Below are 72,089 nucleotides of genomic sequence, written 5' to 3' on the forward strand. Positions count from 1 at the left end.
CCCGAACATCCGGCAGTTTGTCCTTTGGTCTGTATAACCCGTGTTAGTGTGGGGATCGGGATTTTACACCATATTCCAGGTACAATCCCAACAAAACACAAATAATTGTCACTCTGCCCCGACCCTCCGGCAGTTTGTCCTTTGGTCTGTATAACCCGTGTTAGTGTGGGGATCGGGATTTTACACCATATTCCAGGTACAATCCCAACAAAACACAAATAATTGTCTCTCTGCCCCCACCCTCCGGCAGTTTGTCCTTTGGTCTGTATAACCCGTGTTAGTGTGGGGATCGGGATTTTACACCATATTCCAGGTACAATCACAACAAAACACAAATAATTGTCACTCTGCCCCGACCCTCCGGCAGTTTGTCCTTTGGTCTGTATAACCCGTGTTAGTGTGGGGATCGGGATTTTACACCATATTCCAGGTACAATCCCAACAAAACACAAATAATTGTCACTCTGCCCCGAACATCCGGCAGTTTGTCCTTTGGTCTGTATAACCCGTGTTAGTGTGGGGATCGGGATTTTACACCATATTCCAGGTACAATCCCAACAAAACACAAATAATTGTCACTCTGCCCCGAACATCCGGCAGTTTGTCCTTTGGTCTGTATAACCCGTGTTAGTGTGGGGATCGGGATTTTACACCATATTCCAGGTACAATCCCAACAAAACACAAATAATTGTCACTCTGCCCCGACCCTCCGGCAGTTTGTCCTTTGGTCTGTATAACCCGTGTTAGTGTGGGGATCGGGATTTTACACCATATTCCAGGTACAATCCCAACAAAACACAAATAATTGTCACTCTGCCCCGACCCTCCGGCAGTTTGTCCTTTGGTCTGTATAACCCGTGTTAGTGTGAGGATCGGGATTTTACACCATATTCCAGGTACAATCCCAACAAAACACAAATAATTGTCACTCTGCCCCGACCCTCCGGCAGTTTGTCCTTTGGTCTGTATAACCCGTGTTAGTGTGGGGATCGGGATTTTACACCATATTCCAGGTACAATCACAACAAAACACAAATAATTGTCACCCTGGCCGGACCCTCCGGCAGTTTGTCCTTTGGTCTGTATAACCCGTGTTAGTGTGGGGATCGGGATTTTACACCATATTCCAGGTACAATCCCAACAAAATACAAATAATTGTCACTCTGCCCCGACCCTCCGGCAGTTTGTCCTTTGGTCTGTATAACCCGTGTTAGTGTGGGGATCGGGATTTTACACCATATTCCAGGTACAATCCCAACAAAACACAAATAATTGTCACTCTGCCCCGACACTCCGGCAGTTTGTCCTTTGGTCTGTATAACCCGTGTTAGTGTGGGGATCGGGATTTTACACCATATTCCAGGTACAATCCCAACAAAACACAAATAATTGTCTCTCTGCCCCCACCCTCCGGCAGTTTGTCCTTTGGTCTGTATAACCCGTGTTAGTGTGGGGATCGGGATTTTACACCATATTCCAGGTACAATCCCAACAAAACACAAATAATTGTCACTCTGCCCCGACCCTCCGGCAGTTTGTCCTTTGGTCTGTATAACCCGTGTTAGTGTGAGGATCGGGATTTTACACCATATTCCAGGTACAATCCCAACAAAACACAAATAATTGTCACTCTGCCCCGACCCTCCGGCAGTTTGTCCTTTGGTCTGTATAACCCGTGTTAGTGTGGGGATCGGGATTTTACACCATATTCCAGGTACAATCACAACAAAACACAAATAATTGTCACCCTGGCCGGACCCTCCGGCAGTTTGTCCTTTGGTCTGTATAACCCGTGTTAGTGTGGGGATCGGGATTTTACACCATATTCCAGGTACAATCCCAACAAAATACAAATAATTGTCACTCTGCCCCGACCCTCCGGCAGTTTGTCCTTTGGTCTGTATAACCCGTGTTAGTGTGGGGATCGGGATTTTACACCATATTCCAGGTACAATCCCAACAAAACACAAATAATTGTCACTCTGCCCCGACACTCCGGCAGTTTGTCCTTTGGTCTGTATAACCCGTGTTAGTGTGGGGATCGGGATTTTACACCATATTCCAGGTACAATCCCAACAAAACACAAATAATTGTCACTCTGCCCGAACACTCCGGCAGTTTGTCCTTTGGTCTGTATAACCCGTGTTAGTGTGGGGATCGGGATTTTACACCATATTCCAGGTACAATCCCAACAAAACACAAATAATTGTCACTCTGCCCCGACCCTCCGGCAGTTTGTCCTTTGGTCGGTATAACCCGTGTTAGTGTGGGGATCGGGATTTTACACCATATTCCAGGTACAATCCCAACAAAACACAAATAATTGTCACTCTGCCCCGACCCTCCCGCAGTTTGTCCTTTGGTCTGTATAACCCGTGTTAGTGTGGGGATCGGGATTTTACACCATATTCCAGGTACAATCCCAACAAAACACAAATAATTGTCTCTCTGCCCCCACCCTCCGGCAGTTTGTCCTTTGGTCTGTATAACCCGTGTTAGTGTGGGGATCGGGATTTTACACCATATTCCAGGTACAATCCCAACAAAACACAAATAATTGTCTCTCTGCCCCCACCCTCCGGCAGTTTGTCCTTTGGTCTGTATAACCCGTGTTAGTGTGGGGATCGGGATTTTACACCATATTCCAGGTACAATCCCAACAAAACACAAATAATTGTCTCTCTGCCCCGACCCTCCGGCAGTTTGTCCTTTGGTCTGTATAACCCGTGTTAGTGTGGGGATCGGGATTTTACACCATATTCCAGGTACAATCCCAACAAAACACAAATAATTGTCTCTCTGCCCCCACCCTCCGGCAGTTTGTCCTTTGGTCTGTATAACCCGTGTTAGTGTGGGGATCGGGATTTTACACCATATTCCAGGTACAATCCCAACAAAACACAAATAATTGTCTCTCTGCCCCGACCCTCCGGCAGATTGTCCTTTGGTCTGTATAACCCGTGTTAGTGTGGAGATCGGGATTTTACACCATATTCCAGGTACAATCCCAACAAAACACAAATAATTGTCTCTCTGCCCCGACCCTCCGGCAGTTTGTCCTTTGGTCTGTATAACCCGTGTTAGTGTGGGGATCGGGATTTTACACCATATTCCAGGTACAATCACAACAAAACACAAATAATTGTCACTCTGCCCCGACCCTCCGGCAGTTTGTCCTTTGGTCTGTATAACCCGTGTTAGTGTGGGGATCGGGATTTTACACCATATTCCAGGTACAATCCCAACAAAACACAAATAATTGTCACCCTGCCCCGACCCTCCGGCAGTTTGTCCTTTGGTCTGTATAACCCGTGTTAGTGTGGGGATCGGGATTTTACACCATATTCCAGGTACAATCCCAACAAAACACAAATAATTGTCACCCTGCCCCGATCCTCCGGCAGTTTGTCCTTTGGTCTGTATAACCCGTGTTAGTGTGGGGATCGGGATTTTACACCATATTCCAGGTACAATCACAACAAAACACAAATAATTGTCACTCTGCCCCGACCCTCCGGCAGTTTGTCCTTTGTTCTGTATAACCCGTGTTAGTGTGGGGATCGGGATTTTACACCATATTCCAGGTACAATCCCAACAAAACACAAATAATTGTCACTCTGCCCCGACCCTCCGACAGTTTGTCCTTTGGTCTGTATAACCCGTGTTAGTGTGGGGATCGGGATTTTACACCATATTCCAGGTACAATCACAACAAAACACAAATAATTGTCACCCTGCCCCGACCCTCCGGCAGTTTGTCCTTTGGTCTGTATAACCCGTGTTAGTGTGGGGATCGGGATTTTACACCATATTCCCGGTACAATCACAACAAAACACAAATAATTGTCACTCTGCCCCGACCCTCCGGCAGTTTGTCCTTTGGTCTGTATAACCCGTGTTAGTGTGGGGATCGGGATTTTACACCATATTCCAGGTACAATCCCAACAAAACACAAATAATTGTCACTCTGCCCGGAACCTCCGGCAGTTTGTCCTTTGGTCTGTGTAACCCGTGTTAGTGTGGGGATCGCGATTTTACACCATATTCCAGGTACAATCCCAACAAAACTCAAATAATTGTCACTCTGCCCCGACCCTCCGGCAGTTTGTCCTTTGGTCTGTATAACCCGTGTTAGTGTGGGGATCGGGATTTTACACCATATTCCAGGTACAATCCCAACAAAACACAAATAATTGTCACTCTGCCCCGACCCTACGGCAGTTTGTCCTTTGGTCTGTATAACCCGTGTTAGTGTGGGGATCGGGATTTTACACCATATTCCAGGTACAATCCCAACAAAACACAAATAATTGTCACTCTGCCCCGACCCTCCGGCAGTTTGTCCTTTGGTCTGTATAACCCGTGTTAGTGTGGGGATCGGGATTTTACACCATATTCCAGGTACAATCCCAACAAAACACAAATAATTGTCTCTCTGCCCCCACCCTCCGGCAGTTTGTCCTTTGGTCTGTATAACCCGTGTTAGTGTGGGGATCGGGATTTTACACCATATTCCAGGTACAATCCCAACAAAACACAAATAATTGTCACTCTGCCCCGAACATCCGGCAGTTTGTCCTTTGGTCTGTATAACCCGTGTTAGTGTGGGGATCGGGATTTTACACCATATTCCAGGTACAATCCCAACAAAACACAAATAATTGTCACTCTGCCCCGACCCTCCGGCAGTTTGTCCTTTGGTCTGTATAACCCGTGTTAGTGTGGGGATCGGGATTTTACACCATATTCCAGGTACAATCCCAACAAAACACAAATAATTGTCACTCTGCCCCGACCCTCCGGCAGTTTGTCCTTTGGTCTGTATAACCCGTGTTAGTGTGGGGATCGGGATTTTACACCATATTCCAGGTACAATCCCAACAAAACACAAATAATTGTCTCTCTGCCCCCACCCTCCGGCAGTTTGTCCTTTGGTCTGTATAACCCGTGTTAGTGTGGGGATCGGGATTTTACACCATATTCCAGGTACAATCCCAACAAAACACAAATAATTGTCACTCTGCCCCGAACATCCGGCACTTTGTCCTTTGGTCTGTATAACCCGTGTTAGTGTGGGGATCGGGATTTTACACCATATTCCAGGTACAATCCCAACAAAACACAAATAATTGTCACTCTGCCCCGACCCTCCGGCAGTTTGTCCTTTGGTCTGTATAACCCGTGTTAGTGTGGGGATCGGGATTTTACACCATATTCCAGGTACAATCCCAACAAAACACAAATAATTGTCACTCTGCCCCGACCCTCCGGCAGTTTGTCCTTTGGTCTGTATAACCCGTGTTAGTGTGGGGATCGGGATTTTACACCATATTCCAGGTACAATCCCAACAAAACACAAATAATTGTCACCCTGGCCGGACCCTCCGGCAGTTTGTCCTTTGGTCTGTATAACCCGTGTTAGTGTGGGGATCGGGATTTTACACCATATTCCAGGTACAATCCCAACAAAATACAAATAATTGTCACTCTGCCCCGACCCTCCGGCAGTTTGTCCTTTGGTCTGTATAACCCGTGTTACTGTGGGGATCGGGATTTTACACCATATTCCAGGTACAATCCCAACAAAACACAAATAATTGTCACTCTGCCCCGACACTCCGGCAGTTTGTCCTTTGGTCTGTATAACCCGTGTTAGTGTGGGGATCGGGATTTTACACCATATTCCAGGTACAATCCCAACAAAACACAAATAATTGTCTCTCTGCCCCCACCCTCCGGCAGTTTGTCCTTTGGTCTGTATAACCCGTGTTAGTGTGGGGATCGGGATTTTACACCATATTCCAGGTACAATCACAACAAAACACAAATAATTGTCACTCTGCCCGACCCTCCGGCAGTTTGTCCTTTGGTCTGTATAACCCGTGTTAGTGTGGGGATCGGGATTTTACACCATATTCCAGGTACAATCCCAACAAAACACAAATAATTGTCACTCTGCCGGGACCCTCCGGCAGTTTGTCCTTTGGTCTGTATAACCCGTGTTAGTGTGGGGATCGGGATTTTACACCATATTCCAGGTACAATCCCAACAAAATACAAATAATTGTCACTCTGCCCCGACCCTCCGGCAGTTTGTCCTTTGGTCTGTATAACCCATGTTAGTGTGGGGATCGGGATTTTACACCATATTCCAGGTACAATCACAACAAAACACAAATAATTGTCACTCTGCCGGGACCCTCCGGCAGTTTGTCCTTTGGTCTGTATAACCCGTGTTAGTGTGGGGATCGGGATTTTACACCATATTCCAGGTACAATCCCAACAAAACACAAATAATTGTCTCTCTGCCCCCACCCTCCGGCAGTTTGTCCTTTGGTCTGTATAACCCGTGTTAGTGTGGGGATCGGGATTTTACACCATATTCCAGGTACAATCCCAACAAAACACAAATAATTGTCTCTCTGCCCCGACCCTCCGGCAGTTTGTCCTTTGGTCTGTATAACCCGTGTTAGTGTGGGGATCGGGATTTTACACCATATTCCAGGTACAATCCCAACAAAACACAAATAATTGTCTCTCTGCCCCCACCCTCCGGCAGTTTGTCCTTTGGTCTGTATAACCCGTGTTAGTGTGGGGATCGGGATTTTACACCATATTCCAGGTACAATCCCAACAAAACACAAATAATTGTCTCTCTGCCCCGACCCTCCGGCAGTTTGTCCTTTGGTCTGTATAACCCGTGTTAGTGTGGGGATCGGGATTTTACACCATATTCCAGGTACAATCCCAACAAAACACAAATAATTGTCTCTCTGCCCCCACCCTCCGGCAGTTTGTCCTTTGGTCTGCATAACCCGTGTTAGTGTGGGGATCGGGATTTTACACCATATTCCAGGTACAATCACAACAAAACACAAATAATTGTCACTCTGCCCCGACCCTCCGGCAGTTTGTCCTTTGGTCTGTATAACCCGTGTTAATGTGGGGATCGGGATTTTACACCATATTCCAGGTACAATCCCAACAAAACACAAATAATTGTCACCCTGCCCCGACCCTCCGGCAGTTTGTCCTTTGGTCTGTATAACCCGTGTTAGTGTGGGGATCGGGATTTTACACCATATTCCAGGTACAATCCCAACAAAACACAAATAATTGTCACCCTGCCCCGACCCTCCGGCAGTTTGTCCTTTGGTCTGTATAACCCGTGTTAGTGTGGGGATCGGGATTTTACACCATATTCCAGGTACAATCACAACAAAACACAAATAATTGTCACCCTGCCCCGACCCTCCGGCAGTTTGTCCTTTGTTCTGTATAACCCGTGTTAGTGTGGGGATCGGGATTTTACACCATATTCCAGGTACAATCCCAACAAAACACAAATAATTGTCACTCTGCCCCGACCCTCCGACAGTTTGTCCTTTGGTCTGTATAACCCGTGTTAGTGTGGGGATCGGGATTTTACACCATATTCCAGGTACAATCACAACAAAACACAAATAATTGTCACCCTGCCCCGACCCTCCGGCAGTTTGTCCTTTGGTCTGTATAACCCGTGTTAGTGTGGGGATCGGGATTTTACACCATATTCCCGGTACAATCACAACAAAACACAAATAATTGTCACTCTGCCCCGACCCTCCGGCAGTTTGTCCTTTGGTCTGTATAACCCGTGTTAGTGTGGGAATCGGGATTTTACCCCATATTCCAGGTACAATCCCAACAAAACACAAATAATTGTCACTCTGCCCGGAACCTCCGGCAGTTTGTCCTTTGGTCTGTATAACCCGTGTTAGTGTGGGGATCGGGATTTTACACCATATTCCAGGTACAATCCCAACAAAACACAAATAATTGTCACTCTGCCCCGACCCTCCGGCAGTTTGTCCTTTGGTCTGTATAACCCGTGTTACTGTGGGGATCGGGATTTTACACCATATTCCAGGTACAATCCCAACAAAACACAAATAATTGTCAGTCTGCCCCGACCCTCCGACAGTTTGTCCTTTGGTCTGTATAACCCGTGTTAGTGTGGGGATCGGGATTTTACACCATATTCCAGGTACAATCCCAACAAAACACAAATAATTGTCACTCTGCCCCGACCCTCCGGCAGTTTGTCCTTTGGTCTGTATAACCCGTGTTAGTGTGGGGATCGGGATTTTACACCATATTCCAGGTACAATCCCAACAAAACACAAATAATTGTCACTCTGCCCCGACCCTCCGGCAGTTTGTCCTTTGGTCTGTATAACCCGTGTTAGTGTGGGGATCGGGATTTTACACCATATTCCAGGTACAATCCCAACAAAACACAAATAATTGTCACTCTGCCCCGCTTGCAGGGCAACAGTCTGCCGGTGTTTGCCCCCCAATGTGGTGAATCCCTCCGCTCGAAACCACCGTGGGCTCAGACATTTCCACAGATGAGCCCCTCCTGTTCCCCCCGGGACAAACATCCTGTCCGCCCCCTCTCTCACCATCTTCACCCTCTCAATGAAATCCCCCCTCCCCGGGGAGCCGGCATCAAACCGACGGGCCGAGCGGTCTCCTCCTACCTCTCGGCGACACATCGGACTCCGGCCGCGGGAGACGCTTCACAAACGCCCCAACTTCCCTCGGAGGGAAATGGAAATAAATCAGAAAGCGGACATTTACTTTGAGCTTTTCTCCGAGCGGGAGACGGACTCGGCGGGGGTAACGCCCACTCGGCCTGTCCGCCTCCGCGACTGGTTGTAACCGGTGATTGACATCGCTTCGCACCAATGGGAGTAGCGCAGCTCCTGAATCCTCTGTCGACAGCGGTGCGGGAGGGGCTGGTCACGTGATTATTAGCCCAGCCGTTCAACCGATAAAGCTCGAGCGCAGCAGCGCGTGGGTGACGTAAGACACCGCGCACGTGAGGGCAGATCCCGGTGTCGGGAGCCCGTGTGTGACGTCAGGCGCGTGGGGGGGGGGAGGAGCTGTGTGACGTCACCTGTGGGAGAGCGCTGGCATTCAATGGACCTTTCAGTGGGACAACAACATTAATCACGGGTTTCATCACTGAATCCAGTATTGTGGGATGTAAAGTCCCCTGGTATGTGTCCGGCTGTGCCGTGTTGTTGGTGGAGTGGGCAGCGTGGTGTTTGTCTCGATTCGGGTCACAACACCAGAATTGCCAGCGGGGTCCACACACAGTGTATTAGACAACAGAAAACCTCTCGTCCCTGCAGTCTTTGTCCCCTGGTAAACTCAACACCCTGACAGTGTGGACCATAGATACCCCTTCCTCTCAGAGTCAGGGGATCACTCAGACAGCTGATCGCTGAGAGGAATTATATTTATTGGTCATTAAAGTTCGCCCAGATTCGTTTGGACGGATTTGAGGTGGAGTTCGGGGTGTCACAGTGAAAGGGCCGGACGGCCGAACTCTCTCCGTTGTCCAAACATCCTTCCAGGTGAGGCGACACTTCACCTGTGAATCTTCCGGGGTCGCCTGTTGTGTCCGCTGCTCCCGATGCGGCCGCCTCTACACTCGTGACACCGGCTTCTCCGCAGTTATGCGGGGTAGGGTTGTTTTTTTTTTTTGCGGGGGGCATCAATATTATAGTTCCCTTTTGTCTGGAGGGGTGGGTTTGGGGGTTGATGATCAGGATGACGTTCTGTTTTATGCGGAAGGTGGAGTGGGAGTTTGATTTTTCTCCCTGAGCGACTTTCATGCTCTTTCTTTGTTTCGTGCTTCTCCGGAGAAGAACAAAAAAACTCAGAGTTGTTCATGGATACCTGCTTTATAATAAATTAAACTTTGAACTATCCGCTCCGAGCGGGAGTTCCCGGTGTCCAAACATTTTCATTCCGATTCCCATTCTCGTTCCGACGTGTCAACCCATCGCCTCCTCTTGTGCCAAGATGAGGCTACCTTCAGGGTCCAGGATCAGCACCTCATATTCCGTCTATGTACCCCCACCCCCACAACCTGATGGCATGAATATCGATTTCTCCTTCCGGTGAACAAATTTCCCTCACACCCCTCCCTCCCACTCCCTCTCTTCCTCTCTGACTTTTCACGTCCTCTCACCTGCGTATCACTTCTCTCTGGGTCCACTGCTCCATATCTTTCTCCTATTCTCCACTCCCCTCTCCTATTAGACTCTATTTTCTTCTGCTCTTGAGCTTTCCCACCAACCTGGCTTCACTTTTCACCTTCCAGCGAGACATTTCCTCACCCACCCCGATTTTATTCAGATATTTCTCCCATCGCATCTCAGTCCTGAAGGAGGGTTCAACTGAAACTCTTTTCGATAGATGCTGCCCGGCCTGCTGAGTTCCGCCAGTATTTTGTTTGTGTTGCTCTGAATTTCCAGCATCTGCAGACTTTGTGGTGTTTGTGATTTACCTCTCCGTTGTCCCTCCCGCCTCCAGCCACTGGTGGCGCTGCATGGACCTCCAGAGACTGGTGGCGCTGTGCGGGCCTCCGGCCACAGGTGGCGCTGTGTGGGCCTCCGGCCACGGGTGGCGCTGCGGAGAAACGTCTGCTATACGCATGCGCATTGCTCTCTGCAGCTGTTGGCCGTTCTCCGATTCGAGCGGATGTGAGTCGGGGCTGATCCCGAAATTGTGTAAATGTGGGTCGGTTGCATCATTGGGAAAGGGCCGGGCCCGAGCTCTGCCGGACGGCTGGAGCAGGGGTGCAGTGGCAATTTTTTAGGTGCCGGAGCTGTACGGGGGGTGGGGGGGTGGGGGGGCGGGTGGTTGATAAGTTCGCGGCCTAAGTTAGCAGGCTTAAAGTTATACAACTCTCGGTACCTGCACGTGGTTCAACTCTTTGAGTGATTATGCATAAAGTTTTGTCAGAAACGAGCCACGCTCCCGAATAATGGCTTCAAGACAAATTCAAGGAAACAAAGTTTATTAACAGTTCTGCAGAGCTGGGCTCCCTCAGAGAAGGGAACCCCGAACCTTACAGGGCAACAGGTTTTATCCTTCTTCATTACTCCTCCCCTCCCTGACTCGGGAGGTACATAGTCTTATCCCATTCCATATTTGGAGTTGTTTTTTACACATTTCTGTAAAACAATAGTCCATATCTCAGGACTTCAATGATTCCACAAGCAATTAATCTCGTCAGGGCTTCTGCATTCCTGCTTATCAGACATAATTAAATCACATTTGTTTACTGCACCGACCCCCACCCCCAACCTCTTTCAGAAACGCACATCTTAATTTATGGCTTCAGCTCTCACAGTTTGAAATTAATAACTTTTGCGGTATTTCTGTTTCAGATAATTCAAAATTGCTCGGGTTTGTAAAATTGACTCGTTCCACCTTAGGCCACGAAGTTATCAATCACCTCTGGTGTGTGACACCCAATTTGTCTACCTGTTCATTTCATGTACTGGGCAACTTCCTTGCCCCATTCGTGTAATGAGCAGGTACACAAATTGGGTGTGACATATATAGGGCTTCTTATAATGTCAAGCAGTAAACCAAGATGAAAGAAATATGTGAATTCCAGAGCTCCACAGAAATATAGTGATAGCTAAGACATTAACAAGATTACAGCCTCTCACTACATTTCAGTGTATAACTGGTACAATTAAACATATAATACTTAATTTAATAATATGACAAAGTATTGCACGGTTGCACTTAACTGATTATCATAAAATATAATTATCAAGCAAGTAAAATAACTTTGTTTGCTTAGAAGCCAAAGGGTTGTTAGTGAGAAAAATTTACTTTAGGATTAGCGAGTAATCCACGGACCAGCACAGATGTAGCCTTACTAATACGACTGAGTCGGAGCAGACGGCAGGGCCCGCAGCGCTTAGCAGTGTTCCTCAGAGGTATAAAAATAACAGAAATAAACCAATTCATTTTTTTTACACTTTTAGCCACCTAAATTGGAACCAAGTAATCAAGTACGAAAAAAGAACGTCTGACGAACTATTGCTAAAGCCAGGAATATTGCTGATTATTAGTCTCAAAAGTGGTAGGTTGGCAACTCTGCCTCGTACCGTTCCTCTCGCAGAAATGGTTGGACGGGAAGTGTACCTGTGAGTGTCGATACTCACAATATTCTCACACGTCGGGTGTTACGTGGTTCGATCTTTACAGATTCTGTTTAGTCTTTAAATATATAAAAAGTTAAAGAAGCTTGAATATATGAATTATTATCACATTTATACAAATAGAAAATATCGTAGTTTGCAAGTGAGAAATGATAACAGGGGAGGATAGCAACCATTTGGGAGTTTTGGAAATGCATTTCATCTCGTTCATTGCCTCACTAAATTATTCCTTTTCCTATCAACACAAAGAGAAAAAGAGCCTCTTTCCCATCAGCTACAATTGGTGGAGCGAGGCCAAGGGTTTGATCCGCTATTAATGGTAGTTGAAATGATGTAAAACTAGCTTATAGCCCAGAAATGCTTTTTTTCCATTTAGCTTGTAAAACAAAACTAAATTTATCCAGGTGTAGAAGAGGATTTTGGATGATTAGCTTGTGTATTTGATCAGAATCAGGAAGAAGATGAGCGAGCAGTGAATTTTTCTTTCATTGTTTTCGACTTTTAAACTTGGGTTTCTATGTTCATTCCTTGCTTAATATAGCTCCTTCCTGGAATCCAATGGTACCCATTGGAAAGAGCGGAAAAATGCTCGCACTTCTGTGCAGGTATTTCCCAGCTTCCTAGGACAACGGGTCGAGCGAGAAGGACTTTCACAAATACCTAAATAAAAAACAGTCACAGCTCCAGGATTTCACCAAAAACGATCAAATATCCTAATGTTATTAGTGGTATATTTCCCCACCAGCCAACACCCCCTCTTCCCAACCCCCGCTTCCGTAAAATTCCCTCTATTTAATATGCGGCCGCTGTTAAATTCCGCGCTTGTTTATTTTGACTTTTTTACAGAGGTGTCGGAGCGGCTCTCCGGTGAGCTCTGGTAGCACTGCAGCCCTGAATGTATGAGACAGTACAGTGTTAAATGCAAAACCCTGAACAGTGTCGATGATCAGAGGGATCTTAGACTCCAAGTTCATCGCTCCCTGAAAGAGACTGCACAGATTGATCGGGTGGTTAAGAAGGCAAATGGCGTGGTTGTCTTTATTAGTTGAATTAGTTCAAAAGTCATGAAGTTGTGTTGCAGCTTTGTAAAACTTGTTAGCCCTCATCTGGAGTGTTTCATACAGTTCTGGTCGCCCCCATTCTCGGAAGGATGTCGGGGCTTTGGAGAGGGCGCAGAAGAGGTTTACCAGAACCCTGCCTGGATTAGAGGGCATGAGCTATAACGAGAGGCTGGACAAACTTATGTTGTTTTCTCCAGAGCGGCGCAGGCTGGGGTGAGACTGGACGGACGTTTACAAGATTACGAGAGGAATAGGTAGAGTGGACAGACGTTATGTTTTACCTGGGGTTTGAAATGTCTGACACATTTAAGGTGAGAGGAGATGTGAGGGGCAAGTTTGTTTATTTCCACAGAGTGCTGGGAAGCTGGAGACTATCCCTGGGGTGTTAGACCCCACCGGTCATGTGATCCCATTTGTCCCTCCCATTTAACCGCAGATGTAACGATCTCTTTGTGCACGTTCACAATCTCCAGATTGGTGGTCATGCATCCTCCATGTTGTGTTGGGAAATCTGATGTTGGCCACGGAGTCCCGTTAACTTCCCCCAACTCGCCTCGCTTCCTGAGGCTCCTCACATTTGTCCTGGAGCTTTATGGCTGTTGTGTCTTCTCCCGGACTGGGGTGGGTGAGAAAGGAGAACGTCCCAGGTTGTGGGGATCTTTGATTTCACTGCCTGCTTTACCGAGGGACTGGGAAGTCTAGGGGGGAGAATGGTTTCTGTGATGTGCTGATCTGGATCCAAAGGTCTCTGCAGTTCCTCGCAGTCACAGGCAGAGTAGTTACCATGCAAAGCGTGAAGTGTCCGGATGGGAAGTGTTGTGTTGATAAAAATTTTGGTGAGGGTCAAAGTATATCTGGCAAAGTTCTTGTTATTTTTGCTAATTCTGTCATTTTAGAGTCTTTTGTACAATAGTATGTACTATTCATTCAATACCTATGTTTTGCTGGAGGACCATCAGTGATCGTCCTTGATCCCTTCTCCCACCTGGTTCCATCTGCTCATCTTGTTCAACCTCTGTCCAGTCTCCTCACAACCCCCAACCCCGCTTCAGTGATATACATCAACCATCTGGGTCATCCTCAGTCCGCCTTGTATCCCACCTCCTCAATGTTATTTATCAGCAAACTTTCTTCCAACCCTTGTCTTCATTGTGAAGTGTTCTTTTGTACCTTTGGCCTCGCTGAGTCATTTCCAGAATCGGTTATTGTTAGTTGGAATGTCGGAGGGTCATCAGGTCCCAGTTCTGTTGTGCATTGGTGTGGAGGTGCTAGTTTATGAACAGTGACGGGCTGACACACTGCAGCATTTTACTGGCAGCAAAGAGTACTGGGAGAGTTGGTGCTTGGGCTCTAATCCTGTGATCGGCGTTCCAGGCAAATGGAACTATTGGTGTTTTGGCTTTGACTTTGGTTTGAGCTTCTACAGATGGGGCTGTAAGATACAGATCCTGCAATGAAGCAGAAATTTTGAGCAGCTGGACATTGGTTGTGGTGAAATCTTAGATTGCACTACCCAGTGTGAGATGTGGGGACGATGTGTGAGACTCTTAGGGTCGGTGAGTGGCAGATTCAGCTGTGTGAGTCTGTGAGGTTGGGTCCTGGGAGATCACGGTTTTTGATCCAGGTAAAGTGGACCCGGGATTGAGCTGTTTGGGCTTGTGAGGTGTTGATCGAGTATTTCTGGTCTGGGGTCAGATGTTTGTTTCTGGAGTTCCTTTGGAAGCAATGACTGCCAATCTGAGGAGAGGATGAGTTCCCATTTCATCCTCACAGGGAGAGGCTGTGAGTAAATGGGCTGTTTCGTGTTTACAACAGTAGAAATAGACCCTGAGTCTGGTGTTCAAACTGTGTTTGGAAATCCCACCCCCCCACTGTCACAGAGTGGAAATCAGGCAGCTGTGCTGGAGATCTGCACTAAAAACTGAAAATGTTTGAACTCAATCTGATGAAATGTTATTAATTGAATTGTATTGTAAGCTGTTCCTTACCTGCTGAGTGTTTCTGGTAATTCCAGTTTCTTTTTATTTCTTGGTTTATATTTCATGAAATGGACCTGTTTTAACCTGGAAATGAAAATGGCTGTGATAATTTGTAGGCCTCCGTTAGAGTCTCTGCAAGTCTCCCCTCTCCACACCACCGATGTTGTCCAAGGGAATGCCATTAGGACCCATACAGCTTGGCACCGGTGTCGTCGCTCATGGACACACACGCAGCCTCAGCCAAGGCTCGAACCAGCAACCTTCAGATCACTAACCAACGCCTTAACCACTTGGCCACGCGCCAACACATGTGATAGTAGAACAGTAAAGAAAGCGCAACGTTTCCCTTTAAATTATCCTGGTACCAATTTGTCTGTTATTCCTGGAAATGTGTTCAGTACAGTTGTTGCTAACAAGGTTTACATGAATAATCTCAGGAATGATCGGCATTATGTATGAGGAGCATTTGATGGTTCTGGACCTGTGCTCGATGGAGTTCAGAGGGACTGTGGGGGTGGTGGAGGGATGTATTGTTAAGTAAACTTACCGAATGCTGAAAAGCCTGTATACAGTGGACATGGAGAGGATGTTTCCATTAGACAGAGTCTGTGATCTGACAGCACAGTCTCAGAATAAAGATGCTGCCTGTTAAAATTCAGTTGAGAAATTTTTTTTTGCCAAAATATGTCTGATCTATGGAATTTGTTGCCGCGGAGTCTGATTGAGGCTGCCATTTGGGTATATTTATGACAGAGATTAATATATTCATGATTGCTAAGTAGCTTCAGGGTTACAGGAGGAAGGCAGGAATATGGTGTTGGAATAAAAATCAGCTCTGGTTGAGTGGTGTGGCAGACCAGATGGATTGAATCATCTAATTCTGTTCCTTCGTCTTATGTCTTACCATGACTGAATGATGGCTCCTTCTTATCCCATATCGTTTTGTGACATATGAGGAACAATAAAAGATTGTTCACTGAGATCATTATATTTGCCTTCAACGTTTAAATTTCAGTGAGTTTTGTTCCTAGTAACATTAAGCAGAAATGTTTGGTCCTCCTTTGTAATGTTACTGTGCTTCATTATCTTTCATGTTAAAGTTAGACCTGCAGTGAGAGATTTATTGGAAGAAAAACCACGACTGAAGACGAGGGAACAGCAACAAGTGAACCAGCCCGAGGACTGAGAGCACCAACTGGAGAGAACCCATCTGACTCAGGGTTTCCATTGATTCAGTCAGGAGAAAGTTTGGTGAGTCTCGTTTACTCAAACACTGGTCCTTTAGACATTACGTACCTGCAGTGAGACAGAATGTGCCCAGAAGAACCAGTTATGCCTCTGTCAGAACCAGTTGTGAAGAAGCCCCCTCCCCCCAATGTTCCCTTTAAACTTTTTGCCCTTCACCCTTAACCCGTGTCCTCTGGTTTTTTTCTCCACTAGCCTCAGTGGATAAAACCTGCTTGCATTCACTCTATCTAAACCCATCATAATTTTATATACCTCTATGAAGTCTCTGCTCATTCTTCTACGCTCCAAGGAATAAAGTCCTAAACTATTCAACCTTTCTCTAACTCAGTTTCTCAAGTCCCGGCAACATCCTCGTAAACCTTCTCTGCACTCTTTCAACCTTATTAATATCCTTCCTGTAATTCGGTGACCAGAGCTGCACATGATACTCCAAATTCAGCCTCACCAATGCCTTATACAACCTCACCATAACATTCCAATTCTTATACTCAGTACTTTGATTCATAAAGGCCAATGTACCAAAAGCTCTCTTTACTACCCTATCTACCCGTGACGCCACTTTTAGGGAATTTTGTATCAGTATTCCTAGATCCCTCTTCTACTGCACTCCTCAGTGCCCCACCATTTACCTTATCTGTTCTACATTGGTTTTTCCTTCTGAAGTGCAATACCTCACACTTGTCTGTAGTAAACTCCATTTGCCATTTTTCAGCCCATTTTTCTAGCTGGTCCAGATCCCTTTGCAAGCTTTGAAAACCTTCCTCACTGTCCACTATACCTCCGATCTTTGTATCATCAGCAAATTTGCTGATCCAATTTACCAAATTATTATCCAGATCATTGAGATAGATGACAAATAACAATGGACCCAGCACTGATCCCTGTGGCACACCACTAGTCACAGGCCTCCACTCAGAGAAACAATCCTCCACTACCAATCTCTGGCTTCTCCCATTGAGCCAATGTCTAATCCAATTTACTACCTTACCATCTATACCTAGCGACTGAATCTTCCTAACTAACCTCCCATGCGGGACTTTGTCAAAGGCCTTACTGAAGTCCATGTAGACAACATCCACTGCCTTGCTTTCATCCACTTTCCTTGGAACCTCCTCAAAACACTCTAATATATTTGTTAAACATGACCTACCATACACAAAGCCATGTTGACTCTCCCTAATAAGACCCTGTCTATTTAAATAATTGTCGATCCTGTCTCTTAGTACTCCTCCAATATTTTACCCACTACCGACATCAAACGTACCAGCCTATAATTTCGAGAATTACTTTTAGAGCCTGCTTTAAACAACAAAACAACATGAGCTATCCTCCAAATCTCTGGCACCTCACCCGTAGATAACGACATTTAAATATATCTGCCAGGGCCCCTGCAATTTCAACACTAGTCTCCTTCAAGGTCTGAGGGAATACCCTGTCAGGTCCTGGATATTTATCTACTCGCCTCAAGATAGCAAGCACCTCCTCCTCTTCTATCTGTATAGGTTCCATGACCTCAATACTTGTTTGCCTTATTTCCATTGACTCCATGCCAGTTTCCTTAGTAAATACAGACGCAAAAAAAACATTTAAGATCTCCCCCATTTCTTTCGGTTCCATACATAGCCGACCACTCTGATCTTCAAGAGGACCAATTTTATCCCTTACTATCCTTTTGCTCTTAACATACCTGATGTAGCTCTTTGGATTATCCTTCACCCTGACTACCAAAGCAACCTCATGTCTTCTTTTAGCCCTCCTGATTTCTTTCTTAAGTATTTTCTTACTCTTTTTATACTCCTCTAGTACCTTATTTGCTCCCTGTTTCTTATACATGTCATACATCTCTCTTTTTCTTTATCAGAGTTCCCTCGAGAACCAAGGTTCCTTATTCTTATTCATTTAGCCTTTAATCCTGAGACTTTGTTCCCAGGGTGTCCTCATGGGGCGTCCAGAAATGATTTCAGCTGGTGACAACCCTGTTTTCCCCTGTGGGGTAACCCTCATGTGGAATCGGGCTAATGGTCGGACCTTCAACCAAGTGAGTGCAGTCTCCGCTGTTAGTCTGGCCAGTTTACTCTTCAGAGTTGCATTGGCTCTTTCCACTATACCGGCGGCCCATGGGTGGTGTACACAGTGGAATTGTTGCTTGATAGCTAGTTCGTTACGTACCCCTTCGTTTGCTTTCACCACAAAGTGTGGGCCATTGTCAGAGCTCAGCATCTCTGGCAGGCCGTACCTGGGAATTATTTCCCGTAATAATACCTTCACAACAGTCAGCAGTATTAATGGTCGTTGGAAAAGCTTCAACCCATCTACTAAACACGTCTATAATAACTAAGCAGTATCTATAGCAATGTACTCGAGGCAATTCAATGAAATCAGCTTGTAGACACGAAAAGGTTTCACCTGTCAAGGGAGTCGTACCCGGTGTGCAGGGTACAGGTTACCAACCATTCCCTCCTTTTCCAAGTGTGTACAGTTATGTACATAATTGACCAATGTTGGTAAAAACTGTGTAGGAACACAAACCTGTCCCACTGGGTGATCCAAACACCTAGGTCGGGGTCTTTCTGGCATCCCATCTGGGACCACAGTTTGCGCTCATCCTCAGAGACGTCCCCCTGAAAAGTACGTACCTCCCGCATGTCTGGCAAACCCGTTCTGCTTGAGTCATGGAGGATTGCTTGACGGGAACCCGAGCGGACTACAACTACCGAGGATTGTGCCGCACTTTTCGCTGTCTCATCTGCTAAAGCATTGCCCGTAGTGACCAGGTTAGACATGCGGACGTGGGCTGCACACTTAATAATAGCCGAAACTCGAGGTAGCTGTAGAGCGGTGAGTAAGTTGTTTACAAAGGTGGCATTACTAATGGGGTGCCCAGAGGAAGTCAGGAATCCCCGTGTTCCCAGAGAGCCCTGTAGTCATGTACCATTCCAAACGCATAACGGGAGTCTGTGTGAACGTTCCCATTTCTGTCTGTTGCTGGGATACAGGCATGAGTCAGAGCAAACAGCTCAGCCTTCTGGGCGGAGACAGCTGCTTCAAAAGAGGCCTGCTCAATTACTTCACTGTCCGTCCCTATCGCATAGTCAGAATATCGTTTTCCTGCTCGATCCACAAAAGAGCTTCCATCCTCGTAAAAAGTTGCCTCAGGCTTGAGGGGGTATTGCAGAATGGATGGGAGAGTCTGTCCTTCTTTCACTGTGATCCAGACAGGGGGCAGTTGGTGCGGCCGACTTCATGGCCTGAAATTGCCCAGAGATGTGGTGCAACATCTTGGGTTTTGTCAATATTAAAAGAGAGTTTTACTAGATGTCCCGTCTTCACTTCCGACTCCTTCCAGTATCGGAGTTGGCCCACAGGAAATCTCGCCAGTCTCCTTTCGTGCTGGAGGCTTGTTTTGTCAGGGTGTAGGCAGGGAACCCAGGGCAAACCCTGATACTGGTATGGGCAGCCACCAGTCCTGTCTGTCGCCAAAGGAAATCCAGAACTTCAGACAGTAATGAACTGCCCTCTCTTCCTTTAACCTGTCCAATCACCGTGAATGGGAACTTCTGTCCCTCGAGGGCTGCATAAATATGGGTTTCCTCAGTTGAGCACCCCGTAGGGTCAAAGTACAGAGTCACATGAGAGTCGGCCGCTGGCAGAAGGGGTTCAAACTCAGTGGAGTCCGGATTAAGTGCCCACCACTGGGGGGGGGGGGGAGGGTGCAGAAATTGGGGAAGCTGTCGGTTGTTCGCTAGTTGCAGGGTGATACCATTGTCTCTGCAGAGGATCTCGACTTCCAACAGACAGAGCAAGTCTCTCCCTGCTAGATTACACCCCCGACTGGTGGTGACTGTGAATGAAACCTCACACTGGTTCCCCTGGAATTCCACCTGCAGTGGCTGGTTATGTGAATACGTACATCCTATGCCCTCAAAGCCAGACACAGTGATTGTAGCGTCTGATAGCTGGAATCCCTTTTCTGATACTGTTTCCTGATCGAGAGTGGTTGTGGTTGCCCCCATATCAATCATAAACGGAATTGGAATTCCAGCAACTTGCAATATTACATTGGGCTCTTCCTGAGGGGCGGAAATCACAGTAGGAAGCATCCTTGCTTGTCCATTTCTAAACGGGTTGTTTTCCCCACCTGTCCCATGGCAGCTTTCTGTTCTTCTGTTCCCATTTCTGATCCCCAGATATAGCCCGCTCGCATCCTTCTTTCCACTGAACATATTCTCCTTTAAGATTAGTTCCCTTCAGGGTCGATCGGGATTCGAAAGTCGGGTCGCAATGATATGTCAAAGCTCAACGTATTCCATTTCGGTCATTGTCAGGCCAATCCATATTATTTTTAATCCTGTTGGCTATCTATATTGGTAAGCGATAGAACAGTAGGGCATTAAACTGGGGGGACAGATTCCCATTATTAAAGGCTTGGTCTCCTGCGAAAGTGCCATAGCAGGCCACAAATCATTCCCAATAGTCTGGTCCCGATTCCCCAGGGTTAGGTTTACATTCAGGTACTTTAGTGATGTTTACAGGTTGTTGGAGAACCCTTTCCAAGGCTTGAATAATCTGGTCTGTCTGTTCATTCTCATTATGTTTTCCCGCCTGTAACTCCCGATAGGTTTGGTATCTCAAATCTGCCTTCCATTTCCTCCCCTCAGCAGCTGAGAGAATCATGCAGCAGAGACTGAATAAATCTTGTGGAGTTGCGTTAAACATTTTTGTATTGCGGACACACTGCTGGGTTTCCTTTTCTATCTGGGGCCTGATTCATGATCATTATCGTTTCTTGAGGCTTCCGGGGTGCAGACACAGGGATCACTGAGGGCTGTCCCTCCTCCTGCTCGTGGATTGGGCAGCATTCAGGTGGGAATTGTCTTTGTGGAGCCATTAACTGGGGTTTTATTGGATTCTTCCCTCCCTGTCTCGGAATAAACATCTGTATTCCCTTTCAGGATCACATGGTAAAGTGACCCCCCCCCCTTCCCTGTCCCGCTGTTTTACCCGAGCGGCCACCGTTGGGGTTTGGGATCACTGGGTGAACTTGGCCCCTGGTAAGGTAGGAGAGGTACGGTGGGTGCCCACTCCTCATCATGGTCACTGTCCTCAAACAGGGTCGGTATGACAGACATGTGTTTGGGATCCCTTGTTTCCCTATCAGTCTGTAACGAAACCCAATTTCCCTCGGGGTCAATAAAGTATGTCTGTCTGACGTTCCTGCCCTTCTCTCCTATTTGGGCCGGCCTTGGTTTGCTTACGTTGTTCTTCCTGCTCTCATTTTCGGCATCCATCCACCCATTCACACTTCACTTTTAGCATCTCCCAACCTTTGCATTACATACCTCTATCCTGTTGTCACATGCATTATTCCTCCAACTTGCTAATAATATACTGTTGCACTTCATATCTGCTTTTCCTTCCATTCCCTTTTCAACAATTTCCACTTCTTTCCACAGTTCTTTATCCATATCAAATTTACTGCTTGTTCTCATGATGTAATATCCCAGGCTCCTGCACCCTCCCCCGTCCGTGGCCACATTTTGTTCCCCAATTTCTTATTCAGTGCTGCACTCAACATTTGAAAATCTTTTTCCTTGTCTGGAAAACTCTCAATCGACTGCAATTGACCCATGTTCTCTTTGTCATTTACCCGGCACAAAACCTCCTGCTCAGTTATCGATCAGGTAACTTTACCCGGCTGGCACCTCCTGCTCAATTAATGAAATTACCTGGCATGTAAGCCTCCTGCCCACTTAGTAAAATTTACCTGGCACCGCCTCCTGCCCACTTAGCAAAATTGTGCCTTATACGAGCCTCTCGACAGATTCTTTCCTGATCCCGTCAAGCTGAGCAATCAGCCTTGGGCGAGGGACCGTACCTCCAAATGAACTAACGGAGAGTGACAAAAGGTAAAATACCTACTGGGCACCCGGTCACTCTCCGCAGTCCCCAGAGTGGTCCAGCCACTTGCTCAGCCCGTCTGCTTGGCACTCCCTGTATTGGGATCGTGTTCCTGGTGACAAATGTTAAAAGTTGAATCCAGTTAAAACTCGGGAGTCCAGTTTCTTATCATCACCACAGTTTATTGCGCATTCTCCTGCAGGAGTTTGAGACCCAGTTGTCAAAGGGAAGGCATGTAAGCACTGCCACCATCTGACAAGTGGACTGACTTAGTCAGGTTACAGCCGTATACCTGTACATAGTAAGCCCATACATTACAATTGCAATATGTTGTTTGAACTGGTACACCCAAGTCTGTTGGTGCAAAACTTAATTACTTAGAATTGAGAGTTCACTAAATCAAGGTTTTAATTACAGATGGATGTACAGTCCAGTCCTTGTCAGTTATTCCCTTTGCAAGCCCCTGATTTAATTACAAACAGAAGTTCATTCCTGTCCTTATCAGTGAGTCCTCCTCCACTTCCTCAAACAAGAGTACAGTGTATAATGTTATCAGCTAATGAGAGTACAATGTATAATGTCATCAGCTCTCAGTGTGTCTCTCTGCAAGCCACAGAGAACTGGTTATGAGCCTGTCTTCGCTAAATGCTGAAAACGGAGTTCACTTCAGTTCAAAATTCCTATTCAGTCCCAATTATTCTTTTAGCCAGAGGTTACATAGGTTCAAAATGATTTTTGTTTATATATCCTCAATTCCTCAGGTGGGATCAGGGGAAATATTTATGTCCAATATAGAAACTGCTGTTACCTGTGTGTATTGTGGCGATGCAAAAGTTGCTGGAGAATTTGCAAGTGGGAAGAAGTGGAGTGATATTTGGAAATCTGACTTTTTAAAGCGTAGTTTAGCAAGCAAACCACATATGGACAATGTACAAAAGCTCTGGTGAGAAAATCCTTCATTACCCGTTACAGGCCTGCTACATAGGTTGTGTGAGAGTGCAGATGAACTCGATCACGTATAATGTGTAAAATGTCCTTGTTTATGTTAAGAGCTTCTTTAGTTGTATAAGATGATGAGGGGCATTGATCGTGTGCATAGCCAGAGGTTATTTTCCCAGGGCTGAAATGGCTAACACAAGAGAGCAGAGTTTGAAAGGTACTTGAAAATTGATACTGAGGGGATGTCAGGGGTAATTTTTTTACACAGAGGATGGTGGGTGCATGGAATGCATTGCTGGCTTTTTGTGTGAGAGTGTTTCAGTTACTGTGGGAACAGGAAACCATGCAGCTCAGTGGGAACAGGGAATAATACCAATGGAGAGAGTCAAACTGAGCCAAGTCACAGATTGGAGATGGCAGAAATGCCCCATTCTTATAGAGACAGGAAGAGCATCAGAGAGTTTGAGGGTCATTCCAGATGCCAGCACTGTGCCCAGTTAGAAGGTGATTTCTCTCTCCAACTTGGGTTGAACTTCACTGTAACAGTGTGTTGCCAGATCACACCTTGACAACTCAAGTGATCTCATATGAAATGTTGTCCGACACCCATTGATTGATTCTGTAAATCTTTTTACAAGTTAAAAATGACAAGGAATTTGTCTACGGGAATCTCGAACACAGCACACCAGTTTTGCTGTCTCCGTCCAGATATTGAAGAAGTGGAGCAAGGGATTCACTCGACCATCCTTCCTGCTCAGACTGTGGGGAGGGATTCACTCGATCATCCTTCCTGCTCAGACTGTGAGGAGGGATTCACTCGATCATCCTTCCTGCTCAGTCTGTGGGGAGGGATTCACTCGATCATCCTTCCCCCTCGATCATCCTTCCTGCTCAGTCTGTGGGGAGGGATTCACTCGATCATCCTTCCTGCTCAGACTGTGGGGAGGGATTCACTCGATCATCCTTCCTGCTCAGACTGTGGGGAGGGATTCACTCGATCATCCTTCCTGCTCAGACTGTGGGGAGGGATTCACTCGATCATCCTTCCTGCTCAGACTGTGGGGAGGGATTCACTCGATCATCCTTCCTGCTCAGACTGTGGGGAGGGATTCACTCGATCATCCTTCCTGCTCAGACTGTGGGGAGGGATTCACTCGATCATCCTTCCTGCTCAGACTGTGGGGAGGGATTCACTCGATCATCCTTCCTGCTCAGACTGTGGGGAGGGATTCACTCGATCATCCTTCCTGCTCAGACTGTGGGGAGGGATTCACTCGATCATCCTTCCTGCTCAGACTGTGGGGAGGGATTCACTCGATCATCCTTCCTGCTCAGACTGTGGGGAGGGATTCACTCGATCATCCTTCCTGCTCAGACTGTGGGGAGGGACTCACTCGATCATCCTTCCTGCTCAGACTGTGGGGAGGGACTCACTCGATCATCCTTCCTGCTCAGACTGTGGGGAGGGACTCACTCGATCATCCTTCCTGCTCAGACTGTGGGGAGGGACTCACTCGATCATCCTTCCTGCTCAGACTGTGGGGAGGGATTCACTCGATCATCCTTCCTGCTCAGACTGTGGGGAGGGATTCACTCGATCATTCTTCCTGCTCAGACTGTGGGGAGGGATTCCCTCGATCATCCTTCCTGCTCAGACTGTGGGGAAGGATTCAGTCGATCATCCTTCCTGCTCAGACTGCGGGGAAGGATTCAGTCGATCATCCTTCCTGCTCAGACTGTGGGGAGGGATTCACTCGATCATTTCAACTGAAAGTACATCAGCAAGTTTACACTGGGACAAGTCCATTCACCTGTTCTGTGTGTGAGAAGGGATTTGGTCGGTCTTCCCACCTGTGGCCACACCAGTCAGTTCACACTGGGCAGAAGTAGGTCATGTGCTGTATTTGTAAGGAAAGATTCATTCGGTCATCTGACATAATGGCTCACCAACGAGTTCACACCAGGGAGTGGCCGTTCACCTGCTCGGACTGTGGGAAAGGATCCACTTGCTCATCTAACCTGAAGTTACTCCAGCGAGTTCACACTGGAGGGAGGCCGATCACCTGCTTGGACTGCGGGAAGGGTTTCACTCGGTCAGCTAACCTGAAGGTACACCAGCGTGTTCACACGGGGGAGAGGCCGTTCACCTGTTCAGACTGTGGGAAGGGGTTCACTCAGTCATCTAAACGACTGGTACAGAAGTCAGTTCACACTGGAGAGAGGCCTTTCACCTGCTCAGACTGTGGGAAGGGATTCACTTGCTCATCTAACCTGAAGGTACATCAGCGAGTTCACACTGGAGAGAGGCCATTCACCTGCTCAGACTGTGGGAAGGGATTCACTCAGTTATCTAACCTGAAGACACACCAGCGAGTTCACACTGGAGGGAGGCCGATCACCTGCTTGGACTGCAGGAAGGGTTTCACTCGGTCAGCTAACCTGAAGGTACACCAGCGTGTTCACACGGGGGAGAGGCCGTTCACCTGTTCAGACTGTGGGAAGGGGTTCACTCAGTCATCTAAACGACTGGTACAGAAGTCAGTTCACACTGGAGAGAGGCCATTCACCTGCTCAGACTGTGGGAAGGGATTCACTTGCTCATCTAACCTGAAGGTACATCAGCGAGTTCACACTGGAGAGAGGCCATTCACCTGCTCAGACTGTGGGAAGGGATTCACTCAGTTATCTAACCTGAAGACACATCAGTGAGTTCACACTGGAGAGAGGCCATTCACCTGCTCAGACTGTGGGAAGGGATTCATTCGGTCGTCTGACCTAATGGCTCACCATCGAGTTCACACAAGGGAGCAGCCATTCACCTGCTCGAACTGCGGGGAGGGATTCATTTCTTCATCTAACCTTAAGGTACATCAACGAGTTCACACTGGAGAGCGGCCGTTCACCTGCTCAGACTGTGGAAAGGGATTCACTCGGTCATCTAAACTGAAGGTACATCAGCGAGTTCACACTGGAGAGAGGCCGTTCACCTGCTCGGACTGCGGGAAGGGATTCACTTGGTCATCTCAACTACAGAGACACCAGCGAGTTCACACTGGGTAGAGGCCGTTTACCTGCTCAGACATTGGGAAGAGTTTCTCTCAGTCATATCCATCAAATGTGCATCAGCTAGTTCACACTGGAGAGTAGCCATTCACCTGCTGTGATTGTGGGAAGCGATTCACTCAGTCATCTCGGCTTATGTAACTCTCGCTTCGGCTAGCAGCTCAATATAGGGGGTGATAGCCCCCCAGCCCGCCCAAACTTGAGAAATCTTGTTTGGGTGGATGGTGTGTGATGTGTTCCCTGTTACAAATCAGTTCCCTGAAATAACAAACAGTACACAATATCCGATTAAACTATTGAGCTTTATAATTCTTACTTTGACTATAGGGTTAGTAAAGTTAAACAAAAAAAGAAGAAAAAGGGCCCACTGTCTCCATTTGCATCTTTTCATCTCCCCCAGCAAAAGACCACGAAAATCTCTCTTCTAGACTCACAAGAAAGAACATTTCTATCATCGGATAGCCCCGCATTCCATAACCTGTATCTCTAGTCGTAACATAAACATTGCTGCTACAGAGAAACCATTACCTCAGCTGTGAAACATTACAGAGAGACCATTACATTAGCAGTGAAACCTTAGAGCATGTTACACTTGTGACACACTGTTCACACTGGGGAGAAAGTTTCAATGAGCTGCATGCTGGATATTTGTCCATCACCGTTGCTGAATGCAATTTCGAGAGTGACTGTCGGTGCTGAACTCTGCAATTATTGCTGCTGCTCACCACACCCAGGTCTGCACCCTGGTCACTGGGCACGGGAGGAGTTTCTTCTGCTGCACATTCACCTTTGATGGGACTGGAGTTTAATATTCTGGATCTGAGACAAGTAAATCAGTTCTATTTTAAACTCTGTCTCCGGTACTTAGTGAATTTATAACACACCTAGTGCAAAGTAGAGTCAACTCAGGCCTGCTGGACCCTGCCAGTGATTCTGTTCCACGACAGTACTTTCAAATCCTCCCCTGTACGGCCAAAGTCGGCCTCAGGAGAAATCTTCCCAGACAGATCTGTTGGAATTCTTTGTTGAAATACGAAAGGAGGTGGGTGTTGTTTGTTTGGATTTTCAGATGGTTTTGAACAAGGTGCTGCACCTGAAGCTGCTGAACAAGACACCAGCTCATGGTATTTGATGTCTCTGTGCTGTTCCCGCTGGAGTTTAGAATTATGGGCAGGGTGTGGAGTTGGGGTGAGGCGTGTTTCCCGAATACTGTAAAGCCGATATGGAGAGCATGTTTCACATAATGCGGAGCCCAGGTCCAGGGGTACATCCTCAGACTACAGGGAAATCAATTCAGATGAGGAGGAAGTCTTATGATATAATGTTTATTCAGCATGGCCGTGTCTGATCTATGCTTCTGTGCCCATCCCCCTGTATCTCCAGCTCAAATGTACCCAGCCACCCGCCTACACTCAGATAGATAGACACTTCATTGATCCTAAAGGAACTTACATGGCAGATTTAGAATTTTAGAAAATTCCATGTGTCTCCATTTAAAAGGAGTGGCCCTTTTCGATCCCTGTCTCTTCCTCTTTTCTCCTCTTTTCTCTCTCCTCTCTCTCCCCCACTCTCTCTATCTCTCCCTCCCCCTCTCCCACTTCCCCTTCTCTCCTCCTCCCTCTTCCTCTATCTCTCTGTCTCTTTCTCTCCCTCCTCTGCTTCATCCAACTCCAAACGGCAGTATGTTCCGATGTCACCAAGGCTACTTATCCTGTCGATGTCACCGTCGCACATTGAAAGGTGCTATCATGGAGTGAATATGGGCCGAGGTTCAGGGTCAGTCTGTAAAGGCGGGGTGGGGTGTGGTTTGCAGACATAATGTGGAGAAGGGAAGTGAGAGTGAGAGGAAGTTGGGGTGAGCAGAGTAAGAGAGGGAGGTGAGGAAGTGGGAGAGGGTTTATTAAGATAAGAGCGGAGAGGAGGAGAGTGAGAGGAGACAGAGGAGAGAAGCTGAGAGGAATGTGCGCTGAGGATTGAGAGGAGGGTGGGCGATAGGGAGAAAGGGAGTGACAGATCTGGTGAGCGCACTATGGAGAGAGGGAGGAGCAAGATGTTGAGGGAGCTGCACACACTCAGTGTTGAGGGAGTTGCGTTTCCTCTGTCCCACTCACAGTAACTCTTCTAAGGATGTATTTGCATCAACAAAAGCAGGATTCAACACGCTGTGAGCGTGTGCCGTTCTGAACTGAAATGAAAGCTCAACCCAGAAAGATGAAGGAATTATCACAATGGAACAGTGATTCCCTCTGGGGGCAGTTACGTGTCCTAAGATGGCTTTAGGAGCAAATAACACTCGCCAGGGGTGGGGGGGGCATTCGAGATTCTTGGTGGGGCAATAAGCTGCCTCTAACTTGTGGCAACAGACCTGATCGACCGTTAGTAGAGCAGGCACTTCCAAAAAGGATGTGGCACTGGGACACAGGAAGAAGCATCGCACTGCAGGCCTTGAGCATCCATCGTCACAACGGGTCTGACACTTGGCGATCTTGTCCGACCTTACCAACCTAACGGACGTCGTTGGGGATTAACAACGAGGGTGCTCGGCATTTCGCCTTGACTCGCGGCACTGGGGCTAAAATAGGCTGGGAAACACTGCTATAGAAGAAGGATTTAGCCAATAGGTGAGCATAATCGTCCATGGATGGGATCCCCACGATGTGAGCAAAGGAGGAAAGCGTCCAACGTCAGGCTCAAAGCTGGAGACCTCTTGCCAGAAACTGCGTGGTTCCTTGTGTCAACACAGGACCAGGCGGTTGACACAGAAATAACAAAAATGCACATTAAAAGAGTCACAAACTCAAGACGAAGTGTTGTGCCTCTCTCGGGGCTCTAAAGCAGAACATGCCGTTTGATTGCTTACACAGGCGCCATCTAGTGGCAAGCGTCATTCACCAAAGTCCTGCTTTAAGAGACGATCATGAAAGATACTATCGATGACAATCAATACAAGCCTGATCCAGTTTTAGAGTCGGAGTCAAACAGTTGCATTGCTACCGACCCGTTATTAGAGATAGGGCGATACATGATCCTGTCCGGATATAATATCACAGGATAAACATGCAAATTAGATTTACTGAATAGATACAGGCATTCCGACACACACAGCACGCTGAAATCAATAAGTGAAAAAGCCTGAAATATGCCATGGCGTTGATAGCAGTGTGACGTCATTCACTGGCTCTCATTTTGGAAGGGATTCAATCGGTCATCGCCGATACACCAACAGCTCCGCACTGGGAGGCGGCCGTTCACCTGCACCGTGTGTGCGAAGGGACTCATTCAGTTAACCCACCTTGTGATGCTCCGGTGAGTTCACAATAAATAGAGGCCACATTTCTGTCCGGAGTGAGCAGAGAGTTTTACTCAATCATCCCAGATGCTGCAACACCAGCAAATTCACATCAGGGAGGAAGTTCAAATCAGCTCTGTGTTAAATGTTTAACCTTCACGGTCACTGAAGGCAGCTGCAGGTTCATGAGGGACTGTTACTGTCGGATTCTACAGTTCTTGCGGCTGCTCATCGCACCCAGGACTGAACCCTGGTCACTGAGCATTGGAGGAGTCTGTTCTGCTGATGTTAGCCTTAAACTAGACTGCTGTTTAATGTTACGCTCACTCTCTACTACGCTCACAATGTACACTCGAGAGGCCACTCAATCCATCTGGTCCCAGCCCATGTTTCTGTTCCATATCAGTATTTTAAAGTGTATCTCCGCCGTTTATCTCTCACACTCCCTGTTGCAAATAGTCACTACTCTGTGGGAGAACAGAATTCCCTTGAATTTCATAGAATCATAGAAATCTGCAGCAAATTACAGGCCCTTCGGCCCACAATGTTGTGCCGACCATGTACCCTACTCTAGAAGCTGCCTAGAATTACCCTACCGCAGAGCCCTCTAATTTTCTAAGTTCCATGAATTCTCTTAAGATTCTCTTAACAGACCCTATTGTATCTGCCTCTACCATTTCCAGCACCTTAAACTATTTTCACTCATTTCAAAGGACTAGGCCTCAGACAGCTGTGTTTTTGCAATGCATCTCTCAAGTCTGACAGCAGACTAGCGAATGAATCTTCGATGGAGCAGAGTCAGAATCCAAAGAGTTGCCAGCAGCAGTCGGGGCTTTGGGGCTCCAGAAAAAGATGGGGTCTGGAGGTTTTGAGCAGGAGGAGGGAAGAGGAATCAGACCAGCAGGATCTGGCTATGAATAAAAGATGAGAAACATTTGGAAACTGGTTAATTGAAAAAACAAATTGGTTAATTTCTACAAAATATTGCCTGTAATCAGCAGATCAGGCAGCAAATGTGGAGAGGAATAAATAGACAGCATTTTAGCCGAGCCCCTTCAGCATGCCTGGACTGTGTACTCCTCTGCTTAGTTGCCGCCTGAACTGCAGAGTTCCTCCAGCATTGTGTGTGTTTGCACTCCTCTTTTTCCAGCAACTGCAGAAACATGCCCACTCTGGGTGATCAGAATGGTAATCTATACGGGAGACAAAGTAGATGGGGGAGGTTTTAAATAGTAGTTTTACATCCGTATTTCCTCAGGAGATGGACACAGAGTCTGCAGAAGTGAGGCAAAGCAGCATCAACTTCATGGACCCTGTACAGATGACAGAGGTGGAGGTGTTTGCTGTCTTAAGGCAAATTGGCGTGGATCAATCCCCAGGGCCTGACAAGTTGTTCCCTGGGACTCTGGAATTGCAGAAATTGTCAGAGCCCAAGCACAGATATTTAAATCATCCTTAGTGACAGGTGAGGGACTGGAGGATTGGAGGACAGCCAATGTTGTTCTGCTGTTCAAGAAAGCCTCTAAACTTAAACTAAAAAATTGTACATTGGTGAGCTTGTCATCAGTGGTGGGAACGTTAATGGAACGTAAGTGCAGGAACTGGATATACAAGTTTTTGGATAGATGTGGACTGATTAAGGATAGATAGCATAGCTTTGTGCATGGTAGGTCATGTCTAACCAATCTTATAGAGTCTCTCGAGGAAGTTGTCAGGGAAGTGGATGAAGGCAAGGCTGCTGATGTTGTCTACATGGACTTTAGCAAGACACTTGGCAAAGTCTCACATTGGAGGTTGGTCAAGAAGGTTCAGTCACTCAACCTTCAAGATGAGATAGTAAATTGGATGAGACACTGTCTTTGGGAGAAGCCAGAGTGTGGTTGCAGATGGTCGCCTATCTGACCGGAGGCCTGTGACTAGTGGTGTGCCATAGGGATCAGTGTGGGATCTGTTGTTGTTTGTCATCTATATCAGTAATCTGGATGATAGTGTGGTTAGCTGAATCAGCAAATACGTGGATCACACCAAGTCTGGGAGTTTAGCGGACTGTGAGCAGGCTATCATGGCTTGCAGTGCGAACTGGACCAGCTGGAAAGATGGCTTGAGAAATGGAAAATGGAATTTAATGCAGACAAGTGTGAGGTGTTGCACTTTGGTAGGACCTACCAGGGTAGCTCTTACACAGTGACTGGTTGGGCACTGAGGTGTCTTGTAGAGGAAAGGATCGGGGAATACAGGTCTCTATTTCACTGAAAGTGGTGTCACAGTTCAAAAGGTACAGAGAGAAAGATTTTGGCCCATTGGCCTTCATAAACTCAAGTACTGTCAACAATAGACGGATGTTATGTTGACATTGTACACGACATTGGTGAAGCCTAATTTGGAGTATTGTGTGCAGTTTTGGTCACCAACCTACAGGAAAGATGTAAAAGAGGTTGAAAGAGTTCAGAGAAATTTCACAAGGATGTTGTCAGGTCTGGAGGACTTGGGTTAGAAGGAAACATTGAACTGGACTGGACTTTATTCCTTGGAAAGTAGAAGAGTGAGGGGAGATCTGATGGAGGTATACCACAGTTTTGAGGGACATAGATGGGGTAAATGCAAGCTGGGTTTTTCCACTGAGATGGGGTGGGACCACAACCAGAGGCCATGTTGTGGTTGCATGATTGCAACATGTTAGAGGTCGGTATAGGTACCTGGATGGTAGGGGTATGGGAGTGGAAAGCGTAAATAGCTTGGCACCAACTAGATGGGCCAATGTGTCTGAATCTTTCTATGACTGTGACAAGAATCTTAAACAATACTAATATTCACTCTAATTCATTTTAACAGCTGTGCAGACCAACCATACATCTGGGTAGGAAATATTTACATGGCATTAAAACTGTGGCACTTTAAGTTAACAGTACATAAAAGAAAATCCCAGCTGCACGTCAACAAAGGGTATTTGTGTGAGAGTGTTTCAGTTCCTGTGGGGCCAGGCTCCCATGCAGCTCAGTGGGAACAGGGAATAACCCCAATGGAGAGAGTCAAACTGAGCCAATTCACAGATTGGAGATGCCAGAAATGCTCCATTCTTATAGAGACTGGAAGAGTATCAGAGAATTTGATGGTCATTCCAGACACCAACCATGTGCCCAGTTACAAGATGGTTTCTTTCTGCAACTTGGGTTGAACCTCACTGTAACAGTGTGATGCCAGATCACACCTTGGTAACTAATGTGATCTCATCTGAAATGTTGTCCTACACCCATTGATGGATTTTGTAAATCTTTTTACAGGTTAAAAATGACAAGGAAATTGTCTATGGGAATTCAAACAAAACACACCAGTTTTGCTGTCTCTGTCCAGATATTTAAGAAGTGGAGCAAGGGATTCCCTCAATCATCCTTCCTGCTCAGACTATGGGAAGGGATTCACTCTGTCATCTGACCGACTGGCACGCCCGTTATTTTACACAGGTAACATTCACCTGTTCAGACTGGGAATGGAATCACTCGTTAATCTCAACTAAAGGTACGTCAGCAAGTTCACACTGGGACAAGGCTATTCACTTGTTCTGTGTGTGAGAAGGGATTCAGACGATCTTTCCAGCTGTGGGCACACCAGTTAGTTCACATTGGGCAGAGGCTGGTCATCTGCTGAAATTGTGGGGAAGGATTCACTAGGCCATATCTGACCGAATGGCACACCAGCGAGTTCACACCGGGGAGCGGCCGTTCACCTGCTCCGTCTGTGGGAAGGGATTCATTCAGTCATCTAAACTGAAGGAACATCAGCGAGTTCACACTGGAGAGAGGCCATTCACCTGCTCAGACTGTGGGAAGGGATTCACTCAGTCATCCTCCCTATTGGCACACCAGTCAGTTCACACTGGGGAGTGGCCGTTCACCTGCTCAGTGTGCGCGAAAGGATTCACTCGATCATCCTCCCTATTGGCACATCAGTCAGTTCACACTGGAGTATGGCCATTCATTTGCTCAGACTGTGGGAAGGGATTCATTCGGTCATGTGATCTGCTGGCACACCAGCGAGTTCACACTGGGGAGAGGCCGTTCACCTGCTGTGAATGTGGGAGGGGATTCGCTCGGTCATCTGATCTACTGATACACCAGTCAGTTCACACTGGTGAGAGGCCATTCACGTGCTCAGACTGTGGGAAGGGATTTATTCTGTCACACGAACAACTAGTACACAAGTCAGTTCACACCGGGGAGCGGCCATTCACCTGCTCAGACTGTGGGAAGGGATTCACTCGGTCATCTCAACTACAGAGACATCAGCGAGTTCACACCGAGTAGAGGCCGATCAACTGGTCAGTCTTTGGGAAAAGTTTCTCTCAGCCAAATCAGCGAGTTCACACTGGGGAGTGGCCGTTCACCTGCAGTGAATGTGGGAAGTGATTCACTAAGTAATCTAAGCGTATGTAACTCTCACTTCAGCTAGCAGCTTCATATAGCTTAATTTGGCCCCCCCAGCCCGGCCAAACTTAAGAAATCTCTTTTGGGTGGATGCTGTGTGATGTGTCCCCTGTTACAAATCAGTACCCTGAAATTACAAACAGTACACAACATGTGATTAAACAATTGAGATTTATAATTCTTACTTTGACTATAGGGTTATTAAAGACAACAAAAAAAAAGAAAATGAGCCCACTCTCTCCATTCGCGTCTTCTCATCTTTCCCCAGCAAAAAACCATGAAAATCTCTCTTCCAGACTCAGAAGAAGGAACATTTCTCTCATTGGATAGACCCGCACTCCAAATCCCTGTTTTCTCTAGTCGTAACCTAAACATTGTTATACTTGTGACAGACTACCGGGTTCACACTGGGGAGAAAGTTTCAATGAGCTGCATGCTGGATATTTGTCCATCACCGTTGCTGAATGCAATTTCGAGAGTGACTGTCGGTGCTGAACTCTGCAATTATTGCTGCTGCTCACCACACCCAGGTCTGCATCCTGGTCACTGGGCATGGGAGGAGTTTCTTCTGCATATTCACCTTTGATGGGACTGGAGTTTAATATTCTGGATCTGAGACAAGTAAATCAGTTCTATTTTAATCTCTGTCTCCGGTACTTTTAACACACCTAGTGCACAGTAGAGGGTCAACTCAGGCCGGCTGGCCCCTGCCAGTGATTCTGTTCCAGGACAGTCCTTTTAAATCCTCCCCTGTTGTTCCCCTCTCGCTCTCCCTGTGGTGATGGGTTCCAAACAGTCACCATCCTATGGATGAAGAGGTTTCCCTGAATTTTCTGCAGGCTGAAGAAATTGAGCTGACTGCAGTTCTGTCTGAGATGTTCTTCGCCCCGGAAATCTCTGGGCTGAGGAAGAATGAATTTGGGAGTTACCCTCCTTATTCACGGCTCATTTCCAGATTATGGGTCATTTTCCCTGCTTCTAAAGTGTTGTTGAAAACACACTGTCCTCTAAAGACTGAAAGCAGAATGGGAAACCATCCGTTGGATGTCCAACGGAGCCGGGTCAGAAACCAGAGGCGGGTCTGCACAGGGCAGAGTTTGGGGCTCTGGACGATGGTCGGGGTAAGAACGTACGATGAGGGGAAGGGAATCAGCAGCGGGACGTGGCAACGAATGACAGAGTAGCAACATTTGGAAGCTGATTGACAGAGAAAATATTTCGGTTGTCTGACTGATGACACAAACAATGCCTGCGGTGAGGTGCTCCACTGGTTGAGGAACGTATGTGTGTTTGGAATGGTTTTATCTATTGGGGGAGTTGTTCCTGCTTGTTTATCCTGTAATATTATATCTGAATGGTTATTATGGATTGTCCTATCTGAAATAATGTATTGATTATAAAACATATAGAATAGTACAGCACATTACAGGCCCTTCGGCCCACAATGTTGTGCTGACCCTCAAACCGTGCCTCCCATATAGCCTCCCACTTTAAATTCCTCCATATGCCTGTCTAGTAGTCTCTTAAATTTCACTAGTATATCTGCCTCCACCACTGACTCGGGCAGTGCATTCCACGCACCAACTACTCTCTGAATGAAAAACCTTCCTCTAATATCCCCCTTGAACTTCCCTCCCCTTACCTTAAAGCCATATCCTCTTGTAGTGAGCAGTGGTGCCCTGGGGAAGAGGCGCTGGCTGTCCACTCTGTCTATTCCTCTTAATATCTTGTACATCTCTATCATGTCTTCTCTCATCCTCCTCCTCTCCAGAGAGTAAAGCCCTAACTCCCTTAATCTCTGATCATAATCCATACTCTCTAAACCAGGCAGCATCCTGGTAAATCTCCTCTGTACCCTTTCCAATGCTTCCACATCCTTCCTATAGTGAGGCGACCAGAACTGGACACAGTACTCCAAGTGTGGCCTAACTGGAGTTTTATAGAGCTGCATCATTACATCGCGACTCTTAAACTTTATCCCTCGACTTATGAAAGCTAACACCCCAGAAGCTTTCTTAACTACCCTATCTACCTGTGAGGCAACTTTCAGGGATCTGTGGACACGTCCCCCCAGATCCCTCTGCTCCTCCACACTACCAAGTATCCTGCCATTTACTTGGAGTTTATCATATAAATTGTAATATTTTGACTCTAAAACTGGATCAGGCTTGAATTTATGGTGCCTTTATGAAGTAATGGAGGGCATTTATGAGTTTGTATTTTAAAGCAAGATTTTGGTGAATGATGAATGAATTAATCAGGTCACGAGTTCAAGGAACCCTTCGGGCGAAGTGCTCTTAATATGATCAAATTCACCCTGACATTAGAGAAGGTGACATTAATGTTACCCTGACATTAAAGTCAGATGTGTAATTTGAGAATTTGAGAGCAAGAGAGAAGAATTGGACAAAATTGATTTGAAAAGAACACGGGCAGGGATGAAAACAGAATAGCAATGGCTGGAATTTCTGGGAGCAATTCGGAAGGCACAGGGTATATACACATCACAAAGAGCAAATAGTATTCTAAAGGTAAGGTGACAAAACCGTGGCTGATAAGAGAAACCAAAGACAATGTAAAAGCCAAGGAGAGGGCACAGAGCAAAAGTTATTTGGAAGTTAGAGAATTGGGAAGGTTTTAAAAACAAACAGAATGCAACCAAAATAATTAAGAAGGAAAAGATGGAATACATAGATGAGCTAGCCCGCAATATTAAAGAGGATACCAAATTTTTCTTCAGGTACGTATATTGTAAAAGAGAGGCTGAAGTGGATATCGGACCACTGAAAAATGATGCTGGACAGGTAGTACTGGGGTGGGGGTGCAAGGTGATGGCAGATAACTGAATAAGTCTTGTACATCACTCTTATCTCTCGAAGACGCTGGCAGGAATATGGAAGTCCCAGATGTCAGTGGTCAGAATGTGTAAAGTTACGTTACACGGGAGAAGGTTCTTTGGGAAACAGAGATGGTCTGAAGGTAAATAGGTCACCTGGACCAGATGGTGTACACCCCAGAGATCTGAAAGAGGTGGCTGAAGTGATGTGGAGGCATTGGCAATGATCCTTCGAGAATCGTTAAGGAAATAAAATCCAAGGAAGATTTTTCCTTCACTGCTCCCCCTCTCCCAGTTTCACCCATCACCAACCACGTCTTCCACCCCTCCAACCCCCACACTTCTTCCTCTGACGTCTCATCTTCTTTGTTCCCAGTCCTGATGAAGGGTCTCGGCCCGAAACGTCGACTGTTTACTATTTCCCATATATGCTGCCTGGCCTCCTAGCTTACTCCAGCATTTTGTGTATGTGTTGCTTGGATTTCCAGCATCCACAGATTCTCTCCTGTTTTTGATAAAAGCAAAAGTGGGGTCACGTAATATAGCAAGAAAACAGTGGGAAGTGAGAGGATTGGAAATCTTTTACATAACCAACAGGAGACAACAAAACACACACACACACACACACACACACACACAGGAGAGACATGATGAAAAATTAAGGTAAGTGAGCCAAAAATATCAGGTATCAAAAGTTGTTCCGATATATAAAGAGTAAAAGAGAGACAAGAGTTGATATTGTATCACTGGAAGATGATGCTGACGAGTTAGTAATAGAGCAAAGAAATCGCGGCCGAATGTAATAAGTATCTTGTGTCAATCTTCACTGTGTCAGACACTCGCAGAATAAGACTATCAGACATAGGAGCAGAATTAGGCCACTCAGCCCTATCGAGTCTGCTCCGCCGTTCTATCATGGCTGATCCCAGTTCTCACTCAACCCCATGCACCTGTCTGCTCGGCATATCCTGTAATGCCTCGACTGATCCGTACACTGGAGACAGAAGGAGACGAGGTGCGAGATCAGACTGCAAGGTTTGAGCGGCTCAGGGACCGTGTGACCATTGCTCCCATTCTGACCTCGTCTCCGCATTCCGACACTGCCCCCTTGTGGTGACACTGTGCCGCCTGCTTTCTGTGCTGTTGCTCTTTCAACTTTGCCAATGGAAGTACGGCCGTCACGGTATTACCACCGCCGTCAGTTATCACAATGTGCAGTTGTGCCTCTTCTTCCCAGACGATATCTTACTGCAGGCCGTCATTACACTTCACTCGACATATCTGCAGCGGTTTGCCGAGGTACTTGATGAGATGCCGAAACTCGGCAGGCTCCTGCGGATTTAAAAGTGTTGGCGTGCTTTCCTCGCAATGATATTTATACGGGGGCTCCAGGACTGGTTCTCGGAGAGAGTCGTACCCAGAAATTTAAAGTTACTGACCCTGTCCACCTCTGATCCTCTGCTGATTACTGGCGCATGGACCGCTGGTTTCTCAAAGGCCGAACATTTATCTGATGATTACGTCACTTTGCTCGTGACTCTCCCTCGGGTGAAAACAATTTAATCTCACACATAGAGCAGGACAGTGCAGGAGCAGAGCCTTCGGTCATCGAAAAAAAGTTGAAGTCACTTGTGACGAGCAAGAGAATTCTTCAAAGACGAACAAATGATAACAAACCCATTCAGGATAATGAAAGGAGGTCTCAGTATTCAGAAAATTCTAATCTGAACATAACCCGTGTTCACAGAAATGACGTAAATGTACTATAAACAATGAGTTCAGTAGTGACAGAGCTGAGATCTACCTGCATGTTAACTGTAAGTTTGCAGATGGCTCATTACATCAAATTGCCTTCAGTATTACTGATTACAGAAACAGCATACCATATCGATTTCCTTTGATGATGGACCAGACAACTTCATGATTCAGCTTCAGGGTCCACCTGTTACAGATGTCGTTACAAACCTGAAATTATCTTGTTCTGCCCAGTCAGTTCCCACTGCTGACAATAGATGGCGCAATGGGATAACCTATGTGCAGACAGGCCAGGCCAACCCCACCGAGTCGGTAAACAACGTTGACCGTAGAAATTATACTTGGCAGATTGAGATCAAAGTAACCATGAAACACAGCGGCTTTTCTGTAAAGATTACAGTACAGGGCAAGTGAAAGTTTCCGTCAATATTCAACTTCCAACCACCGCTTCAACTTCTGAGCAATTTTATTTTGCAGCTCTATTCTATCTACTTTATTTGTCATATTAAAGAAAACAACTGTTTATCAGGGATAGGGAAGGTGGAGCAGAGTAACAGATATACTAGAGGTCCTTCAGGGCTTTTTAATTGTAAGTCAAGTTCCGGGATTTATTTATGTCAAATTTCAGCAGATGTTCATTTATGTCTACAGCGAATAACGTCCCACGCCTGCCAAAACATTTTAACTCTTCATTTAAAATAATGGAGAACCGTGCCGGTTTATCTGCCTCTGTCACAGAGGGACATTCTGTGCCCATGCTTGTAAGCAGGATTTCCCATCGCTTCTCTTCACACCGGCAGCTTCATTTGGAATCGCCGCTGACTGTGAAATGAAGCTCTTGAAGTTTTCAGAAGCAGATCTCTTTCTCAGAGTTCAGACCTTCGTGCAGCGCCGACGTGACTTCACGACGTTAAGGAATCGATCCATTTGTGAATGAAATTCAGCCACTGCACAAACTGAAGGAACCAATCTTATGCAAACTAAATTAAGTAGGCAGTGAAAAAAAAGAGGCGGACAAAATGAAACGTATCCTCTCCATGATTCCGTAGAATTATACCCGGGAACTCCTTTTTATAAACTCCAATTCGTTTGCCATTCAGGCTCATATGTTGGACAGGATACAAATTGAGTCTACCGAGCCCAGCTGGTGTGATTGGACTGCAGTAGAAAGGAGTCATTCCATTCCTCTTTCAGTTCTATTGGCAGAGCCCGTGTCTCGTGTCAATGTAAACATCAACTATTACACTCTCAGAAAAACAACGATAAAGTTGTATTCCCCTGTGACGCTAAGGGCGCAATTCAGATAGATCATGATTAGAAGACATCTAACATCAATGTCTCTGTTTTCAGAAAAAAAAAAACCTAGTCTGAACATAACCCGTCTGAACAGAAATGACACAGGAAATTATAGACGTACTGTCAATATTCATTGCAACAGCGACAGTGCAGAGATCTACCTGCAAGTTAATTGTAGGTACGCAGGTTGCTCATTACATTAATTTACATTCAATATTACCGATCACAGAAACAGCATACAATCTCTATTTCTGTTGTAGATGGGCCAGACAACATCAGGATTCAGCTGCAGGGTTCTGTTTTCAAAATACTGTCACAAGTCTGAAATTAACTTGATCTGTCCAGTCAGTTCCCAATACTGACTATAGATGGCGCAAGGGAGCAAATGACCAGCAGACAGAACCGGGCAACACCATCGAGTCATTTATCAACGTTGCTAAATAAGTGGAAATTATACTTGTAAAGATCACTTGAACATAAACATCCAAGTATTTTTTTTTTTCAATTTTGTAATTTTCACGCCTTGCTCTTCTGTAGACTTCGGTCACGAGAAGTATAAAAAAAAGATATTGTGAATATGCAGCAGAGTTATAGATACCATGGAAGGTCTGGAGTGATTTATTTAGATGTCAATTTGCCGGAAATTTAATATCTTCATTTAACCCTACGGCGAAGAGTATTTCATGTTTCCCAGAGCATGGAGAACTAAAGAGCAGGTGGAACTATTCGGTTCAAATTACAGAGGGCCATGTCGGCTTATCTGCTTCGGTACCCGAGGGACATACTGTGCCCAGGCCTGTGAGCAGGATCGCTCAAAGCCGTTCTTCACAGTAGCGGCTTCAGTCGACGTTACGACATATTGTCGACTGAAACACCTGACATTTTGAGAAATAGATGCGTTTCTCAGAATAAAGATCCCCGAGCAGTTCAAACCTGATTTCACGAAGTTAAGGAAACAACCCCTTTGTGAATAAAATACAGCCGTTGTACATATTGAAGGAATTGATCTTGCAGCCAGTTACCCGGGGTATAAGTCACATAACATTAAGGGGCAGAAATAGAATCTGATGGAGACAGTGAGCAGGTCAGGAAGCATCTGTGAAGGGAAAACAGAAGTCGACATTGCAATGCAGGACTGGGAGGTGGGGAAACAATGAAGTATTAAATGAACCTTCACCGGAGAGAGAGGGAAATGGGGCCGATGGGACTCGTGCAGCAGTTCTGACAGAGCATCTTCGACTTGAAATCTTAACCGCTCCTTATCCACGGAGGCTGCTCGACAGCCTGAGTGTATTCCGGGATTTCCTTTTTCTTTTTGATACTTCCAACATCGCCAGCGCTTGCGTTGTTGTCTCCATTTGTGCATCCGACATCAGATGTTCTGGACACTGTAGGTACAAAACAAGTCTCTGATCTGACAAAACAGGATGAAGCACGTCAAAGGTTGACTGTCGTGAAATGTTTTTCCATTGTTTTTGGTACAATTGAGTGTTCGTTGAATTGAACTCGGGAAGTGTTGGTTACACAATGCCAGTTTGCTCAGAACCGGCTTTATTTACAACAAAGGATGGAGCCGGTTGCTGCTGCAGAAATCAGGCCCACAGCAACCCTATTAACCCTTTATAAACGCCCAGAGAGAGATAGAGAGGGCGGAGAGCGAGATTGAACACGGGAGTCCGCAACTGCGCCACTGCTGAACACTTTGGTCTCTGATCTCCTGTCAGGGCTTTGTGTCCGAGTGTCATTTTTTCCTCAAATGGGCACAGATTACTGTAAGGACACGGGGTTCAGGCAGCAGCTGTGGAGAGAGAGGCTGTCTCCGTTTCGGGTCCGAGATCCCGAATGAAGGTACCAGGACCCAAACCATCAGCTGGTTCTCCCACCCAGACGGTAGGCAGTGTTCCACGTGTACTTTAACACACCCAAATTGGTCATTACCTTTCCCCAGCCGCTTTCCGGAACATCTGCAATGTCTCTGACGCTCTTCTGGCTGCTGGGGCCAGTATTGGGACCCTGTTGATCCGCGGAGGGGAAACTAGATTTGTAAACTGCAAGTCAGCTGGATTTGAACAAGAGTCTAGTTACAGCTGAAGACGCGATCACTGGCGTTTCAGTTTGACCCGCTTTCCCTCCCCCAACATTCCTGTGCTGGTTTCTTGTCATTTCTTTTCCAGTCTTGGTGAAGGGCTTTGGACTGCAACACTGTCCTTCCATGTATTCTGCAAGACTTGTTGAGTCCCTCGAGCATTGTGTGTATGTGTGTAACTGCTGGGCGTGTGAAAACAGCTCTCAGATTATTTTAAGAAGTGTGTTCGATGATTTACAACGATAGCGGAGGAGTCGGAACCCGCATCACCAATTGTTACAACCCACCCGGGTCCCTGACGGTATCCAATCCTTCATGTTGGAGTTTGTCGCTTCTGCAACATCGGTCACAGTGCACCCATGGGTGGGGCCGATGCCCGACAGCTCCCGAGTACCTCCCGAGATATGTGTGTGTGTGTGTGTGTGTGTGTGTGTGTGTGTGTGTGGTGTGTGTGTGGTGTGTGTGTGTGTGTGTGTGTGAGAGCGGGTTAGAGGGCACTGTGGGGGATGGGTTGTGTGTCCTGTGGTTTAGTATCATTACAGTCTCCTGGAACTGATTCAGCACTTGAGTGTGTTGAGAAGGCTTGGATGTGGAGTGAATCCTATAATTAGTACAGCCTCAGGTCCTGATGGAAAAATAAAACTCTTATTTACTTCGATGTTTAAATCAGCCTGTATTTTGTTCACCATGAACTGGCCTGTGGAGGAGAGGGAGAGAACATCAGAAAGTGGGTTCTGTTTGTATTGTTTACTGTTTAATTGAACTGCTGAGGAACTATGAGGAAGTCATTACCATAGTTTCCTTTTTCTCTCTTACCTGTTGTTCGCAGACAGTGTCGAGTTCGACTCTGCTGTAGTTCCCTTCCTCCACCAGCGACACCTCGTGGCCGACGTGTGCAACGTTAACAGAACTGCATCATCTTTACTCACCAGGGTTATTCCACCAGCCCCTCCTGAACTCTCACTCCCCACCCATCATCTCCCGCTCTGAGGCCGAAGGGCAAAAAAGAGAAGGAGAAGCCCCACTCGGAAAACCGTCTCCCGTGCCTTCACACTGGTGGGGTCCGAAGCCGGGAATTTCCTGCCTGACAGCACTTTGCGAGCAACTTCCCCAATCGTGACTTTGCCAGCGATTCCTGAGTTTCTGTTTTACTGCATAGATCTCTGTCATTAACCGAGGCGCCCATGGACCCTCGGCTGGGAACCCGTGAGCGATATCCGGGCGGCTTCCAACACCCGGGAGAGGATAACACAGGATTAACCGAACTCTCTTCAACGCACACGGTCCTCTGATCGAGGCAGCATCCTGGTGAACTTCCTCGGCGCCCTCTCCAATGCTCCCAGAACGGTCCGGTTCCAAACAATTTTCAAACTCTACCCCTCAAATCTCGTCATCCTCTGCGTCTGTCCAGTCTGACCTCTGTTTCACAACTGTGAACAGTCAATATATTCTTGTCGGTCAGTATGGAAATAAAACAACTGGAGAGCGTTGTAAGCTGAGGAAACAACACAAAACAGAGGACATAGACAGAGATTTCTCCAGCGCACCACAGGCCTTTCGGCCCACAATACTGAGCCGACCAGGTGACCTACTCTAGAAACTGCCGAAAATTTCCCTACCGCATCGCCCTCTATTTCTCTGTGATCCGTGAACCTTCCAAAGAGTGTCTTAAAATATCCTAGTGTATCTGACTCCATCACCGTCGCTGGCAGTGCGTTCCGTGCACCCGCTTGGATGGGTACTGTCTCCGTCTCTGAGATTCCAGACCCTCTCTGAAACCCCAACCAACATATTCACCCCCTTCCTATCTGTGTAAAGATCCGACTGCCAAAATTAGGGGTAATCGGGACAGAGGAAGGAAAAGAAGATCGGCTCTGGTGGGGGGAGGGGGGTGGTTGGAGGGAGATCAAGATTGGTATCTGATGCACAGAGTGTGAACGGTCCAGCAAATGATGCGGTAATCATCCAGGGACAGGATGTCACCTCTAGAGCCCACAGCGCCTGCCAATTCAGAAGAAAAAGGCGATTATACATCACTTTTGCCCCCAAGTTAAATTTTGGACTCTGTGGAGAGACGGTAGTCTTCACCGCCACCCACTCCATCATGAAAGATGGAGGAGGCATTGCACGGTTTACCCTGCAAAACATTCTTATTCTGAATGAAGATTATTTTCAGCCCGTTCACCTGTTTCCTCCCGCACTCTCTGTAATTGCCTGCAGGGCCCCTTGCTGGTGACCCTGCTGCTTCACGGGGGCCGGACTAGATGGTTGTGGAGTGCCCCATCCCTGACTGAATTCAAAGATTACTCGTCATCAAAGGAATTGGACGATATCGATCTGCCTTGAGTTTGTTGACAGATCAGGCTGAGGCTTTGAATGTCCAACTGCTGCTTCGATTTCCGATGTTCTTATGAAATTCCCCTCTTCCCTTCAAAACAGCATTCTTGCCGTTCGGCCCTGTGCTCTGCTTTCTATTGAAAGTATATTGGCCTCGAAGATGCTACAGAACAGTTACACTGCTCCCCGTCGTTTCAATCCGGGCTGCTATCCACTGTGCCCCTTTCTTCTCCAGTCGACTTCGCTTCTCCGCCGAATTCTGTTCACTTCCAGGCGCAGGACCAGAATTTTAAAATCAGATGAGGCGATGCTAAGGAGACAGAACAGATCCTGGAGATTGAAGGAGCGGCTCGGGGAGGCGTGTGACCGTTGCTCCCATATTGATCTCGTGTCCGTATCTTCCACACTGCCCCCTTGTGGTGACACCGTCCTGCCTGTTTTCTGCGCTGATGCTCTTTCAACTCTGCCAGTGAAAGTCCTGACGTCACTGTATTGCCGCCGGTGTCATTTATCGCCGCCGCAGTTGTGTTTCTTCTTTTGTCATGCCCGGCCGCTGAAATTCCTGAGCTGAGCTGCCGAATACAGCAATACCCTTCTCATATGTAGGGAATTCTATTTGGGTTATAAATGAGGGACCCCCTCCTGAATTACCACGCCTTTCCATGTGTTCTGCAAGACGGGAGGCATGTCTTTCGCTTGTTAGTTGTTGTTTGTTAGAGCTGATCCTCAAGAGGACACTTTGCAACAACAGCCGCTGTTCCCGCTGACACACTGAACAAAAGCTACTTTGCAGAAACAGTGATTCAATGGCATTTGGTTTGTTAATGCCGATATTCGGGAGGATTTTGTTGGGCAATGCGGGGAACACCGTTACTTTGGCATGTAACTGTGAGATGCTCTGAAGACAAGTAGACCTTGTGGGTTTATAACAAAGACTTTGGATAATGAAGGTGCGAAACATTGTTTCAAACTCGCAGTGTCTGAAGGAAATTACACATGGAGTCGAGAGCACATTACACTCCGGTTAGGTCAAAATGCCTTGCGATCTCACGCCACCAGAGATCTATGAAGATGTGTCGAATTTGCGATTCCCGAAACAATCGTTATGAAAGAACGGTGAGGGAGATTGACAAGGTAGGAGCTGAAACTTCAGATTTCCATTTCTCTTTTCAAGTTCGCAAACTGGACACGTTAACCGGTCATTAATAATTCGGTAAACGCGAGACGTGGAACGTCTGACCCCTTCTTTCCGCTCCACCCAGCGTGAAGATCTCGTCCAATCTGATCTTGGTGTCACATTCATGTCCCGACCCGTACATTATCAACTCCAAACAGTCCAATGACTGGTTGTTCCATCTCTAAACAGGGCATATTCAAGGACAGCCGCAATTTGCCAGCGCTCACTATTCCCCCAGAACCATCACCACCCTTAGAGCTGTCAATGATAGAGAATTCCAAGGGTCGGCAATACCCCGTCAGTACAAACACCTCCAGGACTGCATTTTAATGTCATGAACACTCACGCTGAATTCTTTGCTTCGTCAATCTCCAAGACAGACCGATGCAGGATCTTACAGGAAATGAATAAATCCTTAGTAACAGCAAACACGCAGCAGAAATGGGGACCCCGAGAAAAGCTGGGAATGCGGGAAATATAGAGTAACACATGCTATGTACTCCTAGGGTTCAGTTTTTCTGTGGGCTGTCAGTTGTAAACCCCGGGTGAATGAGACTGACTTTCAGACACTGTTTGAGATGCTCGAAAGAGAGAGAGGTAGAGAGAGAGAGAGAGAGAGAGAGAGAGAGAGAAGAGAGAGAGAGAGAGAGAGAGAGGAGAGAGAGAGAGAGAGAGAGAGAGAGAGGAGAGAGAGAGAAGAGAGAGAGAGAGAGAGAGAGAGAGAAGTGGTGGGAGGGAGAGAGTGATAGAGTGGGGGAGAAAGGGAGAGAGAGAGAGAGGAGAGGAGAGAGAGAGAGAGAGAGAGAGAGGAGAGAGAGAAGAGAGAGAGGAGAGAGAGAGAGAGAGAGAGAGAGAGAGAGAGAGAGAGAGAGAGAGAGAGAGAGAGAGAAGTGGTGGGAGGGAGAGAGTGATAGAGTGGGGGAGAAAAGGGAGAGAGAGAGAGAGAGGAGTAAGTGGTGGGAGGGAGAGAGTGATAGAGTGGGGGGAGAAAGGGAGAGAGAGAGAGAGAGAGAGAGAGAGAGAGAGAGAGAGAGAGACAGCTAGAGAGAGAGAGTGAATAGAGAGAGCGAAGAGAGAGAGAGGGAGAAAGGGAGACGAGAGAGAGGTGGAGTTATTTGATGGACAACGATGTTACGGTTTCTCTGCAGCTTGTTTACTTTTCACAGGGACAGTCACGGACACACAGACTCACACAGTTTCAGAGTCACGATGGATTCGGTCAATGGAAGACAGGAGTGAGTCGGTCGCTGGTTTAAACTATCAGTAGCCCCCAAAAGGCTGTGAATTAAGATCGATGCTGAGTATTGACAAATGACTCTCACAAGATCTGCAACAAGATTGTCTTTTCAGAGAAGACAAGAGAGAGTGTTGCCACCCACATTGGGGATTTCCCGCAGCTGAATCCGGGTGTGGTACCACATGTGTTGAAAGGATGTTCGTTGAAGATCACTGTCGGTGATATTTCGTGTGTGGAGTGGAACAACTTCGGAGATAAAACCTACTGCAATTGCTATTTCGTATTGCTGTCTTGGAATCTGTAGCATATCGATGTAATTGCCGTCTCACAACATTCGCCTTTGGATTACAAACAACTCGCATTAATTAACCTGTGCATTTAAACTGAACTGTCTAACACAACATAGCAAAACTGTATCACTTACCACCTGAGTTTGATGAAGTTTTGTGGATTTATATCTTTATGCCTCAACACCGTTAACTCTTGATTTACCTGGTTTAGGTTACTAGATGACGTAGTTACTACTAAAATAGTGGTTTGTTAACAGTAAAACCAGATTCCGGGTGTGTTCCATTGCTGCTGATGCTTTCACAGCGTTGCGTGTCCGTCACACGCAGAAAATGCCGGAGGAACTCAGCAGGCTAGGCAGCAGAAGGTAGAACTGGAATATAGTAAACATTCGACATTTCGGGGCCCAGTCCCTCCATCAGGACTGGAAAGGAGGTTCGAAGGAGTCAGACTAAGAGAGTACCGGAAGTGGAGGAAGAGGAACAAGGTGGCATGTGGTAGGCAGACAAAGGGTAAGGGGGTGGGCTGAGGTAAGGAGCTGTTCACTTGGTTTGTGGAAGAGATAGAGGGCAGGAGAGGGAGGCTGTCTAACTGGAGAGGAAATAAGACTACGGAAGAAAGGGGAAGGGAGAAGAGGAACAGAGGGAGGTTACGGGCAGGTAAGGAGGTAGAAAGGGAAAGGGGAATGGGGAATGTTAAAGGAGAGGGGATCAGAGCAGTGTCAGGAATTCAACAGCAAAGTTGAGGACAGTTGGAATTTTGAGGCGAAGTTGATGAATTTGTTGCATCAGCATGGGCGCGGGAAAAGCGACCACGCAGTCGACATATTGAGACCAGAAAACTTCACGAGCAGACAAAACAAACGAAACCCCCTGCACTAAGGGCCAGTCAATATCAGGAAAATTAAAATTTTCCATCAGAAGAACCCTATCATTATTTCACCGTTCCAAAATCTGCCCCTGTATTTTCTCCTCGATATCCCTGTTTGGATTGCTGAGTCTATAGGAGAGTTTTTGCCTCTTTCCTGTTCCTGTTTTCCGCCTACGCTCCCTCAGTGCAGAATAATTCCATGACTTCCTCCTTTTCTGCAAACCAGAAAATATCCCTGATTAACAATGCCACGCTCCCCCTCTTTTACCTCCCTTCTTGTCCGTTGTGAAATATATAAAGCCCGGTACACTCAACTTTCCTGCCACTGAGATATCCAAGTCCCTGCAATGTCTAGAAAGTCATAGTCTCACGTATTGATCCGTGTTCTAAGAACAGTTGCCTTGTTTAAGATACTCTTTACATTAAAGTGGACTCATCTCAAATCACCAGGCTGAGTGTTTCCGTGATCTATCATCTGCCTATCCTTCCTCACAAACTCCCTGCAAGCTGCACCTACTTGTGCGCCAACCGCCCCATCCTCCGTCTCTTCTCTTCGCCCCTCCGAACTGTTGTTTAATATCTCCCCATTAGCATTACCTAACCTAAATTTTGGCCGTCAGAATAAATGTTATGTTTGCCATGAGCCAAGCACAGCACACCATCAAACACCGTGAAGCATGGTTGTGGCTGCATCATGCTGTGGGGATGCTTCACTACAGCAGGCCCTGGAAGGCTTGTGAAGTTAGAGGGTAAAATGATTGCAGGGAAATACAGGGAGGTGTTGCTGTAGCGACACCTGCTGGTTGAGTGATGTCACAGCAGCAGGATCGCTGTTCGTGTCAGGGAGACCAAAAAGCTGATTGTGGACTTCAGAAAGGGTAAGATGAGGGAACACGGGCCAATTCTCACAGGGGGATCAGAACTGGAGAAAATCAGCAATTTCAAGTTCCTGTGCGTCAAGATGTCTGTGGATTTAAAATGGTCCCAACACATTGATGCGGCAGTATTTCCTAAAGTGTTCGAGGAAATTTGGTTTGACAACTAAAACACTCGAAAACGTCTACAGATGATCAGTGGGGGCATTCGGACTGGCTGCAGTGCGATGGTGGAGTGGGGTAGCAGGTAGGTTGCCATCTCCGGAGGATTGAGAAATGTTACTGGATGTTGTAAAATCATCATAGGTACCATCCTCCTTTTTAAACAAGACACCTTCAAGGAGAGGTGCCGCAGAAAGGCGGCGTTCATCAAAAAGGAACCCCGTCACCCAGGACATCCCCTCCTCTCAACGTCATCAGCGATCGGGAAGGAGGAACACAAACCTGAAGACACACGCTGCAGGATTCAAGAACAGCTTCACCCCCACCCCCCACGTAGCCGTCGGGTTATAAATGGACATTGAACCCATGAACATTACCTCACCTTTTCATATCATTTCTGTTTTCCGCTATTTTAATTTCACTATTTAAAATCAATATCCTTTAAACCAATTATTTGAACCGAAAAATTTTGCTTCTACAAGTCCACTTTGTCGCCTCCCAGAACATTCGTTACAAAGTTCAGAATTTGTTGAGTTTATTGAAACTCAGATAAAATAGTTTTTTAAAAATCTTTGATAATACAGGAAACGTTTCAAAGTCAGTGATTTGGGATACATTAAAAGCTTATTTACGTGATCAGATTATTTCGTAGGAAGGTCTGCTGAAGAAACAGACAAGAATGGAATCGGATAAAATTTCTAAACAAATTTAAGATTCAGATTACACCAATGCAACCACTCCAAATATTGATTTGTTTAAAAGAAGAGTGGAATTACAATTACAATATAACTTAACGTTAACTTATTCTATTGAAGGATAATTGCTTAAATTGAAAAGTCAGTTTTATATTTCTGGGGATAAAATAACAATCTCTTAGCTTCCCAATTGAGGGCAGCTAGAGCTAAAAGACGGATTTTAATGATTCGTAAAGATAATGGGGATTTAGGTAGTAACCATGAAGACATTAATCATGTTTTTCAGGATTTTTATTCTGATGTTTATAAATCTCAGTTTCTAGCAGATTCCTCTAACATGAATGTTTTTTTACATAAGATTTAATTTCCTCAAATTACGGATGAAGATCAACAGATGCTTGACTCTCCAATCACTGAGCATGAAATTCAGAAAACTATGTTGTCAATGCAATCAGCTGAAGCTCCTGGACTTGATGGCTATTTGCTAGGAGTTTACAAAAAACAATTACTCTCTCCATATCTATTGGAAATATTTCATGAATCTTTTGAGAAGGGCATTTTACCTTCTTCTTTTTATGAAGCTTCTGTTTCCGTAATCCTTAAGAAAGATAAAGATCCTACTGAATGTTCATCATATAGACATATTTCAAAATTAAACGTGGACTCAAAAATTCTCTCTAAGATATGGCTAACCGTTTTGAAATTATAACAAAATTATTTCTATGGCACAAACAGGCTTTATTAAAGGCCGCTACTCTTTGCCCAATGTTCCGAGATTGATTAAAATTATATATTCATCATTATCTAAGAAACCCCAATGTGTTATTTCTATTGATGCAGAAAAGGCATTTGATAGAGTTGAGTGGGCATATCTGTTTAAGGTATTAGAAAAAAAAATGTTTTGGTATTAATTTAATAGATGGATTCAAATGATCCATAAGAATCCTACTGCTACTGTTATTACGGATAATCTTAGGTCCTCTTCTTTGCACTTTCACGAGGTACTAGACAGGGATATCCATTCAGCCCTTTATTATTTAATCTTGTACGGGAGCCTTTGACCATAATACTTCGTGAAGCTAAAAATATTCATGGTATCTGTATAAATGGGACTATACATAAGATTTCTCTTTCCGCAGATGATCTTTTGGTTTATATTTAGAACCCTGAAGAATCCATTCCTCATCTTATGGACATAATAAATGATTTTGGACAATTTTCAGGATATAAACTTGACTTAAATAAAAGTGCATTGTTTACACTAAATGCTTCTATTTCCATATATAACGATATTCAATTTAGAATTGTTGATTCTTTTAAATATTTAGGTATTATATTTACTAAAAATATAATGATCTTTAAAAAGTTAATGTAGTTCCATTAATGTAAATTATGAATCAATTATTTTCTGGATGGAAACCACTCACACTTTCTTTGACAGGTCGTATCCATGCCGTGAAAGTGATGATTTTAACCGGACATTTATAAATTTTTCAAAATATACCTATATTTTTAAATTAAAAAAATTAGATCAAATTGAATGTATTATTTCGTCCTTTATTTGGAATAATAAAAGACCAAGAATTAATAAGCACCGTTTACAAAAATCTAAAAAAGATGGTGGACTTGCACTTCCTAATTTAAGACTGTATTATTGGGCTGTTAATACTCGACAATTATGTTTTTGCACGACAAGAGCCAAAAATCAGCTTGGATTTATTTGGAATTAAAAGCTATCAAACAATTTCATTTAACCTCACTATTCGGAGCTCCATTACCTTTATATCTCTCTAAAATTCCAAATTTAATCTCTACCCTGTTATTAAACAGTCCTTACGGATTTGGTTTCAGTTTCGCAATTTTTAAAAATTTTAAACAATTTAAATTGTCCAGCTCTCTATATCGATGTTTTAATTAAAGCAACAACTGGTCCCATTTTTCTATTATGGAGAAATAAGGGGTCTGTTTTTTTTGCAGATTTATTTTGTGATGGTCGATTGATGACTTTTGAAGAGTTAATTAGTAAATATCCTCTCTCTCAAACACTTTATTGCAATACTTTCAGTTTAGACATTTTTTACAATAATACTTATCTAAGCTTCCATATTTGCACGAATCTGATTTGCTCAATACTATTTTGAATATGAATCCTTTAGTAAGAGGTTCTATTGGTTGAATTCATAATTTATTTTTACTACAAAAGATAACCTCTCACTAAAGGTTAAACAAGATTGAGAGAGAGAACTTAATATGACTTTTGTTAACGAAGATTGGTTGCGAGTTCTGAAAATTGTCAGTTCTTCTTTGATATGTGCCAATCACTGTTTAGTTCAATTTAAAATTGTTCACTGCTATTATGTAACAAAGGAGAGACTATCTAAAATATTTCCGAACATAGACAATTACTGCGATAGGTGTAAAACTCAATTAGGCACTTTGTCTCAATGTTCTGGTGATGTCCTTCATTAAAATCCTTTTGGAAATCTTTATTTTCTACAATTCCTAAAGCTCTGAAAATTAATTTACAACCTAATACATTAACTGCTCTATCTGGAATAGTTCCGCATCATATTCAGGGTATTTCATCTTCAGACCAACATGTAATTGCATTTGTTACATTGTTGGCAAGAAGGGCTATTTTATTAAAATGGAAAGACACCTCTGTCCCTACATTAATTCAATGGTTTTCTCAAGTAATGTTATGTCTCAGATTGGAAAAACTCAGAAGTAGAACTTTTGATCCTCGATTTGATTTTGAGAGAGGATGGGGCTCTTTTGCCAAATATTATCATTTAATTTGAATTATTTTATATGGTTTCCTTCCAATTTCATTTAAAATAAACATGAATTGGCGGTTGATGATTTATTGATTATGTATATGGACGATGGTAATTCTTATTGCTTGGGGAGTTGATTCCTAATGTTTTCTTTTTCTTTTTCTTTCTCCTGTAGTTAGCGGGTTTCTCTTTTTTCCTTCTTTTCTTTATATAATTTTAAAATTATCATATATTATCCTTTTTTGATAAGTTATTTTCTTCAGCTTTATTAATTGTATATATTGTTGATGTATCATGTTATAGCTGTCGAAGATTATGTATCAATAAAAAGATTTTAAAAATGAAAATGAATTTATTTCATTACAGTAATTAATTTCCTGGTTTATTGATTTGCTTCAGCCTGTTTCTTTGCTGTAAATCACAAAACCAAACAGGTGAGCTCTACCTGCAGTCTGTTTCTGAGCCACCTGGAACCTCCTGTACACACCAAACACTCCCGCGCCCTGTTACTGAGCTTAATTACCCTCCCTCCTTTGACTCCATCTTGCATTACTCACACAGACACAGTGTCTTCTCGCTCAAAGTGCGCATCTGCTCTCCTTTTCACCCTCCAGGGGTCCCATGGTTTATCCTGGTTTTACTGTCAAATTACATATCCACCACCCCTTGTTACCACTGTCCATCACCTCTCAACCCCTGCCGTGATCTCCATGTTTACACATCTGACGTCCACTCCCATCTTCCAATCAGCCGCGTTTAACTGGACACCTCTGTCACGTGTCAGCTCCCATCGCACCCTCCACGCTCTACTCTTTATATAAATATCTCCCTCTTTCTCATTCAGAAGATAACAGGCGATGACAGTGGAGAATTCCTTGATACATTTTCTAACACCATTTCGACTCTCTGCCCGTAGCAACTGCCCATCAAAGCCTCGCAGCTGGATCATTTATCCCACACTAGATCTTGCACCAGCCGACTTTGTAAACGATCTCACTGCCCTGGTGGTGTTCAGTATCGCTGCAGGGTCTCGACACGACCCGTGACGGCTCATTGCCCTCCACAGGTTTTGCATGACCGCTGATATCTCAACATTTATTGTGTCCATAATTTCCACACTCTCTCTCCTGTCCTTTCCAGTAATACACTTTGTACGTGACCTGCTGTAGTCTTAATTTCTCAGGTGCATGTTCTGTTTCCTCAATAATAGACCGCTGCAAATTCCCCAAGCTAGAGGTCAAACTTTCCTCGCCTCATTTCTCCGTTTCTGCTTCTTCCGCTTTCGTGAAAAAGCGAAGTCTCCTTCACCGCGCTCTGTAGTAACTTCGGTAAAACATAAGGAATTGGAGAAGAGGACAACCAAAGGTTCAACACACTCCATTGTCAGACCTTATGAAACCTCCTGTTGCAGATGGTCAGATCCAAGAGTCGAACTTATAAACATATGTCAATTTCATTTAGACTCTGCTTTCTCACGGTACCTGTTCCCCCACAAAGTTCCGCCTTCCCCACAAGTACAAAACAATATGCTCCAACCTCCTCAGCTATTTGCCTTCTTCCTCAATTTACTTCTGTGCGCCCTTTTGCAAAGACCGGAATTTTAACCCTTGACAATCTTTTCTAAACATTCACAATTGCAAAGCTGGCTTTCGTTGAAGGCAGCACAGATTATATAGATTGGGTGCATTTAGAACTTCAGCTGCAGGGAGAATTTGTTTTTTCAGTGTAATGTCGCTCAAACTGGAAGAAAGAAACTCTCTAAGTAAACAGGTTCTGGTTCACGCCTCCAATTCCTATCACGGATGCCTAAAATATCGTAGTTACGTCATTATTTATCACCAAGGCAGTCGTGCTCGTATATTCCTGACACCCACCGACTGTGAGTCTGAGGTTGCAGTCAGATCGGCCGAGATCTCCTGAAGTCGGGGAGCTGGCCCTATATGGCGATTAGCCGACCCGAGTTCATGTTTGAAATGTCAGTGGGTAAACTTCAACAGTTCGTCCGATATTCTTTCTGGATTAAAATAAGTGACTAAATAAATTGAAACTCGTAAAAAACGTGTTTTTGCGATCAGTTTACAAAGGAGTATTTGTGAGGTGCAGTGAGAATTTGCCACATCGACGTCACCATCGTCGAACACGTGGGAACTTGCGGGGATTGGGTTGGAAAAGAGCACAGATGTACAGCCTCTGAATGCACTGTAGACAGGGTTCTCGGCCCTCAACATAGGGAGCCAATCAGAAAGCAGGAATAATTGATTTACACAGGCTGTTACTAATCTGTTTACTTCTTTCTTTTAATTCCCGGCCAAGAGATAGAGGCCTTGAAATTCTGAAGATATTTTGGAGAGATAATATGAAAAAAGTTCTGGACACTGAGGGGACGAGTTAGAACGTTTCTGGCCAATCAGCTACGAGATTCTTGAGTGATGTTTTAGTCAGAGTGCTGGGGTCGGAGGTGGTGGTGGAAATGGTTATCTGACGTCACTGTTTACTATGAGCTGATAATGAAACTGCTGCCCCAGTGACCCGCGACCAGCTACGCTGGGGTGGAGCACCTCAGCGGAAATAGTCTTTAAAATGCTTTCTGATACAAAACATACAATCCAGGACATAGTCAATTGATCAGACAGCATCAATGGGGGCGCAAAGTAATATCAACTCGACCTGGGAGCCATTTTACCTGAGCGCATATAACACATCCATGCACCAGCCGCTTATACTGCATGAGAATAACAGCGTTAAAGAGACACGTGTTCAACAACAAAGGATGCACCTTCTGCAATCCCACCAGACATTCGTGTGTTTATTCAATCACCGACCGAGTGTTGCATTTTGTCAATATCTCAGACACCTCAAACACGTCATCCTAGTATTAATGTTCTACTCACAGTCATGGTCTGGGCCAGAATTTTGTAAATCTCTGTGAATTTGTCACCACAAAGTGTTATCATTTTTTCCAAGACACCTTGTTTACGTTACTGTTATGATCCAGCAACAATGAATATATAATTGAGACAGGTTTTTTTATAACAAATAAAACATTTATTAAACACTGCTGAAAAAAACACAAAAGTTAACAAACGACTAACTTCACCGGAAGTTGGCTGCTGTGCGGCAGCTTGAACAATTCTTAAAGCGATAATGTGACACTCGAGAGAGAGATGACGGAGACATGGATAGCAGTTGTAGATAAAAAGTGAGAGACGTTTTGAACGGTGGCTTCTTCCACGAGGGTTGTCCTTCTCATGTGAGAATTCCCGGCCAACCGCCCTCTTCTATTCACCAATGACGTCATCTGACGAAATAAATAAACAATTCATGTTGGCTCTCTTAGCAACCGGAAGGACATAAAGTTGGTGAGTAAAAATACGGGCGATATTTACTTATTCGGTATCGGACATCGTGTCAATGAGAATTTGCAGACAATATATCTGTTTCGCAAGGCCACAGGCCCACGACAATTATTCCTCTAAATAACAATGACTTGCTGCCCGTCGCCGCCTGACCCCAGTCCCACAGTGTTACATGTCTCTCATCTGTTAATCACTGGGTAACTTGGAATCACTCACAGCCGGGGCTCTGCTCAACTCATCGGCTTGACAATAATGAACGTGTTCCCTTTGCAAGTTATACTTGGCATCGACAGCCTCATTTCCTGCTCACTTACCTCTTCAGATCACTGTAAACAGATCGATCGCCCAGAACCAGTCCCTGTTAAACGGAAGTAAATCATCTGATCAGCAAAAGTTAATAACAAACGCAGTCTGTGAGAGAGGAGAATTGGAAGAACACCGAAAAGGACTTGCACACATGTAACAAATCGGCTCGGAAAGACCGTGGGACAGAGGGACCTGGGTTAAAAGAGATCTTATTACATCTCACAGGAGTCGGGAGAGATCCAGTAGACCATAAGACACAGGAGAAGAATTTGGCCATTCGGCCCGCGAAGGCAGCTTCACCATTCTATCATGGCTGATTCATTACAATTCTCAACCTCAATCACTTGCCTCTTTATGTACTGTCTGACACCCTGATCTATCAACTTGCCTTCTGTTCGTAATGTTTGACAGCGTTATTAATCAAGGAACGATCAACTCAGTAGTCCTCGAGCAGGATTCGCTGTAGTTTAACTGGCAGGGAGTAAAGCAGGAAAGTGCAATGTTGCCATCACTGACTATGAGGCCGCAGCCATATCCGGCAATAAACTGCACAGATACACCACACTCCGGCTGAAGATATTGCTCCTGATGCCTCTCTTTCAAAGGGAGCTCCTTGAATTCTGAGGTTGTGTCCTCTGGGCACAGAGCGCCCCAGGATCAGAGACCTCCTCTCCACGTCCTCTCTATTTAGGGCTTTCAATATTCGAAGTTTCAAAGTTATCGATCCCTCAATCTCCTGAACTGCCGTGAGCTTTGGGGTAGAGTCATTAAACGCTCCTCATACCGGAAGTCTCCCTGAAGGCAGGCTAAGGCGCCTAATGCGTTGAGAGAATTGGCGGAGGTTATAGTGGACGTGTTAGCAATCATTCGTCAGAACTCTCTAGACTCTGGGCAGGTCCCGGCGGACTGGAAGACAGCAAATGTCATGCCAATTTTTAAAAAAGGATGTAGGCGAAAGACTGGCAACGATAGGACAGTTAGCTTAACATCTGCAGTTGGGAAGATGCTTGAAGCTGCTATTAAGGAAGAAATAGCGAAACATTTAGAAAGAAGTGGCCCCTTTAGACAGACGCAGCATAGATTCAGAAAGAGCAAGTCCTGATTGACAAACGTACTGGAGTTATTTGAGGACATAATGAGTGCAGTGGATAGAGGGGAACAGGTGGATGTCGTACACTTGGATTTCCAGAAGTCGTTCGATAAGGTGCCGCACAAGAGATTTATAAATAAGATACGGATGCAGGGAGTCGGAGGAAGTGGATTGGTTAACCAATAGAAGGCAGACAGTTGATGTAAATGGACGTTTCTCCGGTTTGGCAGTCAGTGGTGAGTGGGGTATCGTAGGGGTCGGTGCTGGGCCCGCAGCTGTTTACCATTTGCATTGATGATTTGGAAGAGGGGAGTGAGTGTAGCGCAGCAAAATTTGCTGATGGCACTAAACTGAGTGGAAAAGCAAATGGCACAGAGGATGTCCTGACACTGTCATACTGATGGTGTGCTCCACCGTGCAGACTAACACATGATACTTCATGAGTTCATCCGCCATTTCTGTGTCTCCCATTGCTGCCTCTTCGACTTCATTCTCGCTGTCGAATGTCTCACTTCAGGGTCAGTTTCTTACTGTGTGAGGTGGAAACAATTACTTCAAAAAGGGATAGACACAAATAATTCCCTCACCGTGTAAGTGGAGTTTCCATCTTGTTCATTGTTCCTTGCACCCTGAAAAGAGAAATTGAAGATGTCTATTTTGCCGTTTAACCAAGTGCTCAACAATTGTATTCTGTCTCTCCACATGTAAACCCCGAGGGTATCAATCTTCACATTCATTGCAGCTTGCGGCAATATTGCACCATTCGTCATTCGACGCACTGCGTGTTTCTGATAGAGTGTGAGAGCAATATCTATTTTCTCTGACATCAGGAGCGCTCCCGAAAGACATTAAATTCATTCGGAAACACTCAGCAATAAGAGTAGCATGATGCATGTTACTTGATGAGGAACCCGTCTTCAAAACCATTCATCTTGGGAGATAAGTCTGGATCAGAATGTGCCCGTGACAGATTGGGGATATGGACTTGTGGCCTCAGGACGCTGACCGGATTTACTGTATCTCGTAAACGCTCACAGAGATCATTGCTGATCACAGTCAGACAGGTTCAGATCTGACCATGTGTCCCCTCTGTGCCTTAGCCTCATTGCTCGGACATTTAGAAAGTCTTTCATGAAATAGATTCCACTCAGAGTATGATATGTTTTTGCAGAGTACGAGAATTATGGATTTTGTGCAAACCGCAGATGTCTCCAGTGAAGAAATTCTGCAAGTGCAGAGCAAGACGCACAAAATGCCGGAGGAACCCAGCGTTTCAGATAGATACTTAGATATGTTTAAATTGTCGGTATCTACGGGTGAGGTGCCGGAGGATTGGAGCAACCTCATGTTGTTCCGTTTTTTTCTTAAACAGGGCTCTAAATGTAAACCGAGAAATTATAGGCCGGTATGTTTGACGTCAGTAGTAGGTAAATTATTGGAAGGAGTACTAGGAGATAGGATCTACAAGTATTTGGACAGACAGGGACTTATTAGGGAGCCTTAACATGGCTTTGTGCGTGATAAGTCATGGTTAACCAATCTATCAGAGTTTTCTGAGAAGGTTACCAGGAAAGTGGGTGAAGTGCAGGCCGTGGATGCTGTCTAGCTGGACTTCAGTAAGGCCTTTGAGCACGTCCGGCGTGGGAGGTTAGTTAGGAAGATTCAGTCGCTGGGTATACATGGAGAGGTAGTAAATTACATTAGATATTGGCTTAGTGGAAGATGCCAGAGAGTGGTAGTGGAGGATTGCTACTGAGTGGAGGCCTGTGACTAGTGATGTCCCACAGGGATCAGTGTTGGGTCCATTGTTATTTGTCATCTATCTCAATGATCTGGATGATAACGTGGCAAATTGGATCAGCAAATTTGCTGACGATACCAAGATTGGAGGTGTAGTGCACAGTGAGGAAGGTTTTCAAAGCTTGCAGAGGGATTTGGACCAGCTGGGAAAAAAATGGGCTAAAAATGGCAGATGGAGTTTAATGCAGACAAGTGTGAGGTATTGCACTTTGGAAGGAGTGCAGTAAAAGGGAGGGATGTGGGAATATAGATGTAAAATTCCCGAAAAGTGGCGTCACAGGTCGATAGGGTCGTAAAGAGAGCTTTTGGTACATTGGCCTTTATAAATCAAAGATTAGAGTATTAGAGTTGGAATGTTGTGGGGAGGTTATATAAGACATTGGTGACGCAGAATGTGGAGTATTGTGTGCAGTGTTGGTCAGCTAAGAGACTACTAGACAGGTATTTGAAGGAATGTAAGGATGGCGTTACATGGGAGGCAGGGTTTAAGGGTCGGCAGAAGGTTGTGGGCCGAAGGGCCTGTACTTGCTGTACTTTTCTATGTTCTATAATTACTGGAAGGATATTAATAAGGTTGAAAGAATGCAGAGAAAGATTACAAGGATGTTGCCGGGACTTGAAAAACTGAGTTACAGAGAAAGCTTGAATAAGTTAGGACTTTATTCTCTGGAGCTTAGTAGAATGAGGGGTGATTTGATAGAGGTATATAAAATTATGATGGGAATGGATAGATTAAATGCAAACAGGCTTTTTTTTTCCACTGAGGCTCGTGGAGACAAAAAACAGAGGTCATGGGTTAAGGGTGAAGGGGGAAAAGTTTAAAGGGAACATTGGGGAAGGTGCTTCTTCACACAGAGAGTGGTGGGAGTGTGGAATGAGCTGCCAGATGAAGTGGTGAATGCGGTCTCACTTTTGACATTTAAGAAAAACTTGGACATGTTCATGGATGAGAGGTGTGTGGAGGAATATGGTCTTGGCGCAGGTCGGTGGGACTGGGCAGAAAAATGGTTCGGCACAGCCAAGAAGGGCCAAAAGTCCTGTATATGTGCTGTAATGTTCAATGGTTCTATGGTTCTATAAATGGAAATGAATAAACAATCGACGTTTTCGGCCGAGACTCTTCTACTGATCTGGAAAGGAAGCGGAAAAGCAGAGAAAACACTGGAGAGGAAGGTTTTCTAGCTGGAAGGTGATAGGTGGGCCTGGACACTGGGGAAAGGTAAAGGGCTGAAGAGGATGCTGGACCATGGCAGAAATGGAAGGGGTGGGGCACCAGGGGAAGTTGTTGGGCAGTTGAGGGAGAAGATATTTGAGTCCAGAGTGGAGAATAGGTGGGAAGCGAACAAAATGCCGATCGGAAAAGGTCGACCGATGTTCGCTTGCAAAACAATGACTGAGATCATGAACATAATACCAAGATCCAACCTGTTCATTTCGTGAGAAATTTTCATAGGTTCCCGATGCGTTCACGGTGTTTGTATCCAAGGTGCCTGCAGGAACAGAGCAGATACGTCACAGCGTTGAAGAGCATCAGGGATGCTTATACAGCAGATGTCAATCCGGCCATAAAACAAAATGCCAGCGATAGCATGAACGACATTCCATATAACCATATAACCATTACAGCACGGAAACAGGCCATCTCGGCCCTTCTAGTCCGTGCCGAACGCTTACTCTCACCAAATCCCACTGGCCCGCACTCAGCCCATAACTCTCCACTCCTTTCCTTTCCATATACCTGTCCAATTTTACTTTAAATGACAATACCGAACCTGCCTCTACCACTTCTACTGGAAGCTCGTTCCACACAGCTACCACTCTCTGAGTAAAGAAATTCCCCCTCGTGTTACCCTTAAACTTTTGCCCCCTAATTCTCCCACAAACGCCAGAGCCGGGTAATAATAATTTAGGTCAGATACGGAAAGGAAAATACCATACCGTCCCTCCAATTATATTGTAATCTTGAGTGGAAAATTTCCACTTATTAAACTGGACAACCCGACAACCCAAGCAGCATTATTCGTGACCATGGATGAAAACCTCCAGCTTCTGTGCATTAGGAACTAACATGTTTAAATGAAATATTAAGATATCCATGGGCTCAGTAGTAGAACAGTTGAAATGCAGTTCACTCACCCTTCCTTCCGGAATTGATGCTCGTGACGTATTGGGATCGTGGCGGATCTCTGATCCTGAATAAACAGAAACAAAGGACAAAATATGAACCCGGCAGGAAGTGAGTTTCTTGCACTGATACACCGAATGATATAATTCCCATTCATCCATTGGATACTCCCTGGTTTTTACTTGAATCTATTCCGGCTATCAGATGCCCGATTCCAGTCCTACTCGATCTTTACAACAGTGGCCATATTGGATTGCACAGCCATAGTGTTTCGGGCTTTCAGATCTCAGTTTGTCAGGGGAAAAGTGACACATGTATCACTGAACGCTTCCGCTTTCAGACAAATGTTCAAATTTCAGGAAAACAACGCCCACGTGAACGCTTAATGCTGATTCTGTCCACGGACTGTCCCTGATCTGTGGAATGATTCCGGAATTGCTGATCGAGTTTAGCAGCTTTTGAGAAATGAGATGTGAAAATACAAACTGGTAGAGCCCGAGCGGACCCCGTTTGTTTTAAAATCACCAGACGAGAGGCGAGGTTTGACCGACTGCTCCATGATACCCGAAGTTGATTGTTATCGACAGGGTAACATTCAGTCACATATGGCAAAGTTATTTCCCATGGAAGGGGATTTTAGGACAAGAAAGCACGGCTTCAGGATTGAAGGGCGTCCATTTAGAACAGAGGTGCCGAGAAATTACTTTAGACAGACTCTGGTAAATCTGTGGAATTTGTTGCCACGAGCGGCTGTGGAGACCAATTCACTGGGTGTATTTAAAGCTGAGATAGTTTCTTAGTTAGCCAGGGCATCAAAGGGTATGGGCAGAAGGCAGGGGAGTGGCGGTGACTGGAAGAATTGGGTCAACACATGATTGAATGGCAGAGCAGATTCAATGGGCTGTTATGGCTTACCTCTGCTCCTATATGGTCCAACATCCCAATTATTCTGGCATTCTGAGTCCTACTTCTCTTCTTGTATCTCATGCTCTTATGGTCTAATATCCGTTACCGCCCACAGAAAGGACATCAGTGCCTGGTGGACATCTCCACTCATGCACCGTTCGTGTTCCATTCCTGAACCTTGCACATGAACCGTCAGCAGGTATTTATCTATTTCCCTCTAATTTGCTTCATTCGCCTGTCGCATCACAAGTTCGCATTAAAGCTTCCAATATCCCACTTATGCAAAAAAAGAAAAAAAAAAGTTCTAACCCACGAATTAAAAGTAGAGGCGATATTTGGAGAAAATATGCATTTACCCGCCAGTTTTCCTCGCGATCAGCCATCCACTGACTCCGCCGATCAGGCCCATGGTAAGTAAACCAAGTAGAATGCCCACGATTGCGCCAGAGCCGAGGGTGCAATTGCCATCTGTTTTTGTTGATAACACACAAGGAAATATATATATCTTACATTCCGAGAACACGTCTTTATCAGTGGCAAGTTCATTTACACAAAAATTTGACTGAGTCAGTTTGGAGTCGTATATTATGTCACAAGGAACATTCCCGGAATGAAAGGGTTAACATACGAGGTACGTTTAATTGTTCTGGGTGTGTACTCGTTTGAATTTAGAAGGATGGTGGGGGATATCCCATTACAACTTTCCGAATGGAACCATGGAAACATAGAACATTACAGCGCAGAAAAAGGCCCTTCGGCCCTTCTTGGCTGTGTAGAACCATTCTTCTGCTTAGTCCCACTGACCTGCACCTGGAGCATATCCCTACATGCACCTCTCATCCATGTACCTGTCCAAGTTTCTCTTGAATATTAAAAATGAACTCTCATTTACCAGTTTATCTGTCAGCTCATTCCACACTCCCACCCACTCTCTGTGTGAAGAAGCCCCAACAATGTTCCCTTTAAACTTTTCCCCCTTCACACGTAACTCATACCCTCTGTTTATTTATTTTTTCTCCCCCGGCCTCAGTGGAAAAAGTCGGCTTACATTAACCCTATATATACCCATCATTATTTTATTTTCCTCTATCAAATCTCCCCTCATTCTTCTACGCTCGGGAATAAAGTCCAAAGCTATTCAAACTTTCTCTGTAACTCAGTTTCTCAAGTCGCGGAAACATCCTTCAAAACCTTCTCTGCACTCTTTCAACCTTACTAATGTTTTTTTTCCCTGTAATTAGGTGACCAAAACTACATGCAATACTCCAAATTTGGCCTCACCAATGTCTTATACAACCTCACCATAACATTCCAACTCTTATACTCAGTACTTTGATTTATAAAGGCCAATATGCCAAAATCTCTCTTTACGACCCAATCTACCTGTGACACAGCTTTCAGTGATTTTTGTATCTGTATTTCTTAATCCCTCTGTTCTACTGCATTCCTCAGTGTCCTACCATTTGCCTTGTATGTTCTACCTTGGTTTGTCCTTCCAAAGTACAATACCTCAGACTTCTCTGCAGTAAACTACCATCAGCCATTTTTCAGCCCATTCCCCCAACTGGTCCAAATCCCTCTGCCAGCTTTGAAAACCTTCCTCACTTGTCCACTACACCTCCAATCTTTGTATCATCAGCAAATTAGCTGATCCAATTTACCACATTGTCATCGAGATCATTGATATAGATGACAAATAACAGTGGACCCAGCACTGAACCCTGTGGCACACCACTAATCACAGGCCTCCTCTCAGAGAAGCAATCCTCCACTACCACTCTCCGGCTTCTTCCATTGAGCCAAAGTCTAATCCAATTTACTTCCTCTCCATGTAGAACTAGCGACTGAATCTTCCTAACTAACCTCCCATGTGAGACCTTGTCAAAGGCCTTACTGAAGTCCATGCAGACAACATCCACTGACTTCCCTTCATCCACTTTCCTGGTAACTTCCTCGAGAAACTCTAATAGATTGGTTTGACCATGACCGACCACGCACAAAGCCATCTTGACTCTCCCTGGTAAGTCCCTGTCTATCGAAATACTTGTAAAGCCTTTCTCTTAGTAATCCTTCAAATATTTTACCTGCTACTAACATCAAACTTACCGGCCTATGATTTCTTGGATTACTTTTAGAGGCTTTTTTTTTTAAACAACGGAACAACATGAACACCTCACCCGTCGATACCGACTTTTTAAATACATCTGCCAGGGCCCCTGCAATTTCAACACAAGTCACCATCAAGGTCCGAGGGAATACCCTGTCAGGTTCCGGGGATTTATCTACTCTGATTTGCCTCAAGACAGCGAGTACCTCCTCCTGTTTAATTTGTATAAGTTCCATGTCCTCACTACCTGTTTGCATTATTTCCATAGACTCCATACCAATTTCCTTAGTAAACAGAGATGCAAAAAAACATTTAAGATCTCCCCCATTTCTTTTGTTTCCGTACATAGCCGACCACTCTGATCTTCAAGCGGACCAATTTTATCCCTTACTATCCTTTTGCTCTTAACATATCTGTAGAAGCTCTTAGGATTATCCTTCACCTTGACTGGCAAAGCAACCTCATGCCTTCTTTTAGCCTCCTGATTTCTTTCCTAGGTATTTTTTAGCACTTTTTATACTCCTCAAGCACCTTATTTCCTCGCTGTTGCCTATATATGTTAGACATCTCTCTCTTCTTCTTTATCAGAGTTCCAATATCTCTCGAGAACCAAAGTTCCTTATTATTATTCCTTTTGCCTTTAACCCTGACAGGAACATACAAACTCTGCACTCTCAAAATTTCTCCGTTGAAGGCCTCCCACTTACCAACGACATCCGTGCCAGAGAACAACCTGTCCTAATCTACGGTTTTTAGATCTTTTCTTGTACTTCCAAGCACTGGCACACAGTACTTGCAACACTGTGTGTCAGACAGAGTGGTCAGCAGCACTGGGGCTCCACAGGGTCTGTCCTGTCTCCTTTTCTCTTCATCATCTACACCTCGGACTTCAACTACTGCACCGAGTCTTGCCAGCTTCAGAAGTTTTCTGATGACTCTGCCATAGTTGGATGCATCAGCAAGGCAGATGAGGCTGAGTACAGGGCTACGGTGGGAAACTTTGTCACATGGTGCGAGCAGAATCATCTGCAGCTTAATGTAAAAAGGACTAAGGAGCTGGTGGTGGACCTGAGGAGGGCCAAGCAACGGTGACCCCTGTTTCCATCCAAGGGGTCTGTGTGGTCATAGTGGAGGATTACAAATACCTCGGGATACGAATTGACAATAAACTGGACTGGTGTATGAACACTGAGGCTGTCTACAAGAAGGGTCGGAGTCGTCTATTTCCTGCGGAGACTGAGGTCCTTTAAGATCTGCCGGACGATGCAGAGGATGTTCTACGAATCTGTGGTGGCCAGTGCTATCATGTTTGCTGTTGTGTGCTGGGGCAGCAGGCTGGGGGTAGCAGACTCCAACAGAATCAACAAACTCATTCGTAAGGCCAGTGATGTTGTGGGGGTGGAACAGGACTCTCTGACGGTGGTGTCGGAAAAGAGGATGCTGTCCAAGTTGCATGCCATCTTGGACAATGACTCCCATCCACTCCATAATGTACTGGTTAGGCACAGGAGTACATTCAGCCAGAGATTCATTCCACCGAGATGTAACACTGAGCGTCATAGGAAGTCATTCCTGCCTGTGGTCATCAAACTTTACAACTCCTCCCTCGGAGTGTCAGACACACCGAGCCAATAGGCTGGTTCTGGACTTACTTTCACTTGGCAAATTAACGTCAGGTTTGACACAATATTTGAAACAACTGGACGCTCCGGTACAATTCTGACCTTCTCTGGCCTATCTATAAAATGAGAATACCTGTGGAGCATCCGCTACAAATGATGGTTGCTGCTTACCTGTGTACTTGCAGTAAACCTCCACGTAGGTCTGTCCAGCATCACTGCTGAAAGAGTTGCTGGCGATGCACTTGTACGTCCCTACGTCGTTTCTGTTCACACTGATTATAGTCAGTTTCGCCCTATCGGGAGATGTAAATATTCTACCGTTTTCTCGGATGGGTTGGTCATCCTTAAACCATGTCCGTGTCTCAACAGCGCCCAACGCGTCACAACTCAGTGCGATGGTATCGAGGTTTTCCAGGGGAGTGGGATTATTGGTCACCACGGCAACCCCGGTCACTGGCCCTGGATCTAAAATTAAATTTCGAATGGAGTTACACTTGGTTTCAGCGACATCATGTTCATAACATTTGGTTCGCCAACTCAAGATCCCTGTCTCTGTCGTCATTCCTGTCTCTTATCCCCATGTGTTTCGATTTCAGATCAGATCGCGGACTGAATGAAACTCCGGCGGAGTTTAAAGCTTTATTGCTGTTTCATAGGAGGACTAAGTAACTTGGCTATACTTTAATTGTCCTCTGGAACAAATGTGAATAAGCTGGTCTCCCCGTATACTCTGTCTTTTTGCATCTTATTACACCTACAAAATTAGTCCTATAATATTGTAGGCAACACCGAATCAAGGCTTTAGCCGGGTGTTTGATACATATTGTATCGAAAGGACCGGCAGGAGGACAGGCGTGCCGGCGTTGCTGTGTTGGTAATAAAATGAAGTTAAATTATTAGAAAGAGGTGAAAGAGGGTGGGAATGTATTAAACCGATGTGCAGAGAGCTGTGGAACAGCGAGGGTAAAAAGTCCCTGATGGGAATTGCACAGAGACCGCCAAACAGAATAATGATGCGGCCTAAAACTACAACGTGTGATAGAAAATGCATGTCCAGTGGTCAATGTTACAATAATTAAGGAGGGATTTCAATAGGAAGATAGATTTGGAAAATCAGTTTGATGCTGGTTCCAGCAGGGTGATCTTGTCGAGTCCCTGCGAGCTGGTGTTTCAGGGCAGCTGGTGGTTGAGCCCAGTAGAGGATCATCTATTCTGGATTTGAGCAAAGATACAGAATTGAACAGAGACCTTTAGGGAAAAGAAAACAAACAATTTCGGGAAAGTGTTTATAACGTGATCGAATTCACCCTGAAATTTGTGAAGGAGAAGCTGAAGTCATATGTGTCAGTATTACAACGGGGTAAATTGAATTACAGACCCATGGGACGGGAGTTGGCCAGAACTGTTTGGAAAGGAGTCGATCATTAAGGATGAGGTCTCAGGGTACTTGGGGGCACATGATAAAATAGGCTGCAGTCAGCATGCTTCCCTCGGGGGAAATCTTGCCTGACAAATCTGCTGGAATCGTTTGAAGAAATAACAGGCAGGATAGACAAAGGATAACCGGTCGATGTTGTGTTCGGGAATTTTCAGAAGGCCATGACAAGGTGCCATACATGATGCTGTTTTACAAGCTTCGAGTTAATGGTATTACATGGAAGATTCAGCATGGATAAAGTAATGGCCGATTGGCGAAAGCCAAAGCGTGAGCTTTCTCTGCCTGTCTGCCAGTGACCAGTGGTGTTCCACGGTGGGCCGTGTTGGGGCCGATTATTTTCCTGTTACATGTCAATGATTTGGACGATGGAATTGATTGCATTCTTGTAAAGTTTGCAGACGACGCGAACACATGTGGAGGGGCATTTCGCATTGAGGAATTAGAGAGGCCACACAAGAACGAAGACATATTAGGGGAATGGGAAGAGAAATGATAGGTGGAATAGTGTCATCATGCAGAAACATAGAAAACCTACAGCATAATACAAAGCCTTCAGCCCAGAAAGTTGTGCCGGACATGTCCCGACCAATGAAATTACTAGTCCTACCCATAGCCCTATATTTTTCCAGCTGCATGTCCATATCCAAAAGTCACTTAAAAGACCCTATCGTATCCGACTCCACCACTATTGCCAGCAGCCCATTCCACGTACTCACCTCTCTCTGAGTAACAAACTTACCCCTGACATCTCCTCTGTACCTACTCCCAAGCACCTTAAACCTGTGTCCTCTTGTGGCAACCATTTCAGCCCTGGGGAAAAAAAAACTTCTGACTATGCACACCATCAATGCCTCTCTTCATCTTAAACACCTCGATCAGGTCACCTCTCATCCTCAGACGGTCCAAGGAGAAAAGGCTGAGTTCACTCAGCCTACTTTCATAAGGCACGCTCCCCAATCCAGGAAACATCCTTGTAAATCTCATTGTAAATCTTACTTAAATCCTGCTACAAAACATATTAGGAGAATGGCCAAAGAAATGACAGATGGAATACAGTGCCGGTTAGCGAACGGTTATGTACTTTGTTAGAATAAATGGGAGATGAATATTCCCTAAGTGGAGGGAAAATACAAAGTATTGAAGTGCATTGAGACTTGGGAGTCCTTGTGCAAGATGCAGTAAAGGTTAATGTTCATGTTGATTTTGTGGTGAGGAGGGTAATGCAATGTTAGCATTCATTTCAAGTGAATGAGATTATAAAAACAACGGTGTAATCTTTCAATTTTTAACCACCAGTGAGGTCTCACCCGGAGTACTGTGAGCAGATTTAGGCCATTTTTCTTGGAAATTCACTCATATGAGTCTATCATTGAATGATTTTCCTATAAAGAGCATTTAATGGCTTTGGGTATGTATTCACTGGACTTCAGAAGAATGAGGGGGGACCTGATAGACAACTATCGAATTGTGAGAGGCCTTGTTAGAGTGTATGTGGATAGGATTATGGCCTCAGACTAACCATCCTCCGAACTTCTAAAAAACATCCTCCTAACCATACTCAAAAAAACGACACAGAGTGGATGTGGAGAGGATGTTTCCTGTAGTGGGGGAGTCTAGGACCAGAGGACACAGGTAGAGTGGATGTGGAGAGGATGCTTCCTATAGTGGGGGAGTCTAGGACAAGTGGGCACAGATAGAGTGGATGTGGAGATTAGGTTTCTGATAGTGGGGGAGTCTAGGACCAGAAGACACAGATCGAGTGGATGTGGAGAGGATGTTTCCTATAGTGGGAGAGTCTAGGACCAGTGGACACAGATAGAGTAGATGCGGAGTGGATTTTTCCTATAGTGGGAAGTCTAGGACAAGAGGACACAGATAGAGTGGATGTGGAGAGGATGTTTCCTATAGTGGGGGAGTCTAGGACCAGACGACACAGATAGAGTGGATGTGGAGAGGATGTTTCCTATAGTGGGGGAGTCTAGGACCAGACGACACAGATAGAGTGGATGTGGAGAGGATGTTTCCTGTAGTGGGGGAGTCTAGGACCAGAGAACACAGATTCTGTGGATGTGGAGAGGATGTTTCCAATAGTGGGGAACCTGGGAACGGAGGACAAAGAGAGAGGAGATGTGGAGAGTATGTTTCCTATAGTGGGGGACTCTAGAAGCAGTGGACACAGATAGAGTGGATGTGGAGAGGATGTTTCCTATAGTGAGAGAGACTCGGACTAGAGGACACAGATAGAGTGGATGTGCAGAGGGTGTTTCCTATAGTGGGGGAGTCTAGGACCAGAGGACACAGATAGAATGGATGTGAAGAGGATGTTTCCTATAGTGGATGATTGTGTATCTATAGTTTCCTATAGAGAGGATGATTCCTGTGGTGGGAGAGTCAACGTCAAGGTGACACAGCTAAAAATAGAGAAACCTCATTTCAGAACGGAGCTGGAAAGGTATTTCTTCAGAAGTGGTAGTAAATCCGAGGAATAGTTTGCCACAAGCAGAGGTGGAGACCAAGTCTGTATGTATATTTAACGCAGAGGTTGATAGATTTTCTATTGGTCAGGGCATCAAGGAATACGGGGAGAAGGCGGTGTTAGCATTCATTTCATTTGGACGAGATTGTAAAAGCAATGATGTGACCTTTCAACTGTTTAACACCAGTGAGGCCTCACCGGGAGTATTGTGAGCAGATTTGGGGCACTGTTATTGGAAAGGATGTGTTGAAACTGAAGGGCTTCAAAGGAAGTTCACTCACATGAGTCTATTGTTTTCATATGACGGACATTTGATGCTTTGGGTCTGTTTTCACTGGAATTCAGAAGAATGAGGGGTGACCTGATAACAGATTCCTTCCTCTCAACTCTTCTGGATTCTAGTGAATACAGGCTCAGAGACATTAAAGGCTCATATTATGACAAGTCTTTCATTCCTGGAATCATTTTCGTGAACCCCCTTTGAACCGTCTCCAATTTCAGGACATCCATTCTCGGGTAAGGGGCCAAAACTGCTCACAATTCTCCAAGTGAGGCCTCGCCAGTGTTTTATAAACTTTCAATATTATATGGTTACTTTTATATTCTTGTCCTCTTGAAATGAATGCTAACATCGCATGTCCCTTCCTCACAACAGACTCAACCTCCAAATTAACCTTCAGACAATCCTACACAAAGGACTGCCAAGTCCCTTTGAACGTAATTATTTTTTGTTGTTTTTTCTCCATTTAAAATATAATCAGTGTTTGACACATGGGCTAATACAGTGATACTGGCGGTAAACGTTCAGTCGATGTGGTGCTCACGGTAATCGTAACGTCAGAGGTAACTGTCCTGCATTTCATTAACCACGAATAGGAAGCATGTCCCCCTCTTGCCGTGCACTCCGAACTAACTGTGTCATTGTGTTCCACCGAGTCAGCGTCATTCGATGTGGTGTTGGGCCTGGATACGGATTCTGCAAAAATACCACAGATCATGTATCACGTGTAACGTACTGTGCTGAAATGATGGCTCCAAGGAGATATATTCTGCTTAAAGCAAACTACTACAGATGCACAGATCAGAGATAAAACTACAGAATGCTGTCAATATTCTGGTCGTTTCACTACAGGAAGGATGCGGAAGCCATAGAAAGGTTGCAGAGGAGATTTACAATGTTGTTGCCTGGATTAGGGAGCATGTCTAATGAAAACAGGTTCAGTGAACTCGGCCTTTTCTCCTTGGAGTGACGGAGCACGAGAGGTGACCTGATAGAGGTGTACACGATGATGAGAAGTATTGATCGTGTGGATAGTCAGAGGCATTTTCCCAGGGCTGAAATGGTTGCTATAGTAGGACACAGTTTTAAGGCGCCGGGGAGTACGTTCGGAGGAGATATCAGGGGTAAGTCTTTTAGGCAGAGAGTGTTGAGTGCGTGGAATGGGCTGCCGGCAACGGTGGTGGAGGCGGATACGATAGGGGCTTTAAAGAGACTTTTGGATAGGTAAGTGGAGCTTAGAAAAATGGGGGTTATATGTAAGCCTAGTAATTTCTAAGGCAGGGAGATGTTTGGCACAGCCTTGTGGACCGAACGTCCTGTATTGTGCTGTAGGTTTTCTATGTTTCTATGTTTCTATACTGTCATAGACATGTGGGCGGCACTGGGGAGGGGAACATCGTTAAACTTTCCGCTAGATGATTTAGAACTAATCATTTCCAGCTGACTGGAGAAACAGTCCGTTTTCAAAAGTAGAATGAAATGCAGCAAAAAAAATTACTTGATGGAGTTGAAGACGGAACTGACATCCGGCACAGGCAAGTGCGAGCAGCCCGCAAACAGAAACGGGGATACACAGCCACGCACAACAGTGAGAACTGAGCAGTCCGAGAGCAGGTCTGGCAGAGTTCACTGGAGTCCAGGTTCTGCGACCACCGTAAAGGTTGTATTGTATTCTTTCACCACAGGAATAAAATGAAAGTTATAGTCCGAGATCGCATGACTCTGTCTCACTTACCAGTGACACGCAGAGTGACGGTCGCTGAGGTTTGGAAGCCACTAGTTGGAACCATAGTCACATGGTATTCCCCGCTGTCCAGCACGTTCACCGACTTCAGCAGAAGCGACCCGTTGGAGGTGAATAACTCTGCCCGCGATGTGTACTCATTATCTACAGACCCGGTCTGGCCGATCCACTGGGCGACTGTTTTCCCATTAAAACTCCAGCTTCCAGCTGACATTGCCCGACGGCCGGACTGAAAAGAGCGCATCAGCCCCAATGGTGGCTCAACGATATTGGTTAACTGAGAGTCACCAGAGGAAGAGAAAATCGTATGAGGGAAAAGCGACAGACGCGGATGGAATCGAGAACTGTACTTCGCTCAATCAGTACAGAGAGCTCCGATCAGTATTAGATCAGTGAGATCGTCTCTGATAACCTGCCCTTCTATCCTCTAACCACCCGCCGTTCTGTTGATTATCTGACCGCTGACTGTTCGAGAGAGTGACCCTCACCCGCCGTTATGTGGAGACAAAGAACGAGAGCTGCGAA

At 45.4% G+C, this 72,089-nt stretch overlaps 1 pseudogene; it reads left to right on the plus strand.

Annotated features, from left to right (window-relative positions):
* Window positions 1-10,392: 10,392 nt before the first annotated feature.
* LOC140721203 (uncharacterized) lies at window positions 10,393-26,210 on the plus strand (annotated as a pseudogene).
* Window positions 26,211-72,089: the final 45,879 nt, after the last annotated feature.

Source organism: Hemitrygon akajei, unplaced genomic scaffold, assembly GCF_048418815.1.
Source record: "Hemitrygon akajei unplaced genomic scaffold, sHemAka1.3 Scf000052, whole genome shotgun sequence".
Classification (NCBI taxonomy): Eukaryota; Metazoa; Chordata; class Chondrichthyes; order Myliobatiformes; family Dasyatidae; genus Hemitrygon; species Hemitrygon akajei.